At 57.7% G+C, this 69,136-nt stretch overlaps 2 protein-coding genes across 6 annotated transcripts; one reads left to right on the top strand and one right to left on the bottom strand.

The window, feature by feature from the left end:
* On the top strand, window positions 11,293-16,426 carry ALG12 (ALG12, alpha-1,6-mannosyltransferase). Its single transcript, XM_018048932.1, has 9 exons — window positions 11,293-11,610; window positions 11,675-11,807; window positions 13,060-13,233; window positions 13,605-13,799; window positions 14,200-14,303; window positions 14,822-15,045; window positions 15,408-15,577; window positions 15,660-15,735; window positions 15,826-16,426. Exons 1-9 carry the CDS (start codon window positions 11,443-11,445, stop codon window positions 16,055-16,057), a joined length of 1,476 nt encoding a protein of 491 aa, XP_017904421.1. The 5' UTR covers window positions 11,293-11,442; the 3' UTR covers window positions 16,058-16,426.
* Window positions 26,139-49,548, bottom strand: ZBED4 (zinc finger BED-type containing 4). Of its 5 annotated transcripts, XM_018048927.1 has the most exons (5): window positions 49,428-49,548; window positions 48,721-48,834; window positions 47,653-47,731; window positions 30,896-31,020; window positions 26,139-30,697 (listed from the first exon to the last, which is right to left on the bottom strand). In XM_018048927.1, the coding sequence occupies exon 5, from the start codon at window positions 30,451-30,453 to the stop codon at window positions 27,040-27,042; it is 3,414 nt and encodes a 1,137-aa protein (XP_017904416.1). In that variant the 5' UTR covers window positions 30,454-30,697; window positions 30,896-31,020; window positions 47,653-47,731; window positions 48,721-48,834; window positions 49,428-49,548; the 3' UTR covers window positions 26,139-27,039. The 5 variants fall into 5 exon arrangements, with proteins under 5 accessions (XP_017904416.1, XP_017904418.1, XP_017904417.1 ...); XM_018048929.1 differs by lacking the exon at window positions 48,721-48,834; XM_018048928.1 differs by lacking the exon at window positions 49,428-49,548 and having other exon boundaries at window positions 48,721-49,090.

Here is a 69,136-nt window from a genome sequence, read left to right as displayed (position 1 = left end):
GCCCGCCTGGGGACCTCTTGCCACCAGCAGCTCCCAGCCTGCGGCCGAGCGTCTCAATGTCGGGGGCAGGGGGGACAGCCTGGCCCCGCAGGCTTCCAGCGAGGGGCCCCGGGGGAGGACACAGGGTCGTGGAGACCCGAGGCGCGTCGCGGCCGTTAGAGCGGGTCCCTGGGGTCCTCGTTAGGGCAGGAGACCTGCCAACCACCCTGGCCGTTCCTCCAGTCCCTGTGTGTGCAGCTGGCATGGACACCTGTCCCGCAGGGGCCAATGCAGGGGGACCCTGGGTGGGAGCTTCGTGCCTGCCGCGCTCTGGGGAGGACAGCTGGCTGAGGCCAGGCCCCTCACCCCGCGGGGCCCCGGTCAGTTGCCAGGCTGGCCCTGCAGCGCCCGCTGCCCCTGGACTCCCTGCCGTGACTAGATGGCACGGGCTGGGCCGGCGTCCTGAGCGGAGCCGCTGGGCGGGTGCCCGGAGGCAGGGAGGCCAGCGGGCTTGGGGAAGTGCGCGTGGCCATGGTTTGAAAGTGCTGGTGTCTGTCCCCATGGAGAAAAGGGGCTGCACACAGCCGTCCCACAGGGCGGGCCAAGAGCATGTACTCGTCCCGCTCAGGGGCCGCGCCAACTCCTGCCTTTATGCAGCAAGGTCTGGGGCTTGGGAACCCTGAGAACATCGCACTGTCCCCGCGGAGGGAGGGTCACAGCACGGCCCACACCCCCAGTGGGGCCTGGGCGGTGCTGTGCCAGGCTCAGGGCTCGGGGCTGCGGGCCTGGAGAGGAGCAGAAGCGGTAACTCCCAGTGCCCCCCCCGGCCCGGGCATCTGTGTTTGTCACTGCAGCCCTGGGCTCCGTGGGGCAAAGATCCCGGTGCCCAGGGAAGCCCCGTCTCTCCAGGGCGCACATGAAGAACCATGGCTGAGCTATTAAGAGCCGGCGGGTGAGCCAGTGGCCACCCTGGAGGAGCGGCGGGCCTCAGCTTTCACCCCGCCGCAGTGCGGCCACCTCAGGGACAAAAGCTCGGTCAGGGAGGAGTCACCGGCCCACGTATCCCAGAGCAAGATCCTCTTCCTTCCGACCTGCCCTGGGGTCCTCCCCATGGGGCAGGGCAGGGCTGTAGGCAGGGGGCCCTGTGGGGCTTGGGGGCCACGGCTTGCCCAGCCTCAGGCCCCACATCCACTCACTAGACCCTGGGGGCTTCAGGGCAAGTACCTGAGAGTGACTCTAAGGGCGGATGCTCACAACCATGGAGACCGCTCAAGGCCCCCTGCGCAGACTCGAGCCCAGCGGCCACCCGCAACGGTCCTTGGAGGTCTGCGTGCCCTTGGTCTGCGGTCACTGGAGGCCCCGGGCGGGGTGCCGGGGTGATTTCTCCCTCGCACGCGCTTCTGCCGTCAGGAGGGAGCTGGGCTCAGACACGGGGCAGCGGGAGCCGGTGGGGGCCGGACGGCAGATCCTCGCCTCCCCTACTTGCTGGATCAGCGGTCAGCGAGCAGTTCTTCCTGAGCGCCCCTTCAGGACCATGGTCAGGGTGCATGGGACATGGCTGCCAGGGGGGTTTACTCGTTTGCTTGCCATTGAACAGAAGCACAGTGGCTGGACAGATGCAGGGAGGGAAACGTGGATATAACGGACGTGTGGACAGACGGACACATAGATTCCCTGACTCGGGCTGACAGCCGAGCCACCTCTGGAGCCATCACCTCAAGCCAGGAGCCTGGTGCCCACTCTTCCCCGCGTGGCATCGGCTGGCAAGGCATCACCCCCGGGGGGGGTCTCAGCTTGCCCACGGAGGACACAGCCACAGAAGCATGCAGAGGCCGGGACCCGCAGCGCTAGGGTCACTCCGAACTGAAGCCTCCACCTGGAACTTGGCCCTCTGACCCAAACCATGGGGCCCAGGCCCACAGCACACAGCAGAAGGACCCCATGAGCCTCGGCCAGCTCCCCACCCTCTGCACAGAGCCACCCTGGCCCCCACCCCACAGGGGAGAAGCCAAGTCCTCCCAGACCTGCCCCTTCTGGCGCCCTGCTCTTGCCATCCCAGCCTCTAAATCGGGCCGCGCTGCAGGCGCCTGTGACCAATGAGGGGCAGAAGTCCTCCAGGAGGGGCCCTCAGTCCCTGGACACCCTGCTGTCTTCAGCCCCGACTTGTGGGGAGCGCTGGGCTGAGGGCCAGTTGGGGGACCGGGCTGTCAGGGCAACCCTTGCCTGGCTGCGACCCCCACAAGCTTCAGGGCAGCCCCTCCAGGGGCGACAGACTTGGGCACGGGGCCAGGGACGTCCCGGGCGTTGGCCGCCTGCTAGCCCAGGAAGGTCACTCCCAGGCCTCAGCCCCTCCCCTCCAGTCCAGGCCTGGTATGACCCAGCTCAGCACCTCCCTCTTTTGATGGCTGAACAAAGAAAGAACAAGAGAAACTCTAGGTGGCTTGGGTGGGGGTCCAAACACTGTCCTACCAGCCGCCTGAGGACGGGGCTGTATTAGGACGTGGGTGGGCAAGGGTTGACCACCGGGCCTGAACAGAGACCAGCTTGGGGGAGCCCTCTAGTCCGGGGCATTCCCCCTTTGCCTGGCATCGCCTCTTGCCCACCCCAGGAACGCAGGTGGGTAGGCTGAGGTAGGCAGCAGATGGCACAAGGGCTATCAGGCACCTGCCCGAAGGCTGGACCCCAGGGCTCATGGAGCCGCCGTGCACGCGACGTCCCTTCTCCCTGACATCCCTGGACACCCACCCGCCCAACAGGATGGAGGTCATGGCCGGAGCAGGCAGACTGGCCCTGGGCCGGGGTGGGCCGCTTCCGTGCAGGCTGGGGGGCGGGGAGCAGTTGCCACTGCTGCCCAGCACCAGGCACCCAGTGGCACGTCCCAGCCGCGCTGGGCAGGGCGGCTCGCACAGGCCGGCTCGGGCCAGCGCCCAGGGGGAGCCAGCTGCGCCCCCGCCCCCAGCAGATGTGAGTCGGAAGTGGGGAGGGCCGGGCGCGGGGGTGCTGGTGACGGGGCCCTTCCTGTGGTGGTACACGTGTACATGCAAGAACATGTGGGGGTGTGCTGGCGTGAGGGCGGGCCACACATGTGCACGCCTGCCCACGCCGTGGAGGATCCACTGGCTGAACCATGTGGCCAGGGAGCAGCAGCTTGGTGACTGCTGACCCTGAGGCCCTATAGGGCTCCTGGGCAGGAGGGGACCTGAGGCCGCCTTGGCCACCCCCTCCGCCCTCACCCTTCTTCCCCACACATGGCTGGCACTGTCCTTCTCTGTGCCCCTGGGTCTTAGGTCTGAGGCTACCCTCACGGATGCCCCTGCTGGTCGTGACCTAACAGAGCCCCCACCCCACGTGTCTCCTGATGTTGGGGGTCTCCGGGTGGGGCCTGGCTGGGCTCTGCAGGAAGGCAGTACCTGGGTGTCCCTCTCCACGTGACCTGGGGACACCGTGCCGGAGGGGCAGCCCCCAGGAGACCGCCCTGACTGTGGGGCTGAGATGACAGCGGCTTTGCCTTAAAACTGGAATCCTGGGCCTGCCGCTCAGAGGGACACACAGACAAGGAGACGGACAGACGGGCAGCTGGCGACAGGCAGAAGCTGCTGAGAATTGGCGGAAGCTGGGCGGGTGGCCGGCGGGTGGCCCGACAGGTCCTGGAAATCCTCGCTTCCTGTTTTCCCAACAAAGGGCCTCTGTCTCCGGGAGGCCGCTGGCCAGCATCAGCGGACGTGCCTTTTCCGTAAACAGAGTTGTTTTCTCTCTCCTCTTGGCACAGTAACAGCGGGTTCCAAGCCCCTCAACCCCAGCCCCGAGCACGACCAGCCACAGGGTCCTGTTACGGAGACTGTCCCGGCCAGGGCCATCCCGCCACTCTGTGAGCTGGGGCCATCGCTTGACCGCCTCTGATGCGTCCCCGTGGACAACAGGGGCCAGGCATTCAGTGGTGTCCGTCTTCTGGGACAGGCGGGAAGGCAGGCCAGCCTGGGGTCCACGAGAGCCAGAGTCGGGGGCAGGGGCTGGGGTGTGCAGGGACCTGGGTGCAGGGGGCAGGACGAAGCCCCCACAGGCTGGTCTCCTCAGAGGGAGCAGCGTTGGCCTCCGGCTGACTCGGGGTGCCTCCTGGGGCATTCAACTGGGTGGACACCATGGTGCCTGCACCTCCAGACGCAGGTCAGAGAGGGCCTCTGAGATGCCCCAGCACCTGAGTGTGGCCAAAGGGGCAGACTGGGTGTGCCCACCTCCCCCAGAAGGGAGGCCAGGCCAGATCCCCAGGAGAGGACCAGGACACAGCTCCAGGCTCCTTGGCTTGGTGGCCTGAGGGGAGGTAGGTATGCAAACAGCGCCCTGGCCTCAGCTGGGGCACAAGTGGCCCCGGAGCCAGCCAGGAGTGGGCTCAGCGCCCGGCGGGCGGCTGAGGGGCCAGTGTGCAGGCGTGTGTGGGCGATTGTGTGCAGGGAGGCAGGCGCCTGAAGGGCCTTGTGTGAGGGGCTGGGGGTTATTTATAGTAGCTCCACTGCGGAGAGGAGCTATTAATAGTGAGGGTGGAGGGTGAATGGACAATATGCCTCCGTGGGGTGGGGGAGGGTGCCACTCTCTGCCCGAGACACCCGGGGCTGGTACCCCAGCCCCCACCCCGCCGGCCGAACAAGGGCCACTGTTCTCCCCGCCACAGCTGAGCCCCGGGCAGCTCACCTGCAGCAGCGGTCGGGGTCCCAGGCTGGTGTCCCCGCCCCTCTCCCACCCTTCACCCTAAGGAGAGCCGGGCCGATGGTGGCGGGGGGCAGCTGTGAGATGGGAGGGACCCCAGGTGGAGGAGGGGGGCTCAGATCGGCCCTCGCACTCGGGGTCAGGGGGCAGCAAGGAGAGGGCAGAGATGGGCTGGGGGGTGGGGGGCTGTGTGCTCTGGCATCACCTCACTTCTAGTCTGAGGCCGGGAAAGGGTGTGACAGGGCCCCAGCCGACCCTGCAGGGTGACTCTGCCTGCAGGAGGGTGAGTACGCGGACGTGGGGACGCTCACCCCCGGCTCCCTGGGACCGAGGGTCACGCTCCAGGGATGTTGTCTGAAACCACAAAGGGAGCCTCAGCTCCGGGAACGAGTCGGACCTGAGCTCACGGAGGGCGCAGGGTGAAGTGGGGGCCCCCTGCTCTCCAGCCCCCCGGGGTGGGGGCTCCCTGAGCCCGGTCACAGGTTCCACGACGGCCCGTCGGGGCCGCTGCTCCCCGCGCGGAAGGAGAGCTGTGCGGACCCCGGCGCGGAGGACACGCAGGACCCGGGGTGCAGATCTCAGCGCCCGGCGTACCGGGGCTCTGCCGCCCCCCGACCTGGCGTCTCCCGCCCCCGCCCTCCCCGCGCGGACCGTTTCCTGCGGGAACCCCCGTGACGTCAAGAGCAGCGCGAGCGCCCCGCCCGCGGCCACCTGGCACCGAGCGCGTTCCGAGAAGGTCGCGGCCCAGCGCGCACGCGCCGCCCCGAAACCCGGCGTCCCCGCCGCCGCCCGGCGCTCCGGGAAGGGGGGGAGCCGCGGGGTCGGGGAGGAACGGGAGGAGGGCGAGCGGGGGGGAGGGGAGGAAGAACGGGGAGAGGAAGGGGAGCAAGGGGAGAGGAGGCGAGGGGGCGCCCGGCCGCGCGCCTTCCCGGCCGCCCCTCCCGGGGGCAGCGTGGCGGACGCTTCCGGCACCGCCCCCTTCCCGGCACCGCCGCCCCCTTCCGGGCGGACCCGCCCTTGCCCGCACCGCCGGCCCCCTTGCTCCGCGAGGGGGAACTCTGGGGGCCGCGGTCACCCCTCCCAGGCGGCGGGGCTGGGCGAGGGTGGGGGGGCGCGGCGGGGAGCTAGCACTTAGCCGCGGGGTCCCCCGAGGGGCCGGGCTGCCCAGGGGCTCCCACGCGCCCCCGTCACGGGCCCAGACACTGGCGGCCCGGGGCGGACGGCGACTGGGTCCAGGGAGCCCTCGGAGGGGGAGGGAGGGCTGGGAGTCCCCTGGGCTTTCAGGGGGGAATGGGGCAAGGGGTCAGACAACTTTTCCCGCCGTCCCGCGTTCATTTCAGGGGACAGGCCTGGGCGCAGGGCCTCCCTCGGCGGAGCCCTGCCTTGGAGCAGACCCCCGAAGAAGCCCCCGGACCGTAGGGATGTGGGTGCAGAAAGATGCTGCTGCTGACGCCGTTCTGTGGCTCAGCTGCCAGGATGGCCAGGCTGGACGGAGCGTGGCCAGTGCGAGTGGCCCAGGCCAGCCCCGATGATGTCACTTGGAAACCTGGAACGGCTTTTCTGCGCACAGCTGGGAGGAGGGGTCTCTGAAGAGAGGGGCGTCCAGTCAGGCCAGGCTGACCCTCTGGTGGTGCGGAGCCAGCCGGCCTGGCATCCGGGATGATCCCAGCCACAGGGAAGGCTTTTTAGGACCCTGGGCTGGGAGGGGGCTTGTGGCCCGAAAGCCAGGCTGACCCACACGAGGCCCAAGGCTGGTCCCGCCCACCCCCAGAACCCAGCAATTGCCCCCAGGCCGAGGCCTTCTGTGCCATCTCTGCCCACCCCCGCGCCGCCCCGGTGCCCCTCCCCAGGGCCCGTCAGGCGGCGGTGGACATGCTGAGGGGGACGGCACCACCACGTCCTGACCCGGATCATCCCACTTCACAGCCATCCTGTCCCACGTGGCGGCCCGGAGCCCCAGCGCCTCCCAGGCCTGTCTGTCTGCACAGCTGGGCCCCCACGGGTGGGGCTGAAAAGCAGAGGCCAGGAGCGCCTGGCAGGACCCCGGGGCCCGGTCTGGGGAGGCAGGTTTGTGAGCCCAGTGGTGGCTGAGGAGGCCCCGAGGCAGCGCCCCCAGCGGGGGACGGTGAGGGAGGGTCGCCCACAGAGGGCAGCCCTGGGCCAGAGCACCTCCCAGGGCCCGCAGGGTCGGGGAAGGGCGCCCTCTTCCACCGTGAGCCCCCACAGGGGAGAACGGGCGCGCAAGATCCGGGCTGGCGCCAGGGTTCGGGGCCTGGCGCTCCGGGGTGGGAACGAACAGCCAGCACCAGGCTGCTTGGACCTGGCCCTGGGCCCCTGGAGCCCTGACCTCGGCCAGAGGTCACCCGGCCACCGCCATGCTCCTTCCCCAGGCAGAGTCCAGAGGGTTCGGGGCCCAGCGCCCTCGCCGCAGCTTGGACACCTCTCAAGAGCCATCTGACACCCTCCCTGGGGGTCAGCTGAGGACCCGCGGCTCCTCTGGGAACCAACTCGGAGGGGCGGGGCCAGGCCGGAGGGGCGGTGCTAGAAGGGCGGAGCTAGACGCCCCTCCCCGCCCCCGCCGCCGCGGGGCGCCGTCTGGTCTCCGAGGTCGCTGGTGCCCTGGAGGGGCTGCATAGCTGCGCGGTCCGACCATCTAGAGTGCAGGGCGGGGGTGTCTTGGGCTGGCGCTCTGGAAAAAGACGGTGGCGGGAGAGGGGCCAACTCCCAGGAGGGCAGGGCCCCCAGCCAGGCACTGCCGGAGGGAGTGGGCCCTCGGTGACCCGCAAGGCCCCCAACCCTGGCCACGCCTCCACCGGGCACCCCTTGAAAATGTGAGGACCTGCCCGCCTCCTTCCTGGGTCCAAGTGGTGACATCACCTGGAAGGGACAAGCTGGCCCCCAGCAGACCTCAGGGCCCAGCAGCAGGTCCCAGAGGGGCGAGGGGAGCCCCTGGAGAGCAGGGCCTTTCCCCAGGCCCAGAGTGCACCCCTAGTAGGCACGCGGTCATAGCGCTGGGGGCCAGGAAGAGGCTGGCAGAGCTGGTGTGTGGCTGGGGCTGAAAGGCTGGGGGCCAACGTGGGCATGGAGCAGGGGCAGGCCTGCTGGGGCTCCCACCACCCCGCTGGTGGAGAGGCCGTCCCAGGACCAGTGGCAAGGGGGTGAGGGCGCCTGGCTGTGGGACAGGTGGGTGCAGCTCTCAGGAGTGCCAGGGCTGGAGCCGGGCCAAGGGTCTGAGTCACCTGAGGTTGTGGTTAACAGAACTCAGTGTTCCCGGGACTGGTCTGGCGGTCCAGCAGGAGAAACCAAGGATGAGTGACCGGGGCCCTGTGAAAGGCCATGACCCCTCGCTTGGTTCCCAGACCTGAGGCTTCAGACCCAGGACCTACCTAACAGCAGCCAGGTCCCCAGGGACCTCCCCGGGACCCCCAGCTGAGTGTGGCATCTGAGGACCGCTGGCCACAGTCGCAGCAGGTCCCGGAGGCCCAGAGCATCCTCCTGGCTCCTCTGTTGAGTGGGGGGCTCACAGAAGCCCAGAAACAAGAGGGCTCTCAGCCAGGGTCTGCACGTGGACCCTGTAGGCATATCCCAGGCCCAGAACAGACAGGCAGCCGGCAGACCTAGTGGCCAGGGAGATCACTGCCTTGGCCACCATTACGGACAAGTCCAGGGGAAGCCTCGGCAAGTGCCCCCACCCAAGGTTGCAAGTCAGAGGCAACACACAGGGGTGTTTGGTGGAGCATCTGAAGCCCAGAAAATTCAGGGTGGTGGTCCGGCCAGCTCTCTACTTATGCTGCCAGTCTGAAGACGGAAGAGGCGTGGATGGATCCCAGGGTGTGGACCGCCGCAAAAGGCCCGCCTTGGCCAGACGTGGTGTTTTTGCTCAATTCGCTCAAGCCTGCGTCCAAGGCCGCAGGTGTGCAGTGGCCAGGGGCGGGGCAAGCTCTCCTGCAGCCCCATCGGAAGGGTGGTCAGAACCAGTGTAGGTCACCAGGAGCGAACACGCAGCCCCTCAGGGTACCGGGCCTCTGTAGCCCACAGGCACCTGGACCAGCCACCCCACCACATCAGCAGCCCTGTGCTGACCAGGCCAGGTGACCAGAGTGTGGAGCGCACCGGGGCCTTTGCAGGACGCGTGCACTCTAGGCAGAGACGGGCCCTGTGCAGATGCAGGCTCCTGCCCCCCGAAGCAAGGAGAGCGCCACCACAAAGGAAGGAGGACACACGGGCCTGGGCCTGCGGGCGCTGAGCCTCACGGCCGGCTGAGACTCTGCTTCAGGACCTGGGGCTTCCTCTGTGGCTCCCCTGGAAAAGAATCTGCCCACAAGGCAGGAGACCTGGGTTGGATCCCTGGGTTGGGAAGATCCCCTGGAGAAGGGAAAAGCTACCCACTCCTGCATTCTGGCCTGGAGAATTCCATGCACAGAGGAGGCTGGTGGGCTACAGTTCATGGGGTCATCAAGAGTCGGACACGACTGAGCGACTTTCACTCCCTCGCTCAGGACCCAGAGCCAGTTGGCCGCCAGTTGGCCCCCAGCTGGACAGGGCACGGAGCGGGAGGGCGTGGTGTCTCTGCCCTGCGTTTAGGGGCCCCTGTGGGGAGGTGGGGTGGGGGAAGGGGAGGTCCTCCGGGGGAACTTGAGGGCAAGAGGGGGCCATCTGCAGGCTGTGGCTCTGCTGGGGAGAGGGGCACCCGCCACAGTTCACCCGGGGCTAACGTGGGGCGTCCTGGACCGCCGGGCGTGTCGAGCAGCATCGCTGGTCTCTACCCACTCGAGCCGGGAGCCCCCTCACCCCTCTGAGAAGAGTCCCCAAACACTGCCCGTGCTGCCCCCGTGCAGACCCATCAGATAGAAGGACCCATTTTGCAGCAAAGCCAGGGCAGGCAGCCGGGACCGTGGCTGCATCCTTCCAGAAGCATCTGCCCATGGGGTGCGTGCTGACCTGCTGAAGGCCGGCTGGGAGGGAGGCAGCCCCAGGACTGCGTGTGGCGAGGGGACCCCAGGGACTTGCCCGGGCTAAGGCCCAGAGGGTGGTGGGTGCAGCCCCGGGGTCTGAACTCTGGCCCACGGAACCTGATCATGGCTCCCTCCAGGCTCCCAGCCTCCTGCAGGGCCCGGCGGGCGAGCGAACGTGCCCCTAGGTCCTTGCGCCTGACTGGACGGAGGGCAGGTGGTCTGGCTCAGAGGCAGGGAGGGGGCGCTGCACCCTGTGACCCTGAGGAGGAGGAGGAGGAAGGGTCTCTGAGGAGGTCCTGGGGCACTGTGGCTCCCTGCCCTGTCAGCCCATCCTGGGGCAGTACCAGGCGGTAGGAGGCACGGTCCCTCACTGGATGGGTCACCCTGATGGCCGGGCCCGGAGCTCTCGGGACCCCCGAGGCCTCAGGGTGAGGACAGCCTGTCCTCAGGGTGCCCTGCCCAAGGGTGGCCCCCACCCGGCGGCCCCCACAGACAGGTCTGGAGGTGGTCCCACAGCGCCCCCTGCTGGCCACACCCTCCCTTGGCCCCAGGCACAGGGGCTGATCCACCCGCCTGGCCAGACAGGGCCCCCAGTGCCGACGTCCTCACAGCTTGCGGGCTGGCAGCCTGGGCACCCTGAGCTCCCCGCCTGGTAGGGGAGGCCCTGCTCGGGGAGTGTCACACCTCCCTCTTGGTCGCCTGTTGACCCTGGACCACTGGCCAGGCGGGAGAGCCCCCACCTTGCCTGGCCCAGTGCCGTGGCTGGGACGTCCTACTACCATTTACAGATGGAAAAACTGAGACAGGGGTATTAACCTTTGACTCCAGACCTCAGCCTGGGGGGTCGGGTGGGGGCAAGAAGCCCTGCTGGGTGCAGAGACACCCCTGGGAGTGTGGGGCTTTCAGGAAGGGGCTGCGGCCGTCCTCAGGGGGCCCGGGCCCCTGGGTGACCAAGCTCCAGTGAGGCGCTGACAGGGCAGGGAGGCACAGGGCCCCTGGACCCCCAGCCTGAGCAGAGACCCCAGCGGATGGGAGAGCAGACCCCATGTTCCCAGTAGGAGAGACAGCAACGTGGAGGCCCTGGGCTGGGACCACGCTGGCACTACGGAGGAGCCAGGTCCGCCTGGCGTGCTCTGCCCTAGTGGGCAGCGCGCAGTGAAGGGCTGGGGGGCCTGACTGGGGGTCCCAGAGCAGAGAGGTGAGGACTGATGGGTCCCTCCAGCTGTGCCACAGCTGCTGCCAGCAGGGAGGCGCCCAGCTGGCCTCATCCATCCCCAGGCTACCTGGGCCCATTAGCATCCGGAGGTGGTCTGTGGCACTGCAGGAAGGCAGGGAGGGGATGGAGAGAGGACCCCCACGCTCCACCGGCCAGCGCAGTGGTCACGCGGGGAGCCAGCTACGCTGCTCAAGACTGGGGTAGAGCTTTTGAGTCGCAAAGCTGTGGGGTCCCCCAGCCAGGGTCCACCTCCCACTCCTGGGGACCAGTCCCTCAGGTTATCAACCGGTGCCCCTGTGGGAGGGGGCGAGGCAGCCGCCAGGTGACCCTGCCGTGCTGGGGGTGTTGGGCTGCCGAGGCGTGCACGCCATCCCCACAGTGAGGACAGGAAGCGTCGCCTCCAGCTGGCTGCAGGGCGGCTCCCTGCTCAGCTCACGCAGCCAGAGGGGTGCTGTTACCCCTCACACATGTCTCCCAGGTGTTGACTCCAGCAGAGTTTTCGAGCTTGGGAATCTGTGTCTCCATTCTTTGAACACACTCAAGAGCTGCGGTGCTCACGGTGGATGAAGGTCCGTGAGGCGGGTGCACAGAATGGCTGGGAGAAGGCTGTTGGGCCTGGGCGGGCAGCGCCAGCTCCTGGGGCTGCTGATGGCCGTGGCCGCAGTCCACCTGGCCGCCTGCCCCTACACCAAGGTGGAGGAGAGCTTCAACCTGCAGGCTGTGCACGACCTGCTCTACCACCGGCTGGATGTGGAGAAGGTGAGCTCGCCTGAGTGGTGTGGGGGCCTGGCCCGGGCCCGGCTGACCCGCCCTCTCCCTGCAGTTTGACCACCTCGAGTTCCCCGGCGTGGTCCCCAGGACGTTCCTCGGGCCACTGCTGATCGCTGCGCTCTCCAGCCCCGCGGTCTACGCGCTCTCGCTGTTGGAGATGTCCAAGTTCTACTCTCAGCTTGTAGGTAAGGGCTCCTCTGGTGGGGGGAGGTGGTGGTGAAGAGCGGTGGCGGCGTCAGACAGCCACGGTCACCCAGTCAAGGGGCCCTTGGCGGGAGTGGCCGCCACCTGGAATCCCGGCCGTCTTGGTCACTTGGCAGGCAGTTCAGTGGGGGCAGCGGCCACCTCCCCAGGCGGTGACAGCGGGGGGCAGGCCCCGCCCCTGAGCAGCCGCAGCACGGCTCATGCTGGTGGGCACGGGTGGTCGGAGAGCTCCTGGGACCAGGCGGCTGTGCCTCGGGAAAGGGCGGCCGAGGAAGCGGAGGTCGGCCGTCCACTTGCGTCGGGGGGCCAGGCAGCCTCGGCCAGGTGGCTGGGGCCACGTCTGAGCGTCAGGTGCTCAGTAAGTGTAGCCCTGGAGGTGTTGGCCGGTGACAGGGCCTCTGGGGTGCCAGCTGTCGCCTGCCCGCGTCTGCCCTGCCCAGCCCAGCTTCCGAGTGTCCCAGCCCTGCCCGGGGCCGCCAGGCACAGAACAGCTCCGGGGTCGGGGTGCCAGCGTCCAGGCCACCTGCTTCCCACGCCCAGCCCATTTGTTTGAGTTTAAGAAGTGTTTACTGTTAAATAAAAAGTGTCACAGGACTCAAAGGTGGCCCACCATGCTCAAAAGAATCTAGTTACTGGCAAGTGAAACAGAAAATGAACAAGCTCACCTGATGCTGGTTTCAGGGGAAACCACGCGCCGTTGCTTTAGATGGAACGCATTTCGTTTCATTTTGCGTGTCAGGTCTTTAATTGAAGTAGAACTGACTTTCAGTCCTGTGTTCATACCAGATGTGCTGTGAAGCAGTCCAGTCTTGAATATGCATCTCCCTGTTCCCGACTCTTGCCGTCACAGGTGGTTGCACGATGTTGAGCGTAGTTCCCTGCGCGGCGCAGCGCGTCTTTGTTGCGGTCTGTCGTGCACAGCTGTGTGTGTCTGTTGGTCGCAGACTCCTGAGCTGCCCCTCCCCGCTTCCCCTTTGGTAGCCATCAGTGTGCGGCCTCCTGTGTGAGTGTTCTGTGTGTAGTGCATCCGTGTCCATTAGATTCCACACACGTGACGCCGCGTGGCGCTCGCCCTTCTCCTCCTTTGCACTTGACCTCTAGTATGATGACCTCTGGGCACATCTGCTGCTGCACACGGCAGGGTTTCTTCTCTGCAGCTGAGTGCCGTTGTGCTGTATACACCGGCCCGTTTTTATACGGGATCCCCTGGGCCCACGCACCCTCTCTGCTCAGTCAGGGCTGTCGTGGGACTCGGCGTGATTCTCGGACTCTGGATGTTACAAAGAGAAGTGAGGCGGCAGTTTGGGGCCACGGTGGCCGCCCTGTTCTGCTGGGTGACGGCCTCGCAGTTCCACCTGATGTTCTACTGCACACGGACGCTCCCCAACGTGCTGGCGCTGCCCGTGGGTATGTTGCTGCCGGCCTGTCCTGCCCGGGTCTCCCGGGCTGGTGTCAGTGGGGGTCCATCCGAGTGTCTGTCGAAAGCTGCTGCCCACCAGGTGTCTCAGAAACGCAGGACAGGGAGGCCAGGAAGCGAGCGAGCTCTGTCCGTGCAGGGCTCCGGCTTGGCCTCAGGGGAGCTGGTGGGGCGAGGCCTCCCCAAGAGCAGCACCCGGAGGAGCTGGTCCATGGGGCTGGGAGCGGGCAGGGACCCCAGACGGGCTGGGTGGGCGAGGCTCTGCAGGAGGTGGGGGCGGTGTGGATGCGGCCCGGGCGGGCGGTCTCGGGGCTCCCGTGCCCCTCGAGCGGAGAGTGACGCCGCGCCCACCCTCCCGCAGTGCTGCTGGCCCTGGCGGCCTGGCTGCAGCAGAGGTGGACGCGCTTCATCTGGCTCTCGGCCTTCGTCATCCTGGTCTTCAGGGCCGAGCTAAGCCTGCTCCTGGGCCTAGCACTGCTGCTGCCGCTCTGCTGGCGGAAACTCTCCCTGACCCGGGCCCTGCGCTGTGCTGTGCCGGCCGGGATCCTCTGCTTGGGTGAGTGGGTCGCAGGGGCTGGGCCGGTGGGGGCTGCGCCCTCTTTGTTGGGGGCTTTCTCATCTCTGTTCCTCATTAAGTAGAATCACCTGCACCTCCCGTGGGGTCCCAGAGTCCCAGTGCGGGTCTTCTGGCTCTGCTGCCCAAGCGTCCCCCACTGGACCCCCTCCACAGGACCCCCATCAGGGCCCCCATTTCCTGTGCCTCGGCCAGGCCGTGCAGACGCGGGGGCAGCTGTGTGTGGGGGCTGCTTTGGGGGAGGGCCCGACGCCTCGGCTCCTCCGAGGGGCGCTGCTGTGGCTCCTGGCTGCTCTGCTATCGGGGCTGCATCTCGGGGACCTCCACCTGTGGCAGTGTCCGGGGCGGCCTGTGCTCCCCTGAGCTGCTCTTCCTTCTTCAGGACTGACGGTGGCTGTGGACTCCTATTTCTGGCGCTACCTCGTGTGGCCAGAAGGGAAGGTGCTCTGGTATAACACCGTCCTCAACAAGAGTTCCAACTGGGGCGTATCCTTCCTTCGAGGCAGAGCGAGGAGCTGCTGTCCGCTGCACCTGCGCCTCGGGGAGCGTAACGGCTGCCATGGCGCCAGCACCAGCACTTCCTCCTCTGCAGGGCGGGTCTCCCTGGTCCTGAGTCTGTGCCCCGAGGAGACACCACTCAGCGTCTCAGCCCCGGATTCTCTGTCCTTGCAATCTTCTGATTTAATGTTTCACTCTGGGCTCTTTAAAAGACATCCCCAAAGAGAATGCTGTGGGTCCCCAGTGTGCCCCCCACCCTGGGACAGGCTGTTTTCATAGTGAAAGATGGAGGGACGGTTCTGGGCAGTTCCGCTGTCCGTCCGCAGCTGTAGCAGCCCGTGTGTGGGGTCACCGTCCCCGTGTGAGGGGTCACTGTCCCCGTGTGAGGGGTCACGCTGTGGCCGGAGCTGTGGGGCTCCTGGGTGCTGTGGGCAAGGCGCCATCACGCTGGCGGGGGACGGCGGGCTGCCACGGGGGTGCCTGCAGCCTCCTTAACGCCCGCCCAGACCTCGCCACTGCTCTGGTACTTCTACTCGGCGCTCCCGCGTGGCCTGGGCTGCAGCCTGCTCTTCGTGCCACTGGGGGCGGCGGACAGGCGGGCCCTGGCGCTGCTGCTGCCCGCGCTGGGCTTCGTGGCCCTGTACTCGCTGCTGCCGCACAAGGAGCTGCGCTTCGTCATCTACACCTTCCCACTGCTCAACGTTGTGGCTGCCAGGGGCTGTGCCCGCGTGTAAGTGCTGCTGGCTGCCTCGTGGGCTCGCCCGGGGCCATGAACTGGGTTGCAAAGGGGAGGGCACCCGGCCGGGGTCTGGTGCGGGGTCCAGCCCGTCTGCAGGGCCTGTGGCCGGCCTGTAGAGGCAGTGGGCGCCTGTCCTTGCTCTGCCCAGCACCAGGCAGCCCGGGACGTGCCTGACGCCAGGCTCTGACCTGAGGGGTGACTCAGGACACTTGAAGGGCTAACTCAGGTTTGGCCTTGGCGCCTGCTGGGGTTTCAGAGTCTGTCGCATCCGCTGCGTGGTGACGGCTTGTGTGGGGTTGTGGCAGCGGGTGGATGTGCTCTTCACGGCGATCCCCGGCTCTGCTCCCTCCCAGGCTGAACAGTTACAGGAAGTCCTGGCTGCATAGAGTGGGGTCCCTCCTGGTGCTGGGGCACCTCGTGGTGAACGCCGCGTACTCGGCCACGGGCCTGTATGTGTCCCACTTCAACTACCCCGGCGGCGTGGCGATGCAGAGGCTGCACCAGCTGGTGCCCGCCCGTGCAGGTGGGTGTGCGGCTCCGGGCCTGGGTGGTCTTGCCAGAGGCGCGGGCCCCCGGCGCTGACGGGGCCGGCCTGCTCTCCACAGATGTTGTCCTACACATCGACGTGGCTGCTGCCCAGACAGGCGTGTCCCGCTTCCTGGAGGTCAACAGTGCCTGGAGGTACGTCCTCCCTGTGGCACAGGCTCCCGGGGGCACGGGGTACCAGGGACCAGCGTGGGCCTGCAGGGCGTGGCGTGCTCTCCTCCGCAGGTACGAGAAGACGGAAGACCTGGAGCCAGGCTCGGAGCGCATGCTGGCCTACACGCACCTGCTCATGGAGGCCGCTCCCGGGCCCCTGGCGCTCTACCAGGACACGCACCGTGTCTTGGCCCATGTCCCGGGCACCACCGGGCTGAGTGTGAACTTGAGCAGACTGCCTCCGTTCCATGTGAACCTGCAGACCAAGCTTGTGCTTCTGGAGCGGCTCCGTGGGCCTCCCTGAGGGGGGAGTAGGCCCCCAGGGACGCAGGTGCCTGCCAGCTTCTGCCAGACGAGCCGGGAACCGACAGGACAGCAGCTGCCTATCCCCGGCCGCGCCTGGATCCCTGCGGCCATGAGGGCACTGTGGGTACTGACACTGCCCGCCATCCAGGCCACGGGCCTCGGCCTGAGGAGCTGCTCCAGGGCAGCAGGCGGTGGCCTCTTGGCGCCTGGCAGGGCCCCTGGGTGGTGGAAACCAGAAGGCCAGCGTGTGCTGGGCACAGCCCCACTGTGCCCAGTCCTGCAGGGCGGGGCCTTCCCTGTGCTCACGGGCACGCTGTCTCCATTGCAGAAGAGATCATAGGAGATAAACGTGTTCAGAAAGAATGAGTGACATTGTATGTTGTCTTATCACTGATTCTCTGACAGCTGGGAGACAGCTGTCACTGGCTTTAAGTGAGCTTGGCTCTTCCCGCTTCCTGAGCTGTGTCCACCAAGTTCCCAACGTGTGTCTGGCCCTACCAGGCCCTGGTGAGGATGTGGAGAACCGTGTGTGCTTCTCACACGTGTACACACTGCACACCCACACATACGCTACGCCTGTGCAGAGAGACATGGAATCTCCGGGCACTCCAGAGTGAGTCACCAACAGCCTAACCTCCGCCCCAAGCGCCTCGGTGCCCCAGGAAGTGCCGAGGGCTTCCCACCTTCGGGGACTGCTCTGTGCACTGAAGCTGACGGCCTGCGCACCCGCCGACAGGGAGGCCCCTCCCCACCCACCCAGAGCAGCACCCCCCTGGAGCTGCTGCAGCTGGTCCGTGGTGCCTCCACACCCACAAGTTAAGCTCCCACTTCCCTGCGTGTGTCCCCCGCGCGTGGATGCCCCCGGGCCTGGCTGGGCTGTAAACAGCCCAGTCGGCTGCCTTGGTGTCCGGCTGCAGCCTGGCCCGGGATCCGGTCAGCTGTGCTGTCCTTGCCGCGTGCCCTGTCAGGAACCTGTTGTGTGGCTGCTTCCTCTGTCCCCCCCCTGGAGGCAGCCGTTTTGAGGGCCCAGGCTCCTTGTGACTGGGCTGGTTTTAGAGACCAAGATCCAGCTGCAAAGTGCTCGCTGCTGTCAGTGTGCCTGTGTTTCTAGGCCTTTCTTCCGATGGGGGGGTATCAGGCACGCTGTGCGCGGACATGCGTGTACATGTGGACACGCACAGGTGTGAGGAGTCACGTGCCAGGCTGATACCACCAGCCCCACTGCATCTCTGTGGGTGTCAACGTACACTTGACCTTCGAGCAACGCAGGGGCAGGGTCGCCAACCCCTGCCCCCAGTCATTTCGACTCCCCCAAAGCTTAGTTACCAACAGCTACTGTTGACTGAAGGCCTTACTGATAACATGAACAGTTGAGGACATTTTTGCAGGTTATATACTCTTCCAATTATGTAAGGCTACAGAAAAGAAAACTATAGGGATTTCCTTGGCGGTCTGGAGGGTAAGACTCCACACTTCCACTGCAGGAGGCCAGGGCTCACTGCTTGAACTGAGATCCCACAAGCCTTGAGGTGCAGCCCCCCAAAGAAAACAAAGTCAGGCAGAAAAGCTCTGTACGGTGCTGTCTCAGTATCACAAGTTTCCGTCACCTGCCCCTAGGATGGGTCACCTGTCAGGACCTACACTGTACAGAGCGCTGTGGATGTTCCACATATTACAAACACCAGGCAGAAGGAAGGAGAGGGACTGCCAGCGCAGGGGACACGCCTTCAGCCCCCGATGCGAGAAGATCCACACGCCCTGGAGCAGCTAAGCCCGAGCTGCAGGGCCACGCTCTGCAACAGGAGAAGCCGCCGTAGTTAGAAGCCTGCACTCTGCAACTAGATACGGTCTGTGTGCAACGAAGACCCAGCACAGCCAAGATGATTAATTTAAAAAGCTTAAGAAAACGAAAACGTGGAAGAGAAATCCACAGTTACGTACAGGCACAATTATCTGAGGATCGATAGGCCAGAAGCAGCCATACACTCGCTTTAGAGTCGCTTAGGAGCATCAGCACTTCGAGGCAGCCCAGCCTGCACACTGACGGGTCGACTGTCCTGTCTCCTGGCGTGTGTATTTCAGCCATGCTCATGACAGTACTGGGGACACTTGCATTTAACAAGAAAGCCCACAGTGACAGACCGTGACGCTGTCTCCACTTAGGGAGAGTTGCACACAATTCTTGGAAAGCAAAGTTAGAAACTAGACCGATGTGGTATTAGTTTTACAGTTGGTATCGCTCACCTTACATCTCTCTGAGGACAGACTGCACTTCCATACGAGCCCTGGGCACGGTGTACAGCTGTTAGGTTTTCACGTTAAGACACGAGCGGTCGGTCTGTTCCTGTTCATCACTGGAGGTGGGTCGTCCTAAAGTCCCTCCCTGTCCCCACGCTGAGCAGGCTAGGGTGGGGGGGCAGTCTTGCTGTCTCAGGTGGCCGAGGAGGGGGTGGGGAGGGGTCTTCATGGAAATACCTCGTAATGTCCGCCTGACTTCTCTGTCTTCTCTAAACGTGCTTCCACACCGCTCCAGTCCTTCCCCGTTTGCCCGTGTCGCGCGTAAAGAAGTTGGAAGCTGTCTTGAAGAATCAGAGCCCTTCTGCCCGCTGCCCTGGCGTCAGCTTGCTCCTTGGCGCCGCGTCTTCTGCACCGTCTGGCCGTGGTTCAGGAGTTCTCATCTCCACCAGTTCCTCTTCTGTCCGTGCCTCTGCTGTGGTGTCTGTCAGCCCTGGACTTTTTTAATTTTGGGGCCACGCCTCGTGGCATGTGGGATCTCAGTTCTCTGGCCAGGGAGCTGAGCTGCCCCCCTGCAGTGGAAGCATGGAGGCCTGGCTGCTGCACCGGCAGGGGAGTCCCAGCCCTGGCATTCCCTGAAGACCTTATCTCAGAACCGTTCACCCCCCAGGTCATGTTGCCAGACCCACAACCTCGTGACTTCCTTGACTGGCTCTGTCGTAAACCCTGGGAGTCAGGCACAGCATCGGGACAGTTTTCTCCAGCAGGACTTTTTTTTAGAATAGCATTGTCAATGGTGTGAGCCTCCCACCTCTCACGATGTTCTATCGGTGTCTCTTCGGTAGCGCTGACGATCCTTCCCGTCATGTCATGTGTGGAGCCTCAGAGGTCCTCATGACCCCTGACCTAGAGGCTGAACAGAGCCACCGTGTCTGGGGAAGCAGACCTTGTCTGTGCTTCGGTGTTGAACTCCGGGGAACTGACGAGCTTCCTGAACCCGGGGATGAGGCATAGATGGAACCAATCCAGAAGGCCTGGCCTGGCCGTGCAGGCCTCCTGATGTCCAACCAGAGGCAGGCGCCTGCTGGGCCTCTTCTCCCTTCCAGGCTCGCGGGCTGTCTTGTCACAATCCTGACTGCATCTGTACAAAGGAGAAGCAGCCCATTTGTTCCCGCCTTAAACCCTGCTGCCTGCTTCTCCTTACTCGTGAATGTCCTTTGTGGCATTTCCCCCAGGACGCAGTGCAGTACTGTGCCTGCATTAAGCCCTGCTCAGGCAGACGGCTCTTCTGTGCAGCGACTCGATGGCATCTGGGCCTCGTTTGCTGGCTTCTATCAGCGGAAGCCGCCCCTCCTGTTATCCTGACGTTTTTGAAGCCAAATCTCCATCTGAAATCATCAAACCGCCCTTTGCTGGCATTCAGTTCTCCATCTTTACATCTTTCACCTTCCGTTCAAGTTGCCATGTAGTGACTTTGCCTTTTCTTGAATGATGTTAGCATCTATAAGCACCCCTTTCTTATGGCAAGCCTCAGTTCAGCCACTCAGTTGTGTCTGACTCTTCGCTAACCCATGGACTGCAGCATGCCAGGCTTCCACATCCTTCATCTCCTGCTCAAACTCCTGTCCATCGAGTCGGTGATGCCATCCAACCATCTCACCCTCTGTCATCCCCTTCTCCTCTCACCTCCCAACCTTTCCCAGCATCAGGGTCTTTTCAAATGAGTCAGCTCTCCGCATCAGGTGGCCAAAGTATTGGACCTTCAGCTTCAACATCAGTCCTTCCAATGAACACCCAGGACTGATCTCCTTTAGGATGGACTGGTTGGATCTCCTTGCAATCCAAGGGACTCTCAAGTCTTCTCCAACACCACAGTTCAAAAGCATCAGTTCTTTGGCGCTCAGCTTTCTTTATAGTCCAACTCTCACATCCATACATGACCACTGGAAAAAACAGCCTTGACTAGACGGACCTTTGTTGGCAACAATGCCAACGTCTCTGCTTTTTAATTTGCTGTCTAGGTTAGTCATAGCTTTTCTTCCAAGGAGCAAGCGTCTTTTAATTTCATGGCTGCAGTCACCATCTTCAGTGATTTTGGAGCCCAAGAAAATAAAGCCTGTCACTGTTTCCATTGTTTCCCCATCTATTAGGCATGAAGTGATGGAACTGGATGCCATGATCTTAGTTCATTGAATGTTGAGTTTTAAGTCAACTTCTTCACTCTCCTCTTTAACTTTCATCAAGAGGCTCGTTAGTCCACTTTCTACCTTAAGGGTGGTGTCATCTGCATATCTGAGGTTATTGATATCTCTGCCGGCAATCTTGATTCCAGCTTGTGTGTCTTCCAGTCCAGCGTTTCTCATGATGTACTCTGCATATAAGTTAAATAAGCAGGGTGACAATATACAGCCTTGACGTACTCCTTTTCCTATTTGGAACCAGTCTGTTGTTCCATGTCCAGTTCTAACTGTTGCTTCCTGACCTGCATACAGATTTCTCAAGAGACGGGTGAGGTGGTCTGGTATTCCCAGCTCTTTCAGAATTGTCCACAGTCTGTGGTGACCCACTCAGTCAAAGGTTTTGGCTTAGTCAAGAAAGCAGATGTTTTTCTGGAACTCTCTTGCTTTTTCTGTGATCCAACAGATTTTGGCAATTTGATCTCTGGTTCCTCTGCCTTTTGTAAATCCAGCTTGAACATCTAGAAGCGCACAGTTCATGTACTCTTGAAGCCTGGCTTGGAGAATTTTGAGCATTACTTTGCTAGCGTGTGAGATGAGTGCAATTGTGTGGTAGTTTGAGCATTCTTTGGCATTGCCCTTCTTTGGGATTGGAATGAAAACTGACCTTTGCCAGTCCTGTGGCCACTGCTGAGTTTTCCAAATTTGCTGGCATGTTGAGTGCAGCACTTTCACAGCATCATCTTTTAGGATTTGAAAGACTCAACTGGAATTCCATCACGTTCACTAGCTTTGTTCGTAGTGATGCTTTCTAAGGCCCACTTGACTTCTCATTCCAGGGTGTCTGGCTCTAGGTGAGTGATCACACCATTATCTGGGTCGTGAAGGTCTTTTTTGTACAGTTCTTCTGTGTGTTCTTGCCACCTCTTCTTAGTATCTTCTGCTTCTGTTAGGTCCCTGCCATTTCTGTCCTTTATCGAGCCCGTCTCTGCATGAAATGTTCTCTTGGTATCTCTAATTTTCTTGAAGCAATCCATGTCTAGTCTTTCCCATTCTATTGTTTTTCTCTATTTCTTTGCATTGATCACTGAGGAATTTCTCTTTCTTCTCTCCTTGCTATTCTTTGGAACTCTGCATTCAAATTGGTATATCTTTCCTTTTCTCCTTTGCCTTTAGTTTCTCTTCTTTTCTCAGCTATTTGTAAGGCCTCCTCAGATAGCCATTTTTCCTTTTTGCATTTCTTTTTCTTGGGGATGGTCTTGATCACTGCCTCCTGTACAGTGTCCTGAACCTCCTTCCGTAGTTCTTCAGGCACTCTGTCTATCAGCTCTAATCCCTTGAATCTGTCACTTCCACTGTATAATTGTAAGGGATTTGATTTGGGTCATACCTGAATGGTCTATTGGCTTTCCCTACTTTCTTCAAGTCTGAATTTGGCAGTAAGGAGTTCACGATCTGAGCCACAGTCAGCTCCCGGTCTTGTTTTTGCTGACTGTATAGAGCTTCTCCATCTTTGGCTGCAAAGAATATAATCAATCTGATTTCAGTGTTGACCATCTGGTGATGTCCATGTATAGTGTCTTCTCTTGTGTTGTTGGAAGAGGGTGTTTGCTATGACCAGTGTGTTCTCTTGGCAAAAATCTATTAGCCTTTGCCCTGCTTCATTCTGTACTCCAAGGCCAAACTTGCCTGTTATTCCAGGTATCTCTTGACTTCCTACTATTGCATTCCAGTCCCCTGTAATGAAAAGGACATCTTTTTGGGGTGTTAGTTCTAGGTTTTTGTTTTTTTTTTTTTTTAATTTTTATTTTTATTTTAATTTTAATAGTTCTAGGTTTTGTAGATCTTCATAGATCCGTTCAGCTTCTTCAGCATTACTGGTTGGGGCATAGACTTGGATTACTGTGATATTGAATGGTCTGCCTTAGAAACGGAGATCATTCTGTCGTTTTTGAGATTGCATCCAAGTAACTGCATTTCGGACTCTTTTGTTGACCATGATGGCTACTCCATTTCTTCTAAGGGATTCCTGGCCGCAGTAGTAGATATAATGGTCATCTGAGTTAAATTCACCTATTCCAGTCCGTCTTAGTTTGCTGTTAAGCCTGCACCTGCATAAAAGCTGCTTTTTAAAATAAAAACGGGTATTTCGCAAGCAGTGCCTGATGTTCGCGCCTGCCAGCGCAGCTGCAGCTTCAGAGCTCCTTTTCTGTTGTTACAGTGAGAGAAGCTTTAGGATGCGCCGTGGTCTCCTTACAGTTAGCATCTTTCACAAAGTGCAGACTCCCACCTGATGTTAAGTACAGATTTTTTTAAAACAATTTTAAAGCTGGAATCACCTCGTGCAGCTCTGCCTTCTAGCGTGCTGTGCTGTGAGCTCGGGTCTTCAGGCTTCTGTCAGGCGCAGAGGCCGGCTCTGTGCAGTGCGCTTGCTCCCCGTTTGCTGGAGGCAGAGCGGTTAGTCCTGCTTCTCTGTTATTTCCGGGGCTTCCTGGTGGCTCAGACGGTAAAGAACCTGCCTGAAATGCAGGAGACCCGGGTTCAGTCCTTGGGTCAGGAAGATCCGCTGGAAGATTCCCTGTCCTGAGTGGCGCTGAATGTCTTCATGGAGTTCAGTTCAGTCCAGTCGCTCAGTCGCGTCTGCCTCTTGGCGCCCCCGTGGACCGCAGCGCGCCAGGCCTCCCTGTCCACCACTAAGTCCCGGCGCTCACCCGAACTCAGGTCCATCGAGTCGCTGACGCCATCCAGCCCTCTCGCCCTCCGTCGTCCCTGCTCCTCCTGCCTTCAGCCTTTCCCAGCACCAGGGTCTCTTCCGGCGAGTCAGCTCTCCGTGTCGGGTTGGCACCTGTGCATCTTTGGTGAGGGGTCTGTTGAGGTCTCTAGGTCCGCTTGCCAGTCAGGGTCCTCGTTTTCTTATTGTTGAGTTTCCAGTTCTTCGTGTGTTTTGAATGGGAAGTCTTTTTTTCAGGTATGTCTTTCGCAAGTGTTTTCTCCCAGTCTGTGGCTTGTTTTCGTTCTCTTGACACTGTCAACAGAAGTTTTTAATTTTAGCAGTCTAGCCAGCGATTTCATCCACGGATCAAGGCTTTCAAGTCGTATCTAAAAAGTTATCACCACACCCAGGGTCCTCTAGGGGTTTTCTCCTATTACCTTCCAGGAGAGTTTCTTTAAGGCATATGGGCCTGCAGTTTTCCTTTCTTGCAATGTTTTTGTCTGGTTTTGGTATTGCGGTAATCCTGGCCTCATAGGAAGTGTTAGGCACTAACCCTCTGCTTCTATCCTCTGAAAGAGACTGTAGAGAACTCACGTAATTTCTCCTTAAATGTTTGATACAATTCAGCAGTGAACTCATCTGGGCCTGGAGCTTTCTGTTTGGGAAGATTATTAATTCTTGATTCAATTCAATTGCTATAGGCCTGTTCAGATAGTCTATTTCTTGTGTGACTCTTGGCAGATTGTGTCTTTCAAGAAATTGGCCCATTTTATTGAGGTTACCAAATCTGTGTGCAAACTTTGGTTGAGGCACGTGGGATCTAGTCCCCTGACCAAAGATTGAACCCAGGCCCCCAGCACTGAGACCGTGGAGCCTTAGCTACTGGGCCGCCAGGTGAAGTCCCGATATCTGCATTTTTGTTCACGTTACCGACTTCCTCCGTGACTTTCTAGTTTTCGGGTATGTCTAAGGCTGCTGTTTTGAAGTCTTTGTCTAGCATATTCACCATCAGGTCTTTTTCAGGGACAGACTCTGTTGTATCACTTTTTCCCTCTGAGAGGACCATACTTTTTTTTTTTGTATGCCTTGTGATTTTTATGTTGTGCACTGGACATTTTAATATAACAATCTGGTAACTCCAGAAATCAGATTCCTCTTTTCCCCCAGGTTTGTGCTCTTGCTTTTGATTATTGTAGGCAGTCTGTGCCAAGGATCAGTTTGAGGTGTAAACTTAATGGATTCTTAAGTCTTTCCGGAGCCTTTCCTCGGAGCACAGTCACAGTCACGTTCCCTCTTCCCACTTGGCAATTATGTAACATGTGGAATCTTTAGGAGTCACTTCAGAGGGGGTGGCGAGTTGTAGCAATGGAGGGGAGCATAGCAACAGTGGCAGCTGCCCCCCCCCACCCCGGGAGACCAGCCGCAGTGACCTGTGGTCAGAGCGCACACAGGGCCTCGGCATCTGGAGCACAGGACCCTTGCCCTGCGCCTGCTGCTGCCAGCTGTGTGAGCTGCTCCGGAAGGCACGCACAGCTGCTGCGTCGCAGCTGCGTCTGTGCTCTGTGCCCCATCTCCTCCACCCCGAGCCCAGTCGTGCCCTGAAGTCTCAGCCTCCCGTGTTCTCCGGAGCCCCCCCAGTCAGATCCTGCTGGCGCTTGCTGTCTGGGAGGGACACGCACTCCTGGGGCTTCCTACTCCACCGTCTTCCCAGATCCTCTCTCATTTCGAGTCTTCCTAACGGAAGTACGGCTGACGTACGGTACGGGCAAACACCACAGTGACTCATGATGGCACGAGGCCAAGGTGCCCTGTGCCACCACACGCCCCCACGGCGCTGCTGCTGAGGTGCCCTCCGCGGCGCGGCCCAGACTCACGGCGTGGAGGCCTGTCCCCTGCACCTCCCGCACCTCCTTCACTCGGCCCTCACCCTCTCCCTTCTGGAAACTCCATGTGCTCTCTGTATCTGTGAGTGTTCCCGGTCCACTGTTTTTAGGTTCCACATAAACACGAAATGATGCAGTATTTGTCTTTCTCTGACTTATTTCACTGAGCACAATACCCTCCAGGTCCATGCATGCTGGTGTGATGACAAGATTTCTTTTTTCACAGCTAAGCTTCCACTGTATAAACACACGTGTCTTCTTCGCCTGCTCCTCTGTGGGTGGGCACTCTGGTGGCCCTGCTGTGAACACGGGGGCGCATCTGTCTTTTCAAATGAGTGTTTCTGCTTCAGGAAAACGCCCGGGAGTGGGCCCGCTGTACCGCACGCAGCCCCAGTCCCAACTCTGGGGCCTGTCACACTGGCTGCTCTTCCCGCCAGCAGCATGGGGGTCGCAGTGCCCGCTCGGAACACATGCCCTGGAAGGTTCTTGGACGTCACTGCCGCTATTAGAAATGCTGCGTAAGAATTACTCTTCCACTTCCCCCAGGTCCCGTCTGCGGCTAACGAAGATTTAAAGGCTGTGTTGAAAAAATAAATAAATAAAAATAAAGGCTGTGTTGAGCGTAGTTTCTGTACATGCTGGCCCCTAAGAGTAGGATTGTTTTATTATCCTAAGAATAAAAAGCCAGTGTCCTCCAGCAGTAGAAAATTGCAAATAAAAAGTTTAATTTCAGAAACCGAGTTCACCATTTATAAATACACTAAAAACATAGTCAATGCAAATTCAGATTAATAATAGTACAGTATTTTAACAAAACAACAACTTTTCTAAAAGGTCATAGGCAAATCAGTGACTCGTTTCACCCAGAATATTTAACCAGTTTGAAATAAGAAAATGAATTCTTTTCTAGACGCTGAGACAAAAACTTTGAAGACATATTATTGTTAAAAAAAAAACCTGATGACTGATAATCCATTCTGAGGTCCTTGGGATCCTAAATACCCCACTGATGGCTGAATCTTCCCTATTTTATAAAAGAAAATCTAAACGCCTAAGGCTATTCTTACAACCATAACATAGCAATCTTCCTCCCTGTTAATAAGCCACCTCTTCTAAAAAGAACTGTGTACGTAATTGCATCAATTTGGGGGTCAGTGCACAAATTTCAAGACAGCTTCATGATGTAGAGCCACTGAGTCAGAGGCTCGGAGATTCATCAACAGGAGGCTGTAAACGTGTCACGCCACTCACTGGCCACAGAGCAGGCCCCACCGTGCACACTGTGAACGTGGGGGTGTGTCCAAGCTAACCGCCCACGTGGCACCAGGGCAGACCCTGAAATGGGAGCTCGCTCTCTGCGGAAACCCTGCGCGACCGACCCTTCGTCATGTGTCAGCTCGGGCTTATCGCCGATGCCACATCTCTGTCGTGGTCGACAGCTGCCTCCCAGAGCACTCTGTCCCCCTCAACGCCCTGTACAGCCACCGTCAGGAACTGCTCGGTCAAGATGGCTTCAACTCCACCTCCTATTTACAGGTTTTATTTGACAGCCACAAAGGCTGTTCTGTTGCAATTAAAGCAATTTTTAACTAAAATACAGTACCTGATCTGATTTTTACATAATCGAATAAGAAGCCTATGGAATAAAACGGCTCACCTCTCCTCTGCCATTCTACTGAGACAAACTACTGATCCCCAACTTGTAAAAAACCTTACAGTTACAAATGAAAAGCCAATCGTCGTGTTTCATCATTGACGAGGCAAGCTGCTTCTGGTGGACTTCTGAAAACACACACCGTGGTACCTGGCCTGAAGGGCTGGTTAAGGCACGTGTGGCCGCGACAGCGAGGGCCGGGCGGCCCCTCCCGCGGCCGTGGACCTGAGCGCCCGGCCCGCCGTGCTGCAGGGCCGGCTGCGGCGAGCGCCAGCCTGGACAGATGCCGGTGCTCGCCGGGTGGCTCCAGTGGGCTCTTCAGTACTGGAAGCATATTAAGGGAAGATTCACTTTCAGAAAGATGAGTTTCTCAAAATGCTCCATTAGAAGCCTAGACTGGCCGAAGCTGCCGTTCTCAGGGGGCGTGCTGAATAGCCGCTCAGAAGGGACGATGCTTGGGGGGCAGCCCAGGAAGCGCACGGCCAAGGCAGAGAGGCCGGGCCAGGTGGCCCTCTTGAGGCTCCAGTAGGCGAGCGGGTTGCAGCTGTGCTCCAGCACCTCCTCCTCCAGGTAGGCGAGCACCATGTCCTCGGGGACCTTGGGCCGCCCTCCGCGCTCGCTCTTCTTCAGCTTGGCCATGAGCGCCCAGAGGCTCTCCTCGCCGGCGCAGTCCCGGGGCGGGGAGCCCGGCTCGCAGCCGCTGGGGACGGGCGTGGGCTCTGAGGTAGGATCCAGCGTCTCCAGCTCCCTGATCAAGTCCTGCTTGCACTGCTCAGCCTCCTCCTCGGAGAACAGGGAGGCCTTGTAGCGCGGGTCCAGCAGGGTGGCCAGCACGTACCTGGGGTCGTGCAGCGTGGCCGACAGGCGGCTCACCATGGCCTCCCTGAGGGCGCGGAGCATGGTGTCAATGCCCATGGTCTCCTGGAACAGCATCTCTACCCTGCGGGTGAGGATGTGGATCATGGGGATGACCTGGCTCAGTGTGGACACGTGCGCACTCATCTCCCGGCTAGCGGCGGCGAAGGGCTTCAGGGCGTGGCACACGGACTGCATCACCTCCCACTGGTCGCAGCTCAGCAGCTCCCGGAAGCCACACTCGACGGACAGCGCGTTCACCGCCCGCTTCTGCTCCAGCAGCCGCTCCAGCATGTGGAAGGACGTGCCCCACCTGGACGGCACGTCCTGCAGCAGGTGGTGGGGCGGCAGCCCGTACTCCCGCTGCAGCTCCGCCAGCCTGGCCTTGGCACGGGGCGAGCGCTGCACCCGCTCGCAGATCTTCCGGGCGCTGCTCAGCAGGTTCTGGACCATTCTCTGGCTCTTGATGGCCTCACTGACGATGAGGTTGACAGTGTGGCTGAAGCAGGGCACGCTGGAGCGCGCCCCCTCGTTCAGCGTCTTCCCGATGCTGGGGTTGTCGGTGACGGTGATGCCCACCTGCAGGCCGGAGGACGTCACCCAGGCCTCCCACCAACACTCCAGCTGCTTCTGGATGCTGCTGCCGCTGTAGTCACAGTCCACTTGCGACACGTCCAGCAGCGCTGAGCAGTGGTGGTCCTCACAGTGCGGCCGGGCCGCGGGCTCGAAGGTGACCCAGTGGGCCGTGAGGGTCAGGTACTCCCGCGTCTGGCTGCTCATCCAGATGCCCGACGTGAAGTGGACCACACCGCTCTCGGCCTCCTGCAGGTGCGCCATGATGACATGCTTCACGTCCTCGTACATGCCCGGGATGGCCGTCCGGGAGAAGTAGGCCGGTGGGGGCAGGGAGTACTGAGGTTTCAAGTATGCCAGCAGCCTGTTGAAGCCAACGTTGTCCACCAGTGAGTACGGCTGGAGGTCAAGGGCGATCATCTCAGCAATGAGACTTGTGATTTTCTTAGCAACGGGGTGAGAATCGTAAAACTTCTCACTGCCGTCGTCAGAGGCAGCGGCGCCTGCCGATGGTGGGCCCAGGGGCGCCTGGGCGCCAGGAGGGGAGGGTGGGGCAGCCCGGGCGCCCTCGGGCTTCAGCACGCCGCCGTGGAAGCGCTGCAGGTGCCGCAGAAGACAGCTGGTGCCCAGGTTCGTGGGCTTCTTGCCCCGGCTGATGGTCCGGCCGCAGTGCAGGCAGGCGACCTTCGTGGGGTCTGCGGAGCAGGTAGAGAAGTGGTTCCACAGCTTGGAGGTCTTCTTGCTGTTGACGGGAAACGCAGCTTGATGGTTTTTGGTGACCACGGTTGGCAGGCTGGTCAACCGGGAGGAGGACATTTCAGCGGAAGCCAGGGTGGCATAGGGTGAGCTGGCCAGGCCAGCCCCCAGGAAGCCCTTCTGGGCCCCGGCCACCTCGGGGTGGCGCCTGTAGAGGTGCCGCATGAGGCAGCTGGTGCCCACGTCGCCCCGCTTGCCCCGGCTGATGGCGCAGCCGCAGTGCCTGCACAGGGCCTTGAGGCTGTCCGTGGGCGCCAGCGAGAAGTGGTGCCACACCTCCGACTTCAGCCTCTTCATCACCTTCTTGTTCTGCTGGAACACGGCGCCCGGCTCCCGCGGCCGAGGGCTCGGCGCGCCGCCCAGCTGCGTCTCGGGAGATGACCCCCACGAGGCCTCGCCTGCGTCGGAGGAGGGGGACGCCGCGCCCCCGGGGCCCCAGAGCGCGTGCGGCTCCTCCGCCGGCCGGTCGGGGGAGGAGGCTGCGGAGGCGGGGTCCTGGAGCGCCCTCCCCGGAGACACCGGCAGGGGGCCGGACTCCGCGTCTGGCGGCGGCCGGGCGGTCCCCGGGGGCGGCGCGGGGCCGGGGGAAGGCGCAGCGGGGCCGCCGCTCTCCCGCAGCACGATGGCGCGGTGCGCCCGCCACATGTGCCTGATGAGGCAGCTGGTGCCCAGGTCCTTCCCGTTCTTGCCGCGGCTGAACTCGTTCATGCAGTGGATGCACACAGCCTTGGAGCTGTCCAGGGGCGACAGGTAGAAGTGCTTCCAGACGGCCGACCGCCGGCGGGACCCGCACCCGCTCCGCGGCAGGGACAGGCTCTTCTCCGCCCCGCTCTCGGCAGGCTCGCTGCAGCGCAGGGCGCGCGCGTGCGGGGGCGGCCCCGCCGGGCCCTCCTCCCGGCTGTACCTCTCCGAGGCCAGTGCGTCGGAGGCGGCCTCTTCGGAAGAAACCGCGGCGTCCTCCATGGCCTGGGGGGGAGCCAGGCCCTTGGCGGCTGCCCCGGGGTCGGCCGGCGCGGGCGCGGGGCGCGGCGCCGAGGCGGGGTCCGCCGCCAGTGCGCTGGGATGCGCCCTGCGCACGTGCCGCATGAGGCAGCTGGTGCTCAGGTCCTTCTCGTTCTTGCCGCGGCTGAACTCCTTCATGCAGTAGGTGCACACGGCCTTGGTGCTGTCCCGCGGCGAGATGAAAAAGTGCTTCCAGGCCGGGGACTTCTTCCTGGAGCCCAGGCCGCGGCCGGCGAGCAGGCTCTGCGTCACGGCCTCCATGGCCACGCTATACAGCGTGCTGCTGTACTGCGCCAGCAGCGCCCCGTAGTCGTCCTCGGGCTCCGGGGAGGCGCGCCGCCCGGGGGGCTGGCCTGCGCAGCCCACGCCGCCGCCCTCTGCCTGCTCCTGGCCGCGGCCCGCCTGCCTCCCGTCCTCCAGCTCGCTTCCAACGTCCATTCTCTGCACACTGTGATCAGGGGTTCGGGAGTCATCTTCCTCTATTTTCGAGTTCGTGTTCTCTGAATCACCTGCTCCTTGGGGACGAGGCTCCCGGCGGCTCTCCATGACTAACCATAACTATCCGGTTCTGGCTGAAGAACTCTCTCTGAGGATATTTATGAATATGGCTAATCATGAATCTCACCGAGCAGCGGACGGGCAAACTCATGAGCATATCACTTCATGCCGCTCCTGGAGCTCTCCCGCTAAACGCATCGCGGTGCAGACGCGCGCGCACACGGGGTGGACCTGCTGGTCTCAGACGCGGGAATGCTGGCGGCTGGATAGCATGGTGCTCCTTCTGCGTCATCTACAACAGATGGAACCAAGTAAGACAAAGGACCCGCTCACATTTCACATCCAGAGTCATGGATACGTCAGCCTCTATATGTGTGAGAGAAATTCCACAATGGTCAGGTGAAACAGAAAAGCTTGCTCCTTGACTTTATAACCCACAGGATGAAACACCCTCTCTGTTGGCCTCTCCTGCCCCGAGCGCCCTGCTTACCTTCTCAGAGTCTCTGCCTCCCTGGGCCATCCCACTGCTCCCACGGACGAGGGGCCTGCGATCTGCCTTCTTCTGATGTCTGCCTAACCAGGCTTGAGGCTGAGCATTTATTTAAGAATAAAATCCTGGTGGTGGTAAAAAAAAAAAAAAAAAGAAGATATCCTCTGAATAGACATTTCCCCAAAGGAGACATACAGATGGCCAAAAGGCACATGAAAAGATGCTCAACGTCACTAATAATCAGAGAAACAGAAAATGACACGACCTCACGCTGGTCACAGGGCCATCATCCAAAAGCCTACAAATGATCCACGGCGGGGGGTGTGGGGAGAGGGAGCCCGGCCCCACTGCTGGCGGGAGGTAAGCTGGCGCAGCCACTATGGAGAGCAATATGGAGGCTCCTTAAAAGACCACTGACAGCTGCCACACGACTCTGCAGTCCCACCCCCGGGCACACGTCTGGAGGAAGCACCGATGTGAAAGGACACACGCACCCTAGTGCTTGCAGCAGCCACGGCCAACACATGGACGCAACCTGAGTCCCCGTCAACAGGTGAGCGGATGAAGGGGGCGGGACACGACGTGGGCAGGACTACGTGGCCCCTGAGGGATGAAGTAACGCTGCGGCGGCAACACAGACGGGCCTGGACAGGAACAGACCCGGGGAAGGGAGCCAGACAGAAATGCAGTGTCGATTACAGGCAGAATCCAAAAAAAAGACAACAAACTCATTTACAAAACAGAAACAGACTCACAGACACAGAACACACACTTACGGTCCCCAAAGGCGAGCGACAGGGGAGAGGGGTAAACCAGGGACCTGGGAGTGACATGCACGTGCTATTACGAGCCCCAAGCGTCAGAAAGCGACCACAGAGAGAAAGCACCACGGGATGTCCACGGTGGCTCAGCGGTAAAGAATCCGCCTGCCAATGCAGGGGATGGGTTTGATCCCTGGTCCAGGAAGACCCCACATGGCTCTGAGCAACTAAGTCCTCACACCACAACTCCTGAGCCTGCACATGGCAACCACTGAGGCCCACGGGTCCAGAGCCTGTGGTCTGCAATGACAGAGGCCGCCGCACTGAGAAGCCACTCACTGCAACAGGAGCGGCCCCTACTCGCCAAGACAGAGAAAGCCCGAGTGCTGCGGTGAGGCCCAGCACAGCCAAAGTAATTTAATAAAAAATAGAGAACATACCAAGACTTGGGAAGGTCCATCATTGCAATTTTAGCCCTTCTAATTAATAGGTGGGTTTCCCTGCTGGCTCAGTGGTAAAGAATCTGCTTGAAAATGCAGGAGCCCCTGGTTCAATCCCTGGATCAGGAAGATCCCCTGGAGGAGGGCATGGCAACCCTCTCCAGTATTCTTGCCTGGAGAATCCCATGGAAAGAGGAGCCTGGTGGGTTACAGTCCATAGGGTTGCAAAGAGTCAGACATGACTCAGCAAGTAAACAACATGATATCTCCTAAATGACTGATAATACTGAACATTTTATGTGCTTATTTGCCATTTGCTTCTCTCCACTGGTGAAGCATCTGTTCACGTATACTTATCTGGCAGGTGGGGTCTTGGCTGCAGCACGCACGCCCCGGCACTGTGCACACTTGGTGCACACTCGGCTGTGGTGTGGGGCCTGGAGCTGTGGCTGTCAGCCTCAGGTGCTTCTCGTCACGTGGGACCTTAGGGCCCAGACCAGTGACCAAAGCCGAGTTCCCTGCACTGCAAGGCAGACTCTTAACCCCCGGACCATCAGGGAAGTCCCCAGCAATTAATTTTTTTATAGATTATGCTTTGGGAGCTGTATCTAAGAAAGATTTTCTCCTGTGTTTATGTTTAGATCTTTGAAAGACTCAAATTCATTGTTTTGTATATGAATATCTAATAGCTCAAGTACCGTTTGTTGAAAAGATCATGCTTTTCAACGAAAGAACACCTTTGTAACTGCTGAAGACTCACTGTGTGAAGGTGCCTCTGTGCGGCAGCTGCTCACGTGTATAAACACGAGGGGAGTGTGTGTGTGTCTGTTCAGCACATCCTACCCTTTAAGTAAGTGCGGTTCACTGTATGGCAGTCGGCTCAAGGTGGGAGAGTGTGAGGCACACGTGTGTACTGGTCTGTGCCCCCAGTTCCTGACACAGGGCTCCTGAGCCTCTCGGAAGCTCCTGAGTGACAAGCAACACCTTGCGTTCTAGTGAGGCGATGATGGAGGCTCATCACCAGAGCGACCACGCCACGGTTAGAAACCGACTTTCAGCCCCCGGCCCCCAGGATGGCCTGGAGACTGAGCTGACACTCCTCAAGCTCACATCACAAAACCCCAGCAGAATCCCAGCAGCTCGGGGTTTGAGGAATGGCTAGGCTCGCGAACATACCCACGGGTCCGGAGGGTGACGCGCCCCAACTCCACAAGGACAGACGCCCCTACACTCAGGAGCCTGTGTGTCCCCATCTGGCCGTTCATCTGTGTCCCTTTTCACATAGTGAAAGTCTCTCAGTCGTGTCCGACTCTTTGCGAGCCCATGGACTGTAGCCCGCCAGACTCCTCTGTCCATGGGATTCTCCAGGCAAGGACACTGCAGTGGGTTGCCATTTCCTTTCCCAAGGGATCTTCCCGACCCAGGGATCGAACCCTCGTCTCCTGCACCGCAGGCAGACACTTTACCGTCTGAGCTATGAAGGAAGCCCCTTTCCACATAATAAACCTGTAAATGTGAGTAAGCGCGTCCTTGCTGTGGCAGCCGCCTCGGCACTTAATTGCGGGAGCCTCGGCTTTGAAGCCTCTCAGTCAGAAACGCAGGTGACAGCAGGGCTGCGGTGAGTGGGAGCGGTCTCTGGGCCACCTGGACCCCGTTGCTCTGAGCACGGCTCCAGGCAGCGGTGTCTGGAGCGGACGGAAGGACAGTGAGCTGGTGCCGGACAACAGCCTCTGCGCACAGACCCGGGGGGACACGGACAGCGCCTCTGCTCACAGGCCGTGCGGCGGCTGCGCAGGAGGCGCAGGGACTGGCAGACCAGGGCAACGGGCAGGCTGGCTCCACGCCGCCTACAGAAACACGCCATGCGTGAAGACAGAGAGGCTCACAGCAAAAAGACAGGGGGCTGCAGCGTGCTGAGCCCAACCCGGGCACGCCGGCGGGGCGCGCGAGCACAGTGGGCCACGGGGACCTCCCATGTGCAGGGAGCGGACCCCGCGGGCCTGGAGTGGGGGTGGGCTCTCACATCCCTACTCACAGTTACCTGAACAAGCGGACAGAAAGTCAGTAAAGACAGCAGACGGTCTGAAAACATTACCATCAAACCCGGCCTCAATGACATTGATGGAGCAGTCCAAACAATCGGAACGTGTGTCGCTTACAGGTGGCCAGAGTGCTCGTCAAGACAGACTGCTCTCTGAACAGTAAGCAAATCCCAATAAATTCACAAGGCCTGGAGTCAAAGAATGGTCTCTGAAAGGGAACTGAACGAGAAATCAACATCAGAAAGATATCTGGAACAATCCAAAGTATCTTTAAGTAAGTAACACTTCTATATGTACGAAGCCAAGGGGTAAAGAAAAACGTCCCAAGGAAAAGTACAGCAAATTTAATCCCGAAGCAAATAAAGTGAAGAAAACAAGAAAAGATTTGAAATCAATTAAATTGGGAGGGGAGTGGGGAAGAGGTGGCAGGGGGTGGAAATCAGTGAATCCAAACACTGGTTTTTTGGACAGATCAAAAAAATTGGCAAACTTCTACACTGATTAATAAGAGAAGAAAATGGAAAAGTCGGAAGCTACCAACAGCAAGAACAGAAGTGGGCATTACCACCAAAGACCCTACAGACACAAACAGACGGTAAGGAGACAGCCGAGCGCCTTTATGATGATAGATTCAGCAGCTCAGGTGAAACGGGTAAATCCCGAAAAGACGCTTACGACAGAGAGCCACTGAAGAGACAGGGTCTCTGTCGCGCAGCAGTCATGACGTCTGCCTCACACTGAAGCCTGAACAGCCCTCTGCCTAGTCCCTTCTCTTAAAATTCCAGGTCAAGATGGTTCCACAGGTGAATTTCACCAAACTTAAGAGAAAAAAAAAAATTACTGGTGAAACACACTCTTCCGGAAAAAGACGACGAAATACTCCCCAACTGTTCTAACAAGGTAGAGCCGCCCTGACAATAAGACCCGCAGAGGCGTAACAGGAAAAGAATCCAAGTCGCTCCCTAGGATCAGGAAGAACCCTAAGAAATGTAGCGAGCTCTTAATAATGTAACAAATCAAACTCAGCGCTACATTGAAGATAATATTCCATGAGTAAGCGGGCTGTATCAGGAGGACGTTTGGTTTAATATTAAAAAATCAACAGAAAGCAAGGAGGACAACCATACGGCCACCGGGGGAAGAGAGGCGTTTAGTGCTGTCTCTGCTCCTGCTCCTGACGAGGACGCCGGCAAGGCAGAAGGGCAAGCCACGGGCGTCTGTGCGACAGAGGTCTCCAGGCCTCCACGGAAAGGTGCTGTCCTAGGAAGGCCGCAGGGCAAGCTCGGCTGCCTCGAGCTCGCCTCCGTCCTGGACGAGCTCGCCCGCCCCTCTCTGGTCTGTGAGGAACCAGCTCATCTCCCTTCGAGGCAAACGTCCCATTCTCGGTTGACCCTGAGGCTCTCCGAAGACTCCTGGGGCAAGACCCTGGGGTGACGGCCTGGACTGCTTCCTGCGGGCCCTCTTTCACCTGCTCAGCCTGTGCGGTCTCACTTAAGCCACGTGACAGTCTTTCATGGAAGGTTCCCTGTGACGTGTCTCCTTCTACACCAAAGGGCACGGGCACAGAGAGGCTGAGAAACGTGTCCGGGGCGCTCGGGGCAAACAGGCCGCTGCTCCTGGAGCGCTGGAGGCCCGAGGGGCTGGGGGCGGTGCACGGAAGACCCGCGTGCAGGAAGGGCTGTGGCTGTGGACACGGCGCTGTGGGTGGACCTGGGGAGGACCACACTCAGTGACGCCAGAGAGAGACAGCTACCAGGACACTCACACACACGTGGAACCTACAGTACGCCACCGTAAACTTGCCCGGGAGACAGTCGCCAGGAGGCCAGGCTCGTGGCTGCGGGGGTGGGGCGAGGCAGAGTCTGGGGCGAGCCGGCGGAAGCCGGGATGCGCGGGACGCAGGAACCACCAGGGCCTGCCGTCTAACATGCTCCGACGTGCCGAAACGGAAACAAATGAGAAGAGAAAGCGTAACAAGAAAAGCGCAGTTCTGATCAAAGACTTCAGACCACAGAGTCAAGAACCCCTACAAACCCCAGGCAAGATTTAAAAAGAGAAAAAAGAAGCGCTAAAAATAGGGAAAAGCACAGAGATAAAAGTGAGGAGGGGTGGAGGAACCCAGCTCCGTACCGCCAGCGGGTACAGAGAATCCAGACCACGGGGCTTCTGCAGCAGGACTGATGACCCAGCTTCTCTAACAAACTGCTTGCATCCCAGCGTGAGCGGGCAAGCCACGCAAGCGCGCCCACAGGCGAGGCAGGGGGCCTGGGCACTGAGTGAACACTGGACAGGAAGCAATTCTAAGCTTATTAAGGTAGAAAGATACTGTGGGTGAGACTTTTTAAAGAATCCCGTCTTTCCGAGACACTAACTGGAGAACATCTAGATGAAACACGACTTCTCGTGTCTGCTTTGAAGTAACCAAGGGGGGGACCCAGAGCTGGAATGGCCACGCGTCTGTCTGTCTGTCTGTGAAAGCCGGGGGATGAGCACACAGGCTCATTATGCTCATCTTCCTAACACACACTGCAACACAGCCCCAGGAACTGCTTCAAGAGAAAGCAACGAGACACAGGACCGACTCTTCAACAGAAGCAGTGTCAACCATGGCACAGAAGAAGTGCGCCTTCGGGGTTGCGGTGGGAAGGAGAGAAAGCCAAACCAGGAGTCTACACTCAGCAAAGATATTCCTACAAGAACTAATATGCGATAAAAACACCGCTGGCGAAACCACAGAGTGTGTCCCCAGGCGGCTTCAGCTGGAGGAACGGCAAAGCGATGTCCCGGCGGCAGAGAAGCGCCACCCGGGACTCAGCGGCACGCGGGAACAGCAGGACCGGGACGGCGCGCAGCGGAGCGCGAGGACCCGCTGGGCTCCACTTCCGGCCCCGGCAACTCAGGAACAGAAAACAACTCACTGATCACACGTGGTCCGCGTGATCACAAGGACAGAATGATCTCTGCTCGTTTCCAAGGCAAACCACTCAGTATCATAGTAATCCAGGTCTATGACTGGTAATGCTGAAGAAGCTGAAGTTGAACGGTTCTATGAAGACCTACAAGACCTTTTAGAACACACCCCCAAAAAAGCTGTCCTTTTCATTATAGGGGACTGGAATGCAAAAGTAGGAAGTCAAGAAACACCTGGAGTAACAGGCAAATTTGGCCTTGGAATGCGGAATGAAGCAGGGCAAAGACTAATAGAGTTTTGCCAAGAGAAAGCACTGGTCATAGCAAACACCCTCTTCCAACAACACAAGAGAAGACTCCACACATGGACATCACCAGACGGTCAACACGGCAATCAGACTGATTATATTCTTTGCAGCCAAAGATGGAGAAGCTCTATACAGTCAGCAAAAGCAAGACTGGGAGCTGACTGTGGCTCAGAAACTCCTTATTGCAAAATTCAGACTTGAAGAAAGTAAGGAAAACCACTAGACCATTCAGGTATGACCTAAATCAAATCCCTTACGATTATACAGTGGAAGTGACAAATAGATTCAACGGACTAGATCTGATAGACAGAGTGCCTGATGAACTATGGACAGGGGTTCGTGACATTGTACAGAAGGCAGTGATGAACACCATCCCCATGGAAAAGAAATGAAAAAAGACAAAATGGCTGTCTGAGGAGGCCTTACAAATACCTGTGAAAAGAAGGGGAGCTAAACACAAAGGAGAAAAGGAAAGATACACCCATCTGAATGCAGAGTTCCAAATAGCAAGGAGAGATAAGAAACACTTCCTCAGAAAAAAAAGAAGAAACACTTCCTCAGAGATCAATGCAAAGAAATAAAGGAAAACAATAGAATGGGAAACACTAGAGATCTCTTCAAGAAAATTAGAGATACCAAGGGAATATTTCATGCAAAGATGGGCACACGAAAGGACAGAAATGGTATTGACCTAACAGAAGCAGAAGATATTCAGAAGAGATGGCAAGAATACACAGAAGAACTGTACAAAAAAGAGCATGACCCAGACAACCACGATGGTGTGATCACTCACCTAGAGCCAGACATCCTGGAATGTGATGTCAATGGGACTTAGGAAGCATCACTACGAACAAAGCTACTGGAGGTGATGGAATTCCAGTTGAGCTATTTCAAATCCTAAAAGATGATGCTGTGAAAGTGTTGCACTCAACATGTCAGCAAATTTGGAAAACTCAGCAGTGGCCACAGGACTGGAAAACGTCAGTTCTCATTCCAATCCCAAAGAAAGGCAATGCCAAAGAATGCTCAAACTACCACACAACTGCACTCATCTCACATGCTAGCAAAGTAATGTTCAAAATTCTCCAAGCCAGGCTTCAACAATACGAGAACTGTGAACTTACAGATGTTCAAGTGGGATTTAGAAAAGGCAGAGGAACCAGAGATCAAATTTCCAGTATCCACTGGGTCATCAAAAAAGCAAGAGAGTTCCAGAAAAACATCCATTCTGCTTTATTGACTATGCCAAAGCCTTTGACTGTGTGGGTCACAATAAACTGTGGAAAATTCTGAAAGAGATGGGAATACCAGACCACCTGACCTGCCTCTTGAGAAATCTGTATGCAGGTCAAGAAGCAAGTTAGAACTGGACATGGAACAACAGACTGGTTCCAAATCGGTAAAGGAGTACGTCAAGGCTGTATATTGTCACCCTGCTTATTTAACTTATATGCAGAGTACATCATGAGAAATGCTAGGCTGGATGAAGCATAAGCTGGAATCAAGATTGCCAGGAGAAATATCAATAACCTGAGATATGCAGATGACACCACCATTATGGCAGAAAGCAAAGAACTAAAGAGCCTCTTGAGGAAAGTGAAAGAGGAGAGTGAAAAAGTTGGCTTGAAAATCAACATTCAGAAAACGAACATCATGGCATCCAGTCCCATCACTTCATGGCAAATAGATGAGGAAACAATGGAAACAGTGTCACACTTTATTTTGGGGGGCTCCAAAATCACTGCAGATGGTGACTGCAGCCATGAAATTGAAAGACACTTATTCCTTGGGAGAAAAATTATGACCACCCTAGACAGCATATTCAAAAGCAGAGACGTTACTTTGCCAACAAAGGTCCACCTAGTCAAAGCTATGGTTTTTCCAGCAGTCATGTATGGATGTGAGAGTTGGACTATAAAGAAGGCTGAGCGCCGAATGATTGATGCTTTTGAACTGTGGTGTCGGAGAAGACTCTTGAGAGTCCCTCGGACTGCAAGGAGATCCAACCAGTCCATCCTAAAGGAAATCAGTCCTGCATATTCACTGGAAGGACTGATGCTGAAGCTGAAGCTCCAATACTTTGGCCACCTGATGGGAAGAGCTGACTCATTTGAAAAGACCCTGATACTGGGAAAGATTGAAGGCGGGGGGAGAAGGGGACGACAGAGGATGAGATGGTTGGATGGCATCACTGACTCCATGGACATGAGTTTGAGTAAGCTCCAGTAGTTGGTGATGGACAGGGAGGCCTGGCGTGCTGCAGTTCATGGGGTCACAGAGAGCTGGACACGACTGAGCGACTGAACTGAACTGAACCCTGGACTATCTGGGGAGACCCAGTGCTGTCACAAGGGTCTTCAAAACTGAAAGAGGCAGAGGAGAGACAGGAAAATATGACCGTGGAAGGCGAGAGGCGCATCGTCGCTGGCTTTGAAGATGGAGGGCGGGCCCACACGCAGGGACGCAGGGGCCTCTAGTAGTGAAGGGCGAGGAGCCACCCTCTGCCAGGCCACCAGGAGGGCAGCCTGGCAGCACCATGGCTGAAGCCCAGGGCTCCGAGCTCAGACTGCTGGCCTCCACGTGTATGCTGTCTTCAACCACCAAGTCTGTGGGAGAAAACTGATACAATAAACAGAAAAGGGTTAAGATTAAATCCTACGTAAGGATAAGAGAAAAGGTAATGAAGACGGAAAAACATCTCTATAGATAATGAAAGCACACTAGAAAAACATAAGCACAGATTAAGTGAAATTGAGTAACATTTCAAAAGAAGCTAACAAAGTTAAGAAAATAATACAGAAGAACGAAATAAATCAGGACAGAAAACACTGAGATGAGGTCACAGATCCTAAGAAACTATTACAGATGAAAGTAGAATGTCACTTTAGAATAAAGACTAAGTTACAAGCATCAAAAGAACAAATAAGCTCCACAGAGGATTGCGTAAGGTCAACAGAAGAATTTAGGAAAGAAAAAGTTTTAATGGGAAAGAAATAAACGGATAAAAAAAAGACTCAGAAGAAGCTGACCAAGTTAAAACTTAGGTAAAGAAAATCCAACATGTGTATAACCAAGGTGTTTCTCCACAAAAAAGGGGGACAGGGCAAGAGAAGAGATTACTGAACACTCTGAAATAAAAAGGTGTACTGAAAGAGCATCCTGGGCTTCCCTGGTGGCTACGTGGTGAAGAACTCTCCTGCCAATGCAGGGACACCGGCTTCATCCCCGATCCAGGAAGATTCCGCATGCCACAGGGCAGCTAAGCCCATGCACCGGAGCCAGTGTCTAGAACCTGGGAACTGCAACTCCCGAGTCCAAGAACTCCAGAGCACGTGCTCCGTGACGAGAGAAAGCACTGCGGCGAGAAGCCTGCACGCCACTAGAGCGGCGCCTGCTCACAGCAACGGGAGAAAGGCCTGCGCAGCAACAGAGACTGGCACAGCCGGGCATGGAGCTCAGCACACAAGGAAAGCCACTGCAGAGACAGGGGAGCGAGCTGCAGGGCGGGGGCCGTCACAGCGGGCACGCAGGCATATCCCAGGAAAGCCACCGGAGTGAGAGGAAGGCCACAGGCAAAAAGCACATCATCTGCAAGGGAAAGCGGCCTGTCACGAGTCTGACAGCAAGTTTCACGCGGTAAGACAACAGACTAACATGTTTAACATATTCAAGGAAAAAAACACGTGAGCCAAGCCTTTTACCTCCAGTCAACTGGACATTCAAGTACAAGGAAGCAGAGAAACTGTTACCAACAAGCCAGAATTCAGGTGATATCTTTCCTTGAGGCCTTCCTGAGAAGTCGAGTGGAGAGGGGAGTGCTCACGCGTCTCCCTGCAGGACGCACTGAGCGAGCGTCCCGGGAGAGCAGGTGGGCGCTGCGCAGCTGCAGCGTCGGCCCTGAGCCGAGGGAGGGGGCTAGACGACACGCGGGTCCCTGGGCCAGACACCGGGCTGCCTTCAGCAAGGACAGGGCCACGTGCAGAGATGGGGAGGCGGGCTCCGGTCCCCCTCGTCCTCGCAGAGGCAGACCGGGAAGGCCAGACACTCGTCCCGCAGTCCTGGGAGTGCCACCCACCCAGCTCTGCTCGGTCCAAAGTCCTGAGAGCAGCGACCCCCGCGACCTCCAGACTACAGCTCTCAAACACGTCTCCCACTAAAGGAGCCGAGGTTCCCAAGGATCACGAGGTCCAGGGGCGGGAAGACCACAAAATGAGCCGAGGACGCTCTGGGGACCCAGGGAGCCAGGACCTTTGCGAGCGGACGAGGACAATGCAGGAAGGACCCAGGCATCAAGCTCAAGGGCTCCCCCTGTCCAAAAATGAGATGATCTGAACGTAAATAAGGGTCAGCATTATACATCAAAACTCATCAAATGTTTAAGTCTACTAATGCATAATCCCTAATAAAATCCTCAATCGGTCACCTCTGGAGGATGATAGGAAGGCAAATGACTCGCTACTTTGAGAAGTGACAGGGAAGCTCACCCTCAGCTCCTGACATCTGCTACAGCACCAGAGAGCCAGGGCAAGGCTCCCACTCCACGTCCAGCTCGCAAGCAGAGACGCAGGGACTCAGCCGAACGGCTCCACCTCATTCGGGCGCTGATTAACGCCCAGACTGGGTGCACCCCTGGGGGATGCGCAGGGAGGGGGGCCACACACGAGGCGCCTCCCGAGGAGGCCACACAGCTGCCGGAAGCAGTCTACCCAGAGAACAACCCGATCCCACCACCCACCCCAAGGAGACCAAGAGCCGGGAAGACTCACGGGACCGCGGTGCCGCCAGCGGGCACGGCCCTGGCCAGAGGGGGCCCGCCACCACTGCCCTGGCCAGTCCCGAGGGCCTGTGCCAGGGGTTACGCCAACGCGCGCCCGGGATGGGGCTGTCAGGGGAGCCCGCCGCCTTCCGGCTTGTCTTCCTCTACTGCTGGGCCAGTTCTCTACACACTAGCTCAACGTTGTAGGTGGGATGTTTCTACTTTTTTTCCTTTTGCCCGCATGGGGATCTCGGTTCCCTGACCAGGGACTGGACTCACGGCCCTGCAGTGGAAGCAAAGCCCGACCACTAGACCGCCAGGGAAGCCCTGATGTTTCTGTTTCAGGGAAAATGCTGCCATTGGCTCGAGCAGCTTCCTACTACTTTTTCTACTATTTTCGCACCAAATATTTAGAAGGGCAAAAAAGGATGCGGGGTTTAGTTCTCACACTGCAGAAGGATTATGTACCTGAGGCACTGGGGGTAATTCTACACGGGTGTGAGGAACAACCTGGGTTTGGTCACCCGTCCCAGAGCTCTGGAGATGCTCCTCTGGCTTGAAAGGTGAGGGCCCCCTGGTCACGGTGCCTCGGTGGCATCCAGAACCAGCTGTCCCGCGGTCCAGCCTCTATGTCCAGCAAGTAAGAACTAGCCCACAGGAAAATCATCAACACGGAGGTCAAACAGGGTGATCACGGGCAGTGTGTGAAACAGCCTCCTCCTAGACAGACGCGGCAGGCCTCCCTGCGTGGGGCCGTGCAGCCGCCCCCCGACAGCCAGAGGATCACTCTGAACCTGGTGGTGAGCAGTGTGGGGCTCTGCTCAGCAGGGCGCACAGCCCCCTGAACTGAGCACAGACAGCAGGGAGGAGAGGAGCGCAGAGGACGGACCCAGCGCCCAGGCCTGCTGAGACCGACTGCACGCATTTCAGCTCCAAGAGCAAAGCGCCTAAAGGCAGAGGCAGCCGACCAGAGGATCCTTCCACGGGCTAGAACAAATACCGTGTGTGGGAGAGCCTCAATTCCAGGCGTGTGTTCTGACTTGGGGAACATACAGTTATCGTTCATTTTGAGAATTAAAGAAAGCGCCTTCCAGGCTGCTCTGATACAGGAGTGCCTGTCAGACCGGGTCCCATGTGCGCACGCCCTAGTCCCCGCCCTGCAGTGGCCGCAGCCTCAGCGGCTCCCTGACACAGAGACCAGCTTCCGTGCAGGCCCTCGCTTGCCACGCCACCAGAAACACACGACGAGCATCTCATTCCTCAGGCTGCAGACGCAGCAGATTAGAGGAAAAACTTCAAGCCATCTCACCCAACCGGGCAGGAAAGGCCCGAAGCTTGGCAGCACCCCAGGGAGGACTCTGGAGCCCCTACCAAGACACATTCACCCAAGGACCCAGTAACCCCACGTCCAGGGACAGACTCTGAAGACTACCTCATCAGACACACAGCAACACTTGTCCCAGGCCAGGCACTGCAGTTCCACTCACACACCGCCGGTAAGGCCTGATCCATACGTGCATCCCAGTCGCTTCAGTCTTGTCCAACTCTTGCGACCCTACGGACTGTAGCCAGCCGGGCTCCTCTGTCCAGGGGATTCTCTAGCCAAGGATACTGGAGTGGGTTGCCATGCCCTTCTCCAAGGGATCTTCCCAAACCAGGGATCAAACCCAGGTCTCCTGCATTGCGGGTGGATTCTTTACCAGCTGAGCCACCAGGGAAGCCCAATACATACACAGACCACGGAAAAAAAGCAAGACACACGGGGTAAACGGCGCTTGTTACGTTTTATGGTAAAAGACAGGAGGGAACAAGGTGAGTTGCAAACATTAATGTCTGTCTGAAGAGTTACTTTGGCACTTGTCAGGTGGCACTGGTGTAAAGAACCTGCCAACCAACGCAGGAGACATAAGACGTAAGAGACGCAGGTGTGATCCCTGGATTGGGAAAATCCCCTGGAGGACAGTATGGCTACCCGCTCCACTATTCTTGACTGGGAAATCCCATGGACAGAGGAGCCTGGCGGGCTACAGTCCATGGGGTCACAAAGAGTTGGACGCGACTGAAGCAACTCACACGCTTACTTTGCAGGATAAAGCAGAAATAAAGATGGTTGCCTGTAAAGAGTGGAGGAGACAGGAATGCGAGTGAGCTTGCTGACTGCATCTTTTATATAACGCTGACTTTTGAGCGGTGTCATTACCTCTACATTAAAATACAGAACATTTCAAGTGTGCAATCTAAAGGCCTATCAGATAAGCGACCATACTGCAAACAAAGAATGGTCAGTAAGGGACTTTAACGCACAGGATTTTCTGTGCCTGAAGCAGAATACGTACTAAACACAAAAGGACACCCTAAATCTTGCCGAGTGATTTCACTAGCAGCAGCAGCAGCGTACATTTTCATTTCACCTGTGCCATACGCACCTTAGCACACAGAAAACGACGTGACTACGCAATGCCATTGAGAATCAACATTTTCAGGATACGAAAGCGATATGATTAGAAACAAGCAAAGAAATTGAGTAAAACTACACAATTTTAAATTTGTCTTGAAAACATCAGCACGAACTCTTGATGTCTTCAACATTTACCTCCTAGCTCTGTGCACGACCAGCGCTTAAAGCAGCAGTCACACCAAGCACACTGCACACAGCTGGCCCCTGGGTTCTGGTTTCCAAACACCCTCCTGCACCAACGGGGGCCACGGCGCTCTGCGGAAAGAGCAACTGCAGCTCTGGGAACGAGAGAGGCTGCAGAAAGGATGTGCCGCCAGGAGTTGGCTCTGCGGGGCTCCCACGGGTCGGTCACGACTGTCTGAACGTACAACAGAGACGGAAGACTTCAGTGGACTATAATGGAACGGATAAATCTGCCAGTCTGCACTGATGCTCAGGAATCAAGAGGAGAAACGAAAATACCTGCCACGGGGGGGAATGCTGCAGCCACTGCTCCCTGGAAAAGGGTGACGAGGGGAGAAGGTGCAGCGTCCTGCCCTCCTCGAGTGTCACGGGTGAGGGAAACACACGTGAAAGGCAGGGGAAGGGGCCACAGCCCGACAGAGCGGGGCCCGTCCCGACAGGACAGTCTGAGGGCGGCGCACAGGAGGCCCAGCACCGCCACCTGAAGACGCCGGGTCCCTGGTGGGTGGCACCCACAGGTGGGGGCCGCTGGGGCACAGGGGCCAGCTGCAACGTATCTTCGGACTGCCGACCACGCGGAGGGCGGCCCCCAACTGCCCACCGTGTTTTTCGAGGGTCAACTGTCAACGGCAAAGCAGCAAGTGGCAAACAGACCCAGAACACAGGGACATTTCTGCAAGACAACCGGCCTTGTTTCTTTAAAAAGTCAACGTCCCGAGTGGGGAAACCGGACTGCGGCTCAGCCGCTGAACGCCGTGAGGACTACCATTGACTCCCTCCGCGGCCACGCTGCCGGGGCGAGCGCGGCCCTCTGCCTCTCCTTTCTCCCTCTGGGGGAGGGGGCGGCATGCAGCTCGCAGGACCTTGGGCCCTCGACCAGGGGCTGAACCCGGGCCCTCGCAGGCAGCGTGCTGGCGTGCCGAGTGCGAACCGCTGGACGCCTTTTCTGAGCAGAAGGATGCTCAGCGGCGGCCTGCCGCGGCCCCTGCGGCCCCTCAGAGCCTGAAAGCACGGGCAGGGGCCGCGCACCAGCGCTCCAGCTCAGGGCTGCGGCAGCGGCTTCTGGACCTGCTCCCAGCCTACCACCCAGCCCCCAGGACACGCACACCGGCCTGCAGCCCGAGCCCCGGGCTCCCGGGCACAGCTCGGGCACCAGCGCCGCCCGTGGCTGGGCGGCCTCGAACTCGGATGTGGCAGCCTTCCCACCAAGGCCACCAGGGCAGATCTGGTCCCCACTGAGAGTGAGCCGCACCTGCTGAGGGTGCAGAGCCACGGCTAACATCTTCCTGGGGAGCAGCCGCCTCCAGTGCAGAGCCACCACCCAGGACTGGCCGCACAGAGCCCGAGAGCCGGACGGAGGCCAGAGCGCCCTGTGGGGGCCGAACTGAGAGGCCCGGGGCCAGCTCCTCGAGACGCGGCGGGCACCCCAGCTCCGTGCAGGGCTGTGGGCCCTGTCCCCCCCGAGACGTCCGGGTCGCGGACCAGGGCCGCCGGGCTGGCTCCGCCCTGGCTTCGAGGGCGCTCCACTGAGTGGCAGCGGCTTCTCTGGGGCAGCAGGCGGTCCCACCAGCCACAGATCTGATGGGCTGCCGTGGCGAGCCACCGCTGGACGTGGTTCAAGTGTCCACGTGCGACCAGGCGGCACCCAAGCTCCTGCTCCAAACAACACGCGCCCTGGGCTGCTCCCTCCCAGCAGGCCAACCGCGGGGCAGGCTCAGCCACCTGGCCCTGAGTGAGGACGGGCCCTCCGTTTAGATCTGCGGGCGGGTCGGGCAGGGCTGCACAGACTGAGGAGCCCCCGCGGGCAGTGCCAGGTCAGCAGGGGGTGCCCCGCCGCAGGCCTGGCCTCTCCGGTTCCTGCCGTGCGCAGACCTCGCTGTGGGGGCAGGCGGCTGCCGCAAGGCCTTCACCAAAAGGAAAGCAGAGCCCAAGCAGGGTGAACACCTGAGCAAGGTAGGGACGGGCCTTACGACAGGAGATGGCCCGAAAGCAGGGGCCAGGCTCCACAGCTCACTGCCGCTTCTCACACAGGGGCTCTGCTCCGCCTCCCCCAGGCCCCTCGGCGCAGGACGCAAAGGTCCTTTCCTCTCCAAGCGGTCTTCCGAGAGCACGCTTGTCACACCGCCCATCACCCTTGCCCACGGCTGCTTGTGCTCCTCCTTGGAGAGCTCACTCCGCCTTCTCTGCCCATCCTCACAACCGTGCACCGCTGCCCCAGCAGGTAGAACAGCGCCAGGCAAGAGGAGAGAGGCGAGAAAGCTCGCGCGGAGGCAGGCACCTCCAGCCCTCCCGGGGCCCTCCACCTCGGAAACAGGAGGAAGGAGAAGAAGGGGCTTGCTTTCACTCCTAACGGTGCCTTCCAGGATACCAGCTGCCAAAAGCACACATGAGACAGCTAGAAGTGATCTAAATACTCCAGAGTGATTAAAATCAGGCAGTGCCGTAGCCTGAGGGAGAAGGGAGGGAAAGACAGGGAAGTGGAAGGGGCCGGGGCTCTGGAAGCTGCCTGACAGGAAGTCTGCTGCCACCCGGACACTGACGGGAGGCCGCGGGGTGGTCAGGGCGGGACTCCGTGCAGCTGAATTCAGTAAGACACCAACGGTAAAGAGATGATGCCTCCTACAGCTTACATTAGACATCAAGCGGTAACCAGGAGAAGGATGGTCACCTCTCATGCTTTGTGCAGAGCAGCTTAGGAGGAACCCGCGCTGCTGAGGGACAGTCGGAGGGGCCCCAGCCAGCCCTGGCAGGCGCCCCCGGTGTGCCTGCGCCCTGGCCCCTGCCCCTGCCCTCGCCGGCACTCCTCACAGTGAAGGAGGGAATCAGAGCAGAGCTGGGAGGAAGGAGCTGAGGCCGGGCAGAGACACGCAGACGAGAGTGGCGGGAAGGACAGACTGACCGCGGTCACAGTGCCTCATGCTCCCGCAGTGCCGCTGCCCAGGTCTGCTCTCTCTCCAGCTTCCACGCCGGGCAGGGATCTGAAAGACAACACACACGCCCTTCACCACGTCCTGAGCACAGCTGCCTCGGCTCCTCTACACAGACGCAGGGTTCAATCCACGGCCCTAACGGTTCCCTTCAAACCCTTCCCAGCACTTCAGGAGCACTCCTGGCACAGCATGAGCCATTCACGAACCTCCTTCTGTGTGTGGTGACATGAAAAAGCAGGGCAGACTTTTCATGCCCTAAAACATCAGGAATTAACAGTACGTGTGTGGCGATGTGGACTCAGAGTCTGTGCTTTCTTCCAATACAGGAGGTTAACTTCCTGAAGACTCACAGAATCTCTTAACTTGTGCCACATCTTTTCCTGAGAAAATGTAAACCACCACAAGCAGATACCATCTGTTTAAGGATTACAGGAAGCGTGCACCCCTGCACAGACAGCCCGTGGCAGGCCCCAGGTATGAGCTGGTGAGAGGAGTCTCCTCTCACAAGATAACTCTGCATGGAAATTAAGTCATAACTGCAATTTGGCTTGTTCAGAGCGCTTTTGAAAAACTCCAACTAAATCCTTCCTCCTCTCCTAATTTTAATACTGTGATGTAGAGAAGACATCAAAAGTTAATATAAAAAGTCACAAGAATGCCTTAGCAAACCGGTCTCATGCAAGTCTGAGATGCGTTTTTCAAAATTATGGACTTGATCTGATCAGAGTTAACTTCAAAACAAATAACTTCCCTTTTTCACAAACTTGAGAATGCCCACAGAAGCTTCTCCTGATGGCCCAGCTGGGCAGGGGTTTGCTTGCAGAGAGGTGCATATATGTGTGTCTAAGGACAGTCACTCAAAATGCAAGAAGAGCCCAGGGGGCTGGCAATTCTCTTAAGCAAGCAGGATGGTGCGGGTCACAAAAAAAAAGATAAATGACTCCGTCATTACTTGGGTCAAAAAAAAAAACAAAACCGCAACTGGAAAAAGGATAAAAATTCTGCTCTGCAGCTTGATTCGGGCTTTCACTACTTACACTTCAATGTCATACCCAGAAACACGCATAGTAACCAAGAAGCATCAGAAGCGTGCAGAGATGAGGAGCGTCTCGTGTGCTGAGACGTGTAAACGAGGCCGCGGTTGTCCCTTCCTGGAAGCGCACAGAAAATGAAATACTGTACCGGGGTTGCGGGACACCTGAAAGGCACAGCATGTAAGGCGATCCGTGGCGGTGGCGGAGGGCAGAGGCTCTCGGGACGGACACTCACCGGGCACCTGTCTGCTGGCTGGTGACCCCCGCCCCAGGGCGACTGCGGCTCGGGGCTCGCCGCGTGGTCAGCCGTAGAGCCCACGCCGGCCGGCACGCCTGTCCCCGTGCTCGCCCGCGGCCGGCCCGGCGTCCGCGCCCGCTCCCACCGCCTCGCGCTCACTCCGCCGGCCGCGCGGCCGGAAGAGGCGCCCCGGGTGCCCCGCTGTCAGCCGGACCAGCGGCCGCGGGGCGCGCAGCTGGAGCGGCGTCCGGACGCCGAGGCCGAGCCCGCCGCCCGGGCGGGGTCCCCGCGACGGCAGGCCGCCCCCGCCCCACCCTGCGCAGGCGACCCCGCGCCCGGCCGGCCCGACCCCGGCCTCGCCCTCCAGCCCCCGACTCCCGGTCCCGGCCCCAGGCCCCCGGTCTCGGCCCCGGCCCCGGCCCCCCGACGGCGCGCCTGGACGGCCGGCCCGGAACGCGAGCCGCGCACTCACCGCGGCGACCCCACGGCCGCGCAGGCGGACGCGCCCCATTCATCGACCTCGGCTTTGTCCGCCCCCGGCCCCTCCCGCGCCGCCGCCGCAGCCGCCGGACGCTGCACCCCTCCCAGGGCCCCGCGCGGCCGGGGCGGGGCCGGGGGCGGGGCCGGCGCGCGCAGGCGCAGTGCCCGCATGCCCGCCTCTCCCCGGGGCCCGGCCGGACGGGCGGCTCTAGGCGCCGAGGCGCCGCTGATGGGGCGGGTCTGGGCCGACTGCAAGGCGTCGCCCCGCCCCCAGGGCCGGCGTGGGCCGATCGCGCAGGCGCAGTCCCGCCCCCGGGCTTGCGCGGGCCGACCGCGCAGGCGCAGCCACCCCCGGGCTTCGGCCGCGCAGGCGCAGTCTCCGCGCGCCGGCCCCGCCCCCGGGCGGCCAGCGAGGCGGCCGCGAGGTACCCGGCGCTGGCGGGGCGGGGGGCGCTGGCGAGGCGGGGGGCGCTGGCGGGGCGGGCCGCCAGGGCCTTCCAGGTAACTCGGCGGCGGGGCGGGCGCACGCGGGGCGCGTCATCGGGGGCTGCGGCGCGACGGGCGCCCGGTTCCGCCTGCAGGTGCGCGCAGGTGCTCGGCGCCTCTCGGCCGCGGAGCCTGAAGAGGCGCATGGGCCGACGGCGTCCGTCCCGCCGAGGGGCTCCGGGGGGCTCTGCGTGCGCGCTGGGCGCTTTTAGGCCCTGGAGTCTCGGGCGATAAGGTGCAGCCGTGCGCGGGTGCGCCGGGCGCCGGGATCGAAGCTTAACGTGTGGGGGCCGGGGGGCCCTTCCTCTCGGGGAGGCCGCGGGCCGCGGGGCCGAGCTCGCTCTCCGTGTCTGTCTCGGACACTCAGTTTCCTAACTCACAGTAATTCACTGACCAAATAAATTCTCAAACTGCTTTTGTCACCTTGTTCTCGACTACAACTCACTTTGTATGAGGACGAGACATGGGTTCATTCCCTAAGTCTCACTGTGACGGTTGGGATGTCTTTCGTTCGCCAATGACTGGTCCGCTTCAGTGGGGTGAGTCGGCCGTGTCTCCGCCTGCCCGGAGCCCTCCGTGTCTTTCCCTACAACGGCCTCCACGACCCCGGCCCCCAGCTCTGCCTGCATGTCCGTGACCCCCGCCCCCAGCTCTGCCTGCCGGTCTGGCCTCTGAGCGCACTCCAGCCCCAGGGGTCTGACCTCTGCGACGGAGGGAGACAGGCGGCCGAGAACTGAGGACTGCCTCCCGAGCTCTTTTAATTTGCTTATCACCAAATCTTAAATTCGTGGCAGCAGATTGTGCTCCTTTTGTTCTCCTACCCCAGCGGCTGCTGGATTCTGCCTGGCCCAGGACGGTGGTGGAGAGCTGGCGGCTGGCGGGTGGACGGCAAACGACGGCTGCGGTCTAAATCCTGCCGCCAGCGGTTTTCACTTGACCCCAAGCTAAGAATGTTTTTTCAGTTTTCAATGGCTGGGAAGAAAAATCAAAAGAATCTTTCATGACATGAAAATTCTGTGAAATTCAAATGTCAGTGCCCTGACTGGAGTTTTCCCGGAACAGAGGGGAACCCTCTGCTTCACGGGCCACCTACAGCTGTGTTCACCACGCAGGCCATGTTGAGGAGCTGTGGCACAGACCCCGCGACAGGCAAGGCTAGGAGTATTTGCTCTCTGGCCCTTTGCTGAAAAAGTCGCCAGCGTTGTGCCCTGGATGAACCGGCAGCCTCATACCTGGTCCCACGTGTTGTCATTCCTCCACTGACTGTCTCACGGGGGTTCCTGTCTCGTGGCCAAAGCTGGAGTTCTTAAAACCTTGGTGGTGGTGCCCACACTGCCCAGCCCCTGCCGCCCTGCCCTGTCCATGCTCACTGACTCCGCGCCAGCCACACAGTGGCCTCCTGGGCCCCACCTCAGGGCCTCTGCACCGACTCTTCCTGAACTGGAACGCTCTTCTGGACGGGTCTGCCTGTCTCACCCTTTACCTCTGCGGATCTTTGCCCAGATGTCATCTGTAGAGGGGGCGTGGCTCTTTCTGGCCTTTCCCTTCGGAGCAGTAGCCCCCCGCCCCATCTCCCAGCCTCAGTCTTCTCTGACATTGACCTGTTTGTGGTCAGCCTCTCGGGGCAGGAGGAGCGCTCCAGGGGAGCAGGGCCTCCTCTCCCTGTGTGGTGATGGACAGTGCCCAGCGCTGAGAAGAGCAGTGGCTCCCTGCGTCTTGGTGGGTGGGCTGACTGCGTCCCCACTGCGGCCTGGCACTGATCTGAAACAGATAGAAAAGCTTCCCCTGGCAGGTGGCGACAACCCTTCCCCAAGGGCCTCACCAGTTCCACCTCCCTCCTTCGTCCGCGTCCACTTCTCACACCGCAGACTGGCTGGGTGTGCCTGCTCTGACCTCTTCCAGGAAGGGTTTGAAGGGCTTTCGTTCCATATCTCACTGACCCCATGGACATGAATCTGAGAAAACTCTGCAAGACAGCGGAGGTCGGAAGAACCTGCTGTGCTACAGTCCACGGGGTCACAGAGAGACACGACTGAGGGACTGATAACAACATAACTTAAATGCCCAAACGGGGCACCGCGGGCCTGAAACGGGGCACCGCGCTCCTGAGACACACCGGCATAGACCGCACCGTTCAGTGAGTCAGGCCACCTCGTGACCCTGTCAGCAGCTGCAGGCTGTTCATGTTCCTGCAGTACCAAAGCCTGGATGAGCACTTTCTGTGAGCCCAAGATGCTGGACTTTCGTTTTAATTTAAGCAACAGAAGCGCGAGCGCCTGTGTTTTAACCGAGTTCTGAGCATAGACTTGAAGCCCCAGGAAAGAGGGAGGGTTCTGTCTCCTGCCCGATGCTGGGCGCTGTGTGCAGTCCACGCTTAGGCAATGTGTGGAGTAAAGAGCGACCAGCCACCTGCTTTGAGGCCACCAGGGCAGAGGACTGACTGACCTGCAGCACCCTCGTGGCTCTCTGTCCACGCGGGCTGCACTGTGGCCCTTGGAAGGGGTTCACCGCACGCCAGATTCTAAGCCCAGCTCAGGACGTGAGGCTGATGGTGTCACGTGTGGAAGCCGCTGGGCACCCTGCTGTGGTGACCACACCAAGGGTCCTGATGGCCAGGCCTGAAGTGACAGGGTGGCTGTGCCATGGAGCCCCGTCTGCATAGGGGTTTGGGGCAGACACCCGCCTGTCTCCGGCTGAGTCCCAGAGTCCCCGGCTCCCCCTTGCTGAAGTGTGGGTCTTTGTGGCTCTGGGACCTTGAGAACGGCCCCCGCCGTTGTCCTCAGCACAGGTCCCTGCCTTCCCTTTGGGACAGCAGGAATGCTGTGTGTGTGTGAGTGTGTGTGTGCAGGAGGGGAAAACTGCCAGCAGTTCAGGTGAGAAGACCCCAGGTGGGCCCAGGGGGAAAGGCAGCCATCCATCTGGCTACAGCAGGCAGCTTTGGGTGCCAAGCACCTGCCAGACCTCCACCGTGTTGTCCCCATTGTCCTGGAAGCGCCACCCCCACCCCAGGCAGATGGTAGCATCCTTGCTCCTCTGGGGAGGAAGACCACAGCTGGAGGCGGCGTCCCCGAGGGGACAGAGCCGGCAGGGTGGAGCGGGGTCACACGAGGTCTGGGAGCCTCGCGGTGGTCCCAGGAGGCAGTTCCGGGTGGCCCCCCATGTTAGATGTGGGTTGGGGCTGCTGGACAGAGCGGCCCGGGCAGGAAGGCGCTCGGGAGTCTGTCCAGGTCTTAGGTTTTGCTCTGGGCCCGGATGGGCAGGGGCTTGGGAACCCCTCCGAGGACCACCCTCTCCCGGCAGCCATCAGCGGGTACCCTGGGGGCCCCACACGGCTCTTCAGAACTGGACCCTGGAGTCACCCTGCACGCTGACCCCAGCGCCTCACCTGGGGGGCCTGGCCCTCCCCACCCCGCGCCTGCCCCAGCCTCCCAGGAGCTGGCGCGTTGGCAGGTTGGGAGAAGGGGTGGGGGCACTGGAGGGCAAAGGGCCAACGGACAGCCTGGGGTGGGGCTTCCCCGGCGCGCCGTGGCCACCGGTTCCGCTGGGGGTGATGTCCCCAGGGTTTTGGGGGGACGAAAAAGGGGGTGGAAGAGGGGTGGGGGTAGAGTGAGACCCCAGGCTTGGGTCTGGGCTGCCGGCGGGAGGGAGGCCCGTCAAGGCCGCAGACCTGAGCCCGCTGCCCACAGCCCGGAGCCTGCCTGCCCGCCTGCCCACAGCCCTGCGCCTGCCCTCCTCCAGGCTCCACGCCCCAGGAGGCCAGGGGGAGGGGGCAAGTCCCGGTGCCACCCCCACGCAGGCCCCCGGGCCTCCCGGGGTGGGCGAGGCCGGGAGTGGGCCCCAAAGGAAGCGCCTCTGCGGCTTCCACTTCTCCATGCCTGGCGTTTTTCATCGTCACTCACGCCCTGCTGTCGGCCGCTTCCCGTGGTTTGCCTCTGGGCGGAGGGGGCCCAGGGCCGGGCGAGGCCGTCCTCCTTTGGGGCTGAGGAGCTTCCGGGGCCTGCCCTGAACCCCCGGGACCTCACCGGGACTGTGGGTGGCCCTTGACTCTGCACAGGAGGCCATGCTGCTGTCGTGGTGCCGCCAGCCTGGGAAGCGGCGGCCAGAAGTCAGTGGTCCAGAGGCCCGAGCACAGGGCGGTTGTGCCAGGAACACTGACCCTGAGGCCCGTCCCATCCTGAGCCGGCATCGCGAGGGGCTGGAGTGACAGCGTGCCAGCGCCCCTGGATGGGGCAGAGGGGCACCACGAGCTGGGGGTGGTCGGGGAGCTGCGTCTGCCAGGTGCCCCTCAAGCCCCGCACTCCTGCTTAGAAGACCATGGGGGCCTGCCCAGGTGGGGACCCAAGGGTGGGACCACCCAGCCCCCTGAGAAGGTGAGGGCAAGGGGGCGCCGCAGAGGCGCAGGGGCTCCTGGGGCCCGCTGCTGGGCTTGGCCGCTTCCTGGGCTGCAGACGAGGGGGCTTGAAGGGCTGCGGTGGCTGTGTTAGCAAGACCACTTGGGGTGCGGGCGAGTCAGGGAGGGGACCCTGGCCTCTACAGGAGGCGCCTGAGGGCTTTAGGGGAGAGAGAGGCAGGACTCAGGAAGCACTTGGAGAGCAGCTGCAGGTGGGGTGCCTCGCAGGCGGTGGTGACCCCGGTGAGACTGGAGTGCGGCGGATCGGAACTGCACTCACCGTTTTTGTGGAGAGGGGGCCGGGAAACAGCAGCAGTAAGTGCCGCAGTCAGGAGAAAGCAACGGCAGGCTGGGGCGGGCACGCGGAGTGCTCAGGGGCAAAGGCCCTGGGGCTGCGGACACGGGCCAGGAAGGAAGAGAGACCGACACAGAACGGCCGGTGGAGAGGCTGCGGCGATCCCAGCAGGCGTCTTTGGTGGGAGTGTGTGGGACGGAGGGCCCGGGGGCATGCCCAGGTGGGAGCAGGCCCTGACTTTGCGGACGGTTCGGGTGGGCTCAGGTGCCGGCCCCAGACGACTGGCTCTGTTTTATTTTCCAAGGTAGAGGTGACTCGGGGTTTATGTGGGTAACTAGGATTTCTAGATTTAGCAGATCTAAAAAAGTGTTGTTTACCTGATTTAAAATGTAACTGGGCGAACTGTGTTTCATCTAGAAGCCTGATCTTAACAGGAGGGCCGTCCCGATTAACAGTCCAGCCAACACGGAAAGACAAGTGGAGAGCTATGTATGACCACACCCCCTCTAAAGGAAAACTTTGCAAACAATTAGACACATATCTGGCCCGGTGTTACATACAAGGCTGTTAATTAAATTTTTTTTACTGTATGTACTTTTCTCAAATCTACTGTTTTCACTTAACAGAATAGCTTCTTCCACACGGATGATGGCTGCTCAGGGTCATGTTAATGCTGAGCACTGTGTGGGCGGATGCCGGCCATCCTGACCCCGCTCGTCAAGAGCTCCCTGAGGAGCACGGGATTCTCGTGCTGTTTGCCTTTTGGTCACTTCTTCAGAAAACATTCCTAGCAGTGGTGGTTTTTTTTTTTTTTTTCTAATGAAAATGTTACTGAGATAACTAGAGGTTCACTTGGAATTCTGACAAATAATACAGAGGCGCCCTTGGACCCCTTAGCCAGGATCCCCCAGTGGTAAGCAACATTTTCTGAAAAGAAACTAGAAGATCCCAACCAGGACAGCGGTGCTGGTGCAGCCACTGATCTCATTCCAGCTTCCCTAGTTTTACTTTACTTGCATGTGTGTGTCTGTGTGTGTGTGTGTCTGTGTGTGTGTGTGTCTGTGGTAAATTCTATACAGTGTTATCAGCCAGGTTGGTTTGAGAAATCTCCAACAAGATGCTGAAGAGTCCCAACAAGGATTGTTATTTTGTCCTTTTACAACCACACTGCCCCACCTTGTCCCCAAACCCCGGAAAGGCAACTGCTGATCTGTCCTCCCTTCCAAAAGCTTGTCATTTTAGCGTTCCTTAGATCAAAGTGCCAACATCCGCTGGATCATCGAAAAAGCGAGAGAGTTCCAGAACGTCTACTTTTGCTTCATTGACTACACCAAAGCCTTTCACTGTGTGGATCACCACAAACTGTGGATAACTCTGCAAGAGATGGGAGTACCAGACCACCTCACCTGCCTCCTGAGAAACCTGTATGCAGGTCAAGAAGCAACAGTTAGAACCAGATATGGAGCAATGGACTGGTTCCAAATTGGAAAAGGAGTACGTCAAGGCTGTATATTGTCACCCTGCTTATTTAACTTCTATGCAGAGTGCTGCTGCTAAGTCGCTTCAGCCGTGTCCGACTCTGTGCGACCCCAGAGACGGCAGCCCACCAGGCTCCCCTGTCCCTGGGATTCTCCAGGCAAGAACACTGGAGTGGGTTGCCATTTCCTTCTCCAATGCGTGAAAGTGAAAAGTGAACGTGAAGTCGCTCAGTCGTGTCTGACTCGCAGCGACCCCATGGACTGCAGCCCACCAGGCTCCTCCGTCCATGGGATTTTCCAGGCAAGAGTACTGGAGTGGGATGCCATACATCATGAGAAACGTGGGGCTAGAAGAAACACAAGCTGGAATCAAGATTGTCGGGAGAAATATCAATAACCTCAGATATGCAGATGATACCACCCTTATGGCAGAAAGTGAAGAGGAACTAAAAAGCCTCTTGATGAAAGTGAAAGAGGAGAGTGAAAAAGGCGGCTTAAAACTCAACATTCAGAAAACGAAGATCATGGCATCTGGTCCCATCACTTCATGGCAAATAGATGGGGAAACAATGAAACAGTGACTGACTTTATTTCCTTGGGCTCCAAAATCACTGCAGATGGTGACTGCAGCCATGAAATTAAAAGATGCTTGCTCCTTGGAAGGAAAGCTCTGATTAACCTAGACAGCATATTAAAAAACAGAGACATTACTTTGCCAGCAAAGCTCCGTCTAGTCAAAGCCATGGTTTTTCCAGTAGTCATGTATGGATGTGAGAGTTGGACCAAAAAGAAGGCTGAGCCCCAAAGAATTAATGCTTTTGAACTGTGGTGTTGAAGACTCTTGAGAGTCCTTTGGACTGTAAAGAGCTCCAACCAGTCCATCCTAAAGGAAATCAGTCCTGAATATTCATTGGAAGGACTAATGCTGAGGCTGAAGCTCCAATACTTTGGCCACCTGATGCGAAGAGCTGACTGATTGGAAAAGACCCTGAAGCTGGGAAAGATTGAAAACGGGAGGAGAAGGGGATGACAGAGGACGAGATGGTTGGATGGCATCACCGACTCAATGGACGTGAGTCTGAGCAAATGCTGGGAGATGGTGAAGGACAAGGAAGCCTGGCGTGCTGCAGGCCATGGGGTTGCAAAGAACTGGACACGACTTAGTGACTGAGCAACAAGAAAGACGTAATCGAGAGGTCGGGAACCTTTCGGGATTGGCTATTCTGCTCAGCAGGGGGTTTCTGAAGTGGTTCTAGTGATAAAGAACCCCTCTGCCAAGGCAGGAGATGTAGAGACACAGGTTCAGTCCCCGGGTCTGGAAGATCCCCTGGAGGAGGGCATGGCAACCCACTCCTGTATTCTTGTCTGGGGAATTCCACGGACAGAAGAGCCTGGTGGGACACAGTCCGTAGGGTCGCAAAGAGTCTGACAAGACTGAAATGGCGTTGGCATGCTGTTTCCCTGGAGACTCACCCGCCTGGCCTGAGCGTCGCTGCCCATCCCTCATGCTGCTCGGGAGTGTTCCCTGGTGTGGATGGGCCACTGTTTGTTCTAGCATCAGCCTGTGGTGTGGCTGGACCACGGTTGGCTCAGCCATCTCCAGTTGAAGGACATCTGTGTTGATTCCTGTTTGGGTCTATTCCAAATAAAGATCCTAGGGATGTTTGTGTGTATATGTGTTTTGGTGTGAAGTGGAGTCTTCAGTTCTCCGGGGTAAATAACCAGAGGGTGCCTTCTGGGTCACGTGGGCCTGCATGTTTGGATTCTGAGGAAGCTGCCAGGCCCTACCTCTGCACGTTCTCGCTGGCAGGCATTAGTGATCTCGTCTCTCCACATCCTTGCCGGCGCCAGTTGTGGCCATGACTTTCCACTCTGTCGCTGTGATGGGGTGATATCTCACTGTGCTTTAGAGGCTGATGCGAGGTCTCAGTCCCCAGACCAGGGATCGAACCCTTGCCCGCTGCAGCGAACGCTCGGACTCCTAACCACTGGGAGGCCGCCAGGGAAGCCCCTACTGGTACTTAATTGACATCTGTGTATGTTTTCCTTAAAATGTCTCTTCATATCTCTTGCTGATTTTTAGAGTTGGATGACTTATTTTTTTACTGCTGAGTTTTTAGGGTTTTTGTATATTCTGTACACTAGTCCTTTGTCAGATAGACGGCTTGCTTTTCCTCCTACAGAGCAAGCCTTAAATTTCAACAGGATCTGCTTTACCCATATTTTCTTTTGCGTCTTTTGCCTCTGGTGCCGAGTTAAGAGTTCCGTCCTGGCCCTAGACCCCAAAGGTCTACTGCTGTATTTCTCCGAAATGGCTTCTAGCTTTACGTTAAAGCTCATGATCCATTTTGAGTTTTGTGTAAATTGTGAAATCCTTGGGTTTCCTTCCCCTCTTCCTCCCCGCCACTTCCCTCCCCGACCCATGCGTGTCTAATTGTCTTTGTTTAGTCCTTCAGTCATGTCCTTGTCTTTTGCGATCCCATGGACTGTAGCCTGCCAGGCTCCTCTGTCCATGGGATTTTCCCACAAGAGTACTGGAGTGGGTTGCCCTGCCTCCTCCGGGGGATCTTCCCGACCCAGGGACGGGCCCCACAGCCTGCAGCTCCTGCTCTGCCAGGCGGACTCTTCACCACTGCCCCGCCTGGAAACCCATGCACATCCAATCGCTCCAGCACAACTGGCTGAAAGCGCCGGCTGTCTCTCCTTCATCAAAATGCTTTTACACGTTCGTCAAAAATCACTTGGACACAGTTGTGTGGGTCTGTTTCTGGGTTTTTGTTCTGTTGATCTGTGTGTCTGTCCCTCCGCCAGTACCGCAGTCTTGATTACCATAGCTTCCCTGGTAGCTCAGCTGAGAAAGAGTCTGTGTGCATTTGAAGGAGACCTGGGTTCGGTTCCAGAGTTGGGAAGATCCCCTGGAGAAGGGATAGGCTACCCACTCCAGTATTCTTGGCTTCCCTGGTGGCTCAGACTGTAAAGAATCCGCCTGCAGTGTGGGAGACCTCTGTTCGATCCCTGGGTCGGGAAGATCCCTTAGAAGAGCGCCTGACGACCCCCTCCAGTATCCTTGCCTGGAGAATCCCCATGGACAGAGGAGCCGGGGGGCTGCTGTCCATAGGCACAGGACGTGCAAGTGTCAGAGTTGCGTTGATGAGTGCCCCCACTTTATTCTGCTTTTCAAAATCATTTTGGCTATTACAGTGCTTTGCCATTCTGTACACATCTGAGGATAATCTTGTCTGTATCTACAAAAAACCTTGCTGGAATTTTGATAGGATATGTGTTATCTTGTATATCCATTTGGAGAGAATTGGCATTTTCACTATTTTTAGTCTTATAAGCATGAAAGTGGTATGGCTCTCTGTTTATTTAGAGCTGTGATTTTTAAAATCAGCATTATGTTATTTTCAGAATCTTAGCTTTATTCTGAAACATTGTAGGTAGTGTTATGTTTTTAATTCCAGTGTCTTTGTGTTCATTGCTAGTATGTAGAAATACAATTGATTTTTTAAAAAATTGCTTATATTGTATTCTGAGACCTGCCTGAACTCACTTATTATTTCTAGGAATTTTATGGATAGATTCCTTGGGATTCTCTAGTAGATAATCATGTTACATGCAAATAAAATGCAGGTGGTTTTTTTTCTTCATTTTGGAGTTAAATGCATTTCTTCCCTTTTCCTATCTTATTTTTAAAGAATTGGTTGCCCCCAGGCGTGTGGGGTCTTCTTGGACCGGGGGTTGGACCTGTGTCCCCTGCATCGGCAAGCGGGCTCTAACCCCGGCAGCACCGGAGACGCCCCTCCTCGGGTTACTGCCCCGCGTGATGCTCCCAGCCCGCCTGGGACTGAGTGAAGGCGGTGAGGGGAGCGTGCTTCCCTTCTTCCCGATCTTAGGAGAAGGCATCCAGTCTCTCACCACGAAATATGTTAGTTATAATTGAGATCACTCCCCTCTATCACTGCTTTTCTGAGAGTTTTTTTATCATGTTGTATGCATGCTGAATTTTGTCAAACTGCCTTTTCTGAATTGATTGATATGTAATTTTTCTACTCTAGCTTGCTAATACGTTGGACCACATTACTTTTGGATGTTGAACCATCCTTGCAGCCTTGGAATAAATCCCACTTGGTCATGGTGTATAATTTTTTTTTACACATTGCTGAATTCTATTCACTAATGCTTTGTTGAGGGTTTTTGTGTCTATATTCATGAAGGACTTTGGTCTGTAGTGTCCTTTTTTGATACTGTCTTTGGTTTTGGTATTAGACGATTCTAGCTTCCTCCTTGTTTGAGTTTTAAATTATGAATTCAACTTCACTAATAGTTATACGACTCTTTAAGTCATCTGTTTTGTTTTGAGTGAATAGTGGCAGTTGGTGTTTTTTAAGAGATTAGTTCATTTCATCTCAACTGTCAAATTTTCTCTGTAGAGTTGCTCATGTTGTTGTTTAGCCTCTGAGTCACTTTGGACTCTTTGCGACGCTACGGACGGGAGCCACCAGGCTCCTCTGTCCACGGGATTCTCCAGGCAAGAATACTGGAGTGGGCTGCCATCTCCTCCGCCGGGGGACCTTCCCGACCCGGGGACTGAACCCGCGTCTACTGCAATAGCAGGCGGACTCTTCAGCACTGAGCCACCAGGGGAGGTTCAGAGTTGCTCATATTTGCTTATTATCCTTTTACTGCATGTGGGGCTCATAGCGGGACCCCTGTTTTCCCCCTAATATTATTAACATCTTTCTTTTCTGCCTTCTGCTTTGTATGAGGGTTCTCCAGAGAAATAACCAATAATGTGTGTGCGTGTGTGTTTATTTTAAGCAGTTGGCTCATGAGATTGCAGAGGCTTGGTGGGTCCAAGATCTGATCAGAGAGGCTGGAGGGTCGAAGTTCAAGTCCAAAGGGAGTCTGCCATGGAAATCAGGAAGCGCTAATGCTGCCAATGAAATCAGAAGACAGTCCGCTGGAGAATTTACTCGCGCATGGAGGAGGTCAGCCTTTGTTCTCTTTGGTTTTCTACTGACGGGACAGGGGCTTTCCAGGTTGCTCGGGGGTAACGAGTCCCCTGCCAATGAAAAGGTTCAATCCCTGGGCCGGGAAGATCCCCTGGAGAAGGGAATGGCAACCCACTCCAGTGTTCTTGCCTGGGAAATCTCACGGACAGAAGAGCCTGTGGGCTACAGTCCATGGGGTTGCAGAGTCAGACCCGGCTGAGTGACTGCACGAATGATTGGACAACGTATTCTATAGGATTTCAATCCTTTCACATTTCTTGACGTTTGTTCTATGACCCAGGATGTGGTCTATCTTGGTCAGTGTTCCATGGATGCTTGAAAAGGGTGTTCATTCTGCTGCTGTTTGGTGGACAGTTCTATAAATGCCCTTTAGGTCCTGTTGCTTGGTGATGGTTTTGCCTTCTTCTAAATCTTGGTTGACTCTGTGTAGACGTCCCATCATTTGCTGACAGTGGAATCAATGGGGGACAGTGGAAGTCCCTAAGTAAGAGCTATAATTTTAGACTTGTCTAATTCTTCTTTCAGTCTATTATATTTTGCTATACACACACATATATGCATATATGTATTTTTTTTGGCCACACCATGTGGCAAATGGTATCTTAGTTGTCCATCCAGGGATTGAACCGACACCCCCTGCGTTAGAAGCGAAGTCTTAACCACCAGGCCAGCAGAGGAGCCCCACTTGGCATGGTTTTAACTCTGTTGTTTGGTGTGTGAATACTTACAGTCATCATGTCTTCCAACTGCATTGATTCTTTTATCACTATGTGACAGTCCTCTTTGATTCTAGCCATTTTCTTTGCTCTGCAATCTACTTTATGTGATTTTAATATATAATAACTGATAACATGATAATGCGTTCAGTTCAGTTCAGTCGCTCAGTTGTGTCCGACTCTGTGCAACCCCATAGACGGCAGCCCACCAGGCTCCCCCGTCCCTGGGATTCTCCAGGCAAGAACACTGGAGTGGGTTGCCATTTCCTTCTCCAGTGCAGGAAAGTGAAAAGTGAAAGTGAAGTCGCTCAGTCGTGTCCGACTCTTCGAGACCCCAGGGACTGCAGCCCCCAGGCCCCTCTGTCCCTGGGATCTTCCAGGCGAGAGTCCTGGAGGGGGGCCATCGCCTGTCTGCAGTCCCTTCACTAACCCCATTTCAAAACCAGAAGTGCCCAGGTCTTTCTTAGACGTGCGTTTAGCCCCACATCGGACAGTGTGACAGGTGCTGCTTCGGCCCCTCAGCGCGACATAAGAGGGTCATGACGAGAATCGTTGCCTTTCCCTCTGTTTTTCCCATTCTGTGATTTTTCTTACCTTTCTGAGGGTTTAAGCCTTCTGGTACAATCTCTGTTTGAAGAACTTTACTGACTCTTTCGGGGTAGTTGTGCTAGTGACAAGTCCTTTCCGTTTTCTTCGTCTGTGGGTGTCTCTGTTTCCCCTCCCTTCTCTTTTTGGCTGTGCTGTGTGGCAAGGGGGTCCCAGCTCCCCGACCAGGGATCAAACCTAGGCCCCTGGCAGTGAAGTGCAAAGCCCTAACCACTGGACAGCCAGCTAAGTCCCTCTCCTTCATTCTGTTTTTTTTTTGTTTAAATTTTCTTCCTCTTCCCCAGCTGAGGCTCTGGCTAACGTTGTTTATCCTCTGGGTCTCCGTTGCCCGGGGGCTTTGCTCTGGTTGCTGTGAGCAGGGGCTGCTCTCTGGCGCGCTGTGCGGGCCTCTCACTGCAGCGGCTGCTCTCACTGTCGCACGAGGGCTCTAGGGCCCGAGGACTCAGCAGCTGTGGATGAGACTCCAGCGCACAGGCTCCAGGACTGTGGCCCGCGGGCCTAGGTGCTCTTCGGCCAGCGGGGTCTCCGGCAGGGGAGACTGAACCAGCGTCTCCAGCGTTGGCAGGCAGAGTCTTCACCGCTGAGCCACCAGGGAAGCCCCGCTTCATCCCGAAGCGTTTTTCGCTAGATATGCAGTTCGTGGTCGACAGTCCTTTCCTTCCAGCATTTGAAAACTGTGGCGCTTCCTTCTGGCCTCTGCGGTTTCTGATAAAAGCCAGTGTTATTCCGGTTGCTCTTCCCTTATGGGCAGTGTATTAGTTCTGCCTGCTTTCAGGAGGTTTTCGGTTGTGTTTTCACTTGTATTTTTTGTTTGTTTTCCTTCAGCCTGTTTTCTTTTGGCTGCTGAGACTGGATGATTTCTCCTATTCTGTTCTCTAGTTCATAGGCTTTCTGTCAAAACACAATTCATTGTTATTGAGCCCATTCAGTGAGTTTTAAAGTTTGGTGTATTTTTCAGCTCTGTGATTCCATTTGACTTTTTAATAGCTTGTTTCTACGCAAGAAGATTTTCTATTTTTCTGCTTGTTTCAGGATAGTGTGTAATTGGTTATAGAGGCATTTTTGCGGCAGCTGCTTTGCAGTCTCTCAGCACCTGATTCGTTTCACTATTGGTATCTGTTGATCGTTTCCCTCTCCTGTGGGTTCTTTCTCTTTTAGTACGTGCTCTTTCTGTCTATTCACTTTGGCTGTGCTGGGCTTCCCTCTGGTTGCGGCGAGCAGGGCCGCTCTCTCGCTGTGCTGTGCACGCTTCTCATTGCGGCGGCTTCGCTTGCAGAGCGCAGGCTCGGGCGCGGGGGCTTCGGTAGTGTTGGTTCCCAGGCTCTGGAGTCATGGCGCGTGGACTTAGCCGCTCAGCGGCCTGTGGGGTCTTCCCAGATCCGGGATTGAACCTGTTTGCTGCGCTGACAGGCAGGTTCTTTACCAGTGAATCACCAGGGCAGCCCTTTTCCCAATTTTTAAAATTGTATTTAGTTGGGGGAGCAGGAAGAGGTGAGTCTAAATCATCTACTCTCTGGTGTTAGGATTTTTAATTTTTTAATTTATGTGATTACTCAGTGTATTTTAAGAGCTTTGCAAGAAAGCGAAAAAAGTGAAAGTGGAGTCGCTCAGTTGTGTCCGACTACTTGGGACCCCGAGGACTGTAGCCTACCACGCTCCTCCATCCATGGGATTCTCCAGGCACGAGTACTGGCGTGAGGGTGCCATTGCCTTCTCCAGAGCATCTTCGCGACCCAGGGATTGAACCTGGGTCTCCCGTATTGTAAGTGGATGCTTAACCATCTGAGCCATCAGGGAAGACAGCTTTATTGGGATATAATTCACATGCCCTACAGTTCGCTCCTTTGAAATGTGCAATTCGAGGGCGTTCCCTGGCCGCCCAGTGCCTGGGACTTGGTGCCGTCCCTGCTGTGCCCGGGCTCCGTCCCTGGCTGGGGAGGTAAGGTCCTACAAGCCACATGGTGTGGCCGAAAAAAGCAAAACTCGATAGTTTTCAGTTTATGCACCTGGTTGTGCAGCCCTTGCCAGAGGCAGTTTTAGAAGAAACTTCTTTCCCGTAAGAAACCCCACACCCACCGGCCTGACCGCGGCCCTGGCGACAGCTAATCTGCTCTGTCTCCACGGGCTCCCCTGTCCTGGACATGTGCTGTGAATGGGGTCATGTGATCTGTGACGCTCTGCCCCTTTCACTCTGCAGAGCACGACTCTAGATCCACCCCTGCTGGGGCCCATTTCAGCACTCCATCCCTTTTCACTTCTGAAAAGGGCCCCATCTGGGCTCCCCTGGCAGCTCAGTGGCACAGAGCCTGCCTGCCACTGCAGCAGATGTGGGTTTGATCCCCAGGTTGGAAAGATCCCCTCGAGGAGGAAATGGCAACCCACTCAAGTATTTCCTGCTTGAAAACCTACCATGAGCAGAGGAGCCTTGCATGGTACAGTCCATGGGGTGGCAAAGACTCGGACACAACTCAGTAACTGAGCACTATAAGCTAATACTCCATGTACGCCAGGCTGGAGGAAGCACAAGCTGGAATCAAGGTTGCCGGGAGAAATATCAATAACCTCAGATATGCAGATGACACCTTCCTTATGGGAGAAAGCGAAGAAGAACTAAAGAGCCTCTTGATGAAGGTGAAAGAGGAGAGTCATTAAACTGACTTAAAACTTAAAACTCCACATTCAAAAAACTAAGATCATGGCATCCAGTCCCATCATTTCATGGCAAATAGGTGGGGAAATAATGGAAACAGTGAGAGACTGTTTTTTCTTGGGCTCCAAAATCACTGCAGATGGTGATTGCAGCCATGAAATGAAAAGATGCTTACTCCTTGGAAGGAAAGTTATGACCAACCTAGACAGCATATTAAAAAGCAGAGACATTACTTTGCCAACAAAGGTCCATCTAGTCAAGGCTATGGTTTTTCCAGTAGTCATGTATGGATGTGAGTTGGACCATAAAGAAGGCTGAGTGCCAAAGAATTGATGCTTTTGAACTGTGGTGTTGGAGAAGACTCTTGAGAGTCCCTTGGACTGCAAGGAGATCCAACCAGTGCATCCTAAAGAAAATCAGTCCTGAATGTTCATTGGAAGGACTGATGCTGAAGCTGAAGCTCCAATACTTTGGCCACCTAACGGGAAGAGCTGACTCATTGGAAAAGACCGTGATGCTGGGAAAGACTGAAGGTGGGAGAAGGGGACAACAGAGGATGAGATGGTTGGATGGCATCACCAACTCAGTGGGGTTTGAGCAAGCTCCAGGAGATGATGAAGGACAGGGAGGCCTGGCGTGCTGCCGTCCGTGGGGTCACGAAGCATCGGACACAACTGCGTGGCTGACCAGCATGCGTGGAGAGACCACACTCAGACATGGATCAGCTGATGGACATCCGGTTTGCTTCACCTCTTGGCTATTGCGAACGACGCTGCTGTGAATGTTCAGGGACACGTTCTGCGTGTGCCTGGGTCTTCCTTTCTCTTGGGCACATACCTAGGAGTGGAATTGCTGAGGCACTGCCCAGCTGGTTTCAAAACAGCTGTACCATTTTCCATTCCCACCAGCCATGCAAGAGGGTTCCAACTTCTCCACATCCTCACCAATACTTGTTATTATCTTTTTTTTTTTTTTTTTTTTTTTTGCGACACACGGCTTGCAGGATCCTAGTTCCCGAATCAGGATTGAACCCCGGCCCCAGCCCAGGAAGGTTGGAGTCCTGACCACTGGGCTGTGAGGGAAGTCCCCTAATTTTTTGATTCTAGGCACTCTAGAGGGTGTGAGGTGGTATCTCACTGTGTTTTTTTCAAATTAATGAATTTCTTGCTTTGGCTGTGCTAGGTCTTGGTTGCTGCACGTGGGCTTTCTCTAGTTGCAGCGAGTTGGGGCTACTGCTCACTGTGGGGCACGGGCTTCTCACTCCGGTGGCTGCTCCTGTGAGCACAGGATCGAGGCACGTGGGCTCAGGAGCTGTGTGGGCCTTAGTTGCCGCGGCATGTGGAATCTTCCCGGACTGGGGAGGGAGCCCGTGGCCCCTGCGCTGTAGGGCGGGCTCCCATCCACTGCACGCCCGGAGGCGCTCCTCCCCGTGGCTCTGGGCTGCGCTTCCATGGCGGCCAGGGGCGTGCTCATCTTCTCATGCGCTTGTTGGCCATTTGCAGGCCTTCTCCGGGCAAGTGTTTATTCAATTCATTTGTCGATTCTTTTATCTGGTTATTTTTTGGTGGTCGAGTTGAGGACTTTGGGTTTGATTCTGAGAGAGACTGCGGAGCCACCGGGAGGTTCTGAGCACAGGGGTGATGGTATCACATGGGCTGCTGTCCAGAGAAGAGCTACAGCGATGCCAGGGGTGGCGGAGAGACCGGTCAGGACACCTGGATGACACAGGTGAGAGATGAAAGCCTGGCACCGGGGTCGTAGCAGGGGCAGAGACACCGGGCTGGTTCAAGATGCCTCCGAGGGGAGCTCACAGGATTCACTGACGGCTCAGAGAAGCCTGGCGTGCTGCAGTCCACGGGGTCACAAAGAGTCGGATACAACTTGGCAACTGAACAACAGCGACAGACATGAGCAGTAGGAGAGCCGCTCGGGACGTGTGGAGTCACCACCACCTGAGATGGTGGACTCGCGTGCTGCGTGCCCCGACAAAGTGCTACAGACCCGGCGGCTGTGAGGCTTCGACCCCAGAGCCCTGCAGCCCGGGCGTCTGAGCTCTGGTGTCGGGCGCTGCCCCCCACCGGAAGCCCGTCGGGAGCATCCTTCCCGCCTCTCCCGGCTCTGGGGGTCACTCCTGGCGTTCCTGGGCGCGCAGCCGCGTCGCTCCAGCCTCTGCCTCTGTGATCTCGTGGCCTTCTCCCTGGAGTCTGCGTCCACAGTTCCCTCTGCTTGTGGGGACACCACTCATGGGCTCAGGGCCACCCCCAGTGACCTCGATCGCCGGCAGGGACCCTATTTCCAAGCAAGGTCATGTCCACGGGTACTAAGCATGAAGGTGCCAACCTACCTCTGTGGGGAGGACACAGTTCAACCCATAACAGATGGGGAGACACCAGCGGAGCAGTTTGGGGACGGAGGCCAGGAGCCGGGAGTCAGGCGTGTTTGGTTAGGGGGATCCATTACGTCTCTTAGAGGAGACGCCGAGGACGCAAAGAGATACAGAGCTGCCCAAGTGTGATTTTCAAAAGTTAAGAATACGACTCCCCAGCTCTGAAGTGAGGACGTGTCCAAGCTTTAGTTACCTCGTTAACGAGGAAACCAGTGTAATGGTGAGGCTGGTTCAAAACCCTGGAGAGAGAGAAGGATGTGTAGTGAGTGGCTGGAAAAAAGCTTGCTTGAGTAAGCGTGCTGATTTAGATTAAAACCTGGTTAATGTTCTACAGGGCTGTGAAACTGCAACCTCTTCCAACTAACATTTTCTGCAGAAATAAATTCTATCACTGCTGGGAAAATTCATTTGCAACGCTATCAGACAAGAATCTCATTACCTACCCATCCATCTTCTGCAATCTACCTTTTCTGAGTTATTAAAAATCATAATCAGTAGTAAACAGCAAGTAAGACAGACACACGCCCTAGAGAATCAAAAAGTACCTTGGTGGGTCTGCTGGAACACAATCAGCCTCCCGCAGAAAGGACCCACCGCCATTCTCTCGTGCATTTATGTTTTGGATATGTTTAAGTAGTCCCCTGCTATGAGGATACATAGTCTCCAAAGGCGGTTCTTCACAGAAAGCCAGTCTTTTTGTGTTTGGACCTGACTCACCTACACAGGTGCTGAAAGAAGTGGTAATTAACACATCTGTGCCTCCTCGCTGGGCTGGCACAACTAAGCTGCACGGGGTTACCTAACAACCACGGCCGGAAAATCCACTTCTGTCTGGAGACGTCCTCACCAGGAATGTGGGGCTGCGTCTCTAGCATGCCGGAGGTTCCAGTTTCTCTTGCCTGTGACACCTGTGTATGTGGGTGAGTTTCTCTTTTCACAAGGACCTAGGGGTTGGGCATAGTTCCCATCTGCCCGACTGCATCCGAAGCCGAACTGGGCACACCATCGTTCAGGCCCTGCTGTGGGCCTGTGGGCCCTGGCTCATCGCTGAGGCTACAACCCTGGTTCCGCAGGTGGACGGGTCATCCTGAGTCACAGGAGACGTGTTCTCAAATGTGACACCTGTCTCAGGCCAGGGCGGCACAGTCCTTTTGTCTGATCAGTGTTGGTCACTGTCACGTCTGGCTCTTCGCGACCCCATGGACTGCAGCCTGCCAGGCTCCTCCATCCACGGTATTCTCCAGGCAAGAACACTGGAGTAGGTTGCCATTCCCTTCTCCATTTGTCTAATTACATCCTGGTAAAAAAAAAAGAGGGCTGATTTCTAATGAACCTGTGCAAATAACTAGATTTCTCTTGGAATTTAATTGTGGGTAAAAATGATTTTCCCTCAATTCCAAAGTAAGAAAATATCATTTAAAGAGTGTTTTGTTTGCAAAAGTACAGACAACTAAATGAAAGGTTAGAGGCAGATCAAGAAGGATTTTAATCTTCTGCCAAAAAATGTCGATAGAACATTACAAATACCGATACTGTCTCCTTGCCTTTGTTAGGCCCAAGCTTTCAGCAAAGACAGAATGGGGTGGGGTGGGGAGGGAGGGCTATGGAGCGGGAGGGTCAGGGATGTACCCAGAGCTGGGCTGAGCTTGATGTGTCTAATGGGGAGCTTCCCTGACGGC

The sequence above is a fragment of the Capra hircus genome, chromosome 5, assembly GCF_001704415.2.
Source record: "Capra hircus breed San Clemente chromosome 5, ASM170441v1, whole genome shotgun sequence".
Lineage (NCBI taxonomy): Eukaryota > Metazoa > Chordata > Mammalia > Artiodactyla > Bovidae > Capra > Capra hircus.
Note: the sequence above shows the minus strand (reverse complement) of the source record. Positions and strands in the feature narration are given on the sequence as shown.

Coding starts and splice junctions, on each gene's coding strand:
- ALG12 (XM_018048932.1), top strand. CDS start 11,443: ATGGCTGGGAGAAGGCTGTTGGGCCTGGGCGGGCAGCGCCAGCTCCTG. Junction 11,611..11,674: donor ACCGGCTGGATGTGGAGAAG/GTGAGCTCGCCT, acceptor CTCTCCCTGCAG/TTTGACCACCTCGAGTTCCC. Junction 15,046..15,407: donor GCCAGGGGCTGTGCCCGCGT/GTAAGTGCTGCT, acceptor GCTCCCTCCCAG/GCTGAACAGTTACAGGAAGT.
- ZBED4 (XM_018048927.1), bottom strand. CDS start 30,453: ATGGAGAGCCGCCGGGAGCCTCGTCCCCAAGGAGCAGGTGATTCAGAG.